The sequence below is a fragment of the Equus caballus genome, chromosome X, assembly GCF_041296265.1.
Source record: "Equus caballus isolate H_3958 breed thoroughbred chromosome X, TB-T2T, whole genome shotgun sequence".
In the NCBI taxonomy this organism is placed as follows: domain Eukaryota; kingdom Metazoa; phylum Chordata; class Mammalia; order Perissodactyla; family Equidae; genus Equus; species Equus caballus.
In genome coordinates this window covers 133,833,974-133,906,062 of record NC_091715.1, presented here as the reverse complement: position 1 = coordinate 133,906,062, position 72,089 = coordinate 133,833,974, and positions in this window count along the sequence as shown.

Sequence of the window (72,089 nt, the reverse complement as noted above, 5' to 3'; positions counted from 1 at the left end):
CTCAAAAGAAGACATATGAGGGGCTGGCCCCATAGCCAAGTGGTTAAGTTTGTGCACTCCACTTTGGAGGCCCAGGGTTTTGCAGGTTGGGATCCTAGGCGCTGACATGGCACCGCTCATCATGCTATGCTAAGGCGGCATCCCACATAGCACAACAAGAAGGACCCACAACTAGAATATACAACTATGTACTGGGGGACTCTGGGGAGAAGAAGAAGAAGAAGAAAGAAAAAAAATATTGGCAAGAGATGTTAGCTCAGGTGCCAATCTTTAAAACAACATTTAAATAAAAGGATATATGAATGGGCAACTGGAACATGTAACAGTGTTCCACTAATCATCAGGGAAATGCAAATCAAAACCACAATGAGATATCACCTCATACCTGTTAGAATGGCTATTGTAAAAATAAAAACCCAAGAGATAAGTGTCGGCAAGGATGTGGAGAAAAGGGAACCCCTGCATTGTGTTGATGGGAATTTAATTGGTACAGCCATCATGGAAAACAGTGCAGAGATTCCTCAAATACTTAAAAACATATCTACCATATGACCCAGGAATCCTCCCTCTGGATATATCCCCAAAGGAAATGAAATCAGGATCTCAAAGAGATATCTGCACTCCCATGTTCATTGCAGCACTATTCGCAATAGCCAAGATATGGAAACACTGAAGCGTCTGTTGGGAAAGAAGAGAAATTCTACCATTAGCTACAACATGGATGTTCTTGGAAGATATTTAGCTATGTGAAATAAGCCAAACTTAAGACAAATACTATGTGATCTCACTCACATGTAGAACCTAAAAATAAAGGGTCCAACTCAAAAGCAGAGAGTAGAGCAGTGGTTACCAGAGGTGGGGAGGTGGGGGAAACAGAGAGATGTTGGTTAAAGAGTATAAAATCACAGTTATGTAGGATGAATAAGTCTAGAGATCTAACGTGCAGCATGGCAACTGTAGTTAATAATACTGTATTGAATCCTGGAAATTTTCTAAGAGTAGATCTCAGGTCCTCTCATCACACAGAAAAAATAGTCACTATGTGAGTAGATGATATGTTATCTACAGAGCTTGACTGTAGTAATCATTTCACTCTGTATATGTATATCAATCATCATGTAAACTTTAAATATATATAAGCTGTATTTAAAAATATATAAATAAGTGAAAAAGATATAAAAGATAAAAAAGAAAAAAGAATTTCTCCATATTAAGGTCTATTGTGGAGATGATGGTCCATTTTGTTCTATATCTAGGAAACACAGCTCAAAAGCCAATGGGCTGTTTCACCACGTAGGTAGCTGATGAGGATTTTTAGGCTGCTTAATTTTAAAATGGCTTGTGATGAGGATTTTTAGGCTGGTTAGTTTTAAAACTACAGATGAGATTCAGGCTCCAAGGAGTGGAATTTGTTTGCCCCTTTGTTGGGAAACATTTACATTTCTAAGGGAAACCTCTATCTGTGAAGATGCCTCCCTCTCTGTGCCAGGAAGAAGGGGGGATGGTCTTATCTCTAGAAGCTCTTAATCAATGCCAGAGGCAAGAACTTAAGTTGGTTACTATCTGACAACCTCATGTAACTGACCCCCCCCCCCAATCCTCCTTTGTCTTTAGCAGAGGATAAAATTCAAGCGGTGACTTCTGCCATTTACTCAATCCGGTTTGATTCTTATCTAAAAGTTGTGGGACCGCCAAATGGCCAGACCAAACGGGCACTGACACCATTTTAACTTTTTTACATATTCTTTGTCTTGTAAAGAGATAACTCACATACCTATGCCTTAAATTTAGCCCTAACCCTCAACTCGGGCAGCAGCAGGAGCTCTGACTGCCCGTGGGTCTTGTCCCCACGCACCAGCTCTGCCTGCCCATGGGTCCTGTCCCCATGCCAGCGGGGGCAGCAGCAGTGGCTCTGCCTGCCCATGGGCTCTGTCCCCATGCCAGCGGGGGCAGCAGAAGCGGCGGCAGCAGAAGCTCTGACTGCCCATGGGTCCTGTCCCCATGCTATTCCACACTATTCTCTAAATAAAAGAGCACTACTGCCAGATCTTAAGAGTCTAAGAAATCCTTCTTTCAACTCCTCGGCTCACCGACCCCGCATCAGTAGCTACCTCCTCTGTGTACCCATGTGACTAAACCTGCTAGTCATTACTCTCATTGCACTCCATATGTTTTCCTTATTCTACTTACCACAGATATAATCATATAATCAGATACTTCTTTTTTTTTTTTGTGAGGAAAATTAGCCCTGAGCTAATATCTGCTGCCAATCCTCCTCTTTTTGCTGAGGAAGACTGGCCCTGAGCAAACATCCGTGCCCATCTTCCTTTACTCTGTATGTGCGAAGCCTGCCACGGCATGGCTTAATAAGCAGTGTGTAGGTCCGCACCCAGGATTCAAACCAGCGAACCCCGGGCTGCGAACTTAACTGCTACATCACCAGACCGGCCCCTGTCTTTCTTTATTAATGTTTGTTTTAAAGTATCTACTCTGATAGATTTTAAACTCCATGAAGTCACCAAATGCGTTTCATTTACCATTGTATGCCTACTGCCTTGCATAAAGCTTGATTCCTAATAAATGTTCCATAAATATGTGTGGAGAGGGAGGACTGGAGAGAAGAAACAAAGCAAGGAAGAAAGGAAAGAAAGAAACAAGGAAGTAAGACGGACGAAAGGACATGGATATAAAAGTGATTTAGATGGTACAATTAGCATGACTTATGGATGAATAGGTTAACAATAGTCAACCTTTCTAACCTATACAAAAAGCAATGTACATGACAATGCACGGCATCCATAAGAGTCACATTTGGTTCTAATGCGTAGAGTGGATGTATGAACTATAGCTTGTTTGTAGAAGTTTGCAAAAGTCTTGGTTTCCTTATCCTACAACTTCTGTTTCCAAATGAATCCGGATCTTTTTTTACGAAAGTGTGCTATCCAGAAGTCATTAAGTATGCATATCATATGTATGCAGTAGTGTTACTCAAAAACCTCAGAGTTATTCTTGACATTTTTCTCTGCCTCACTGCATATTTTCCAATTTTTATCAAGTTCTGACAATGTTGCTTCCTTGATGTCTTTTGAATCTGTCTTCCCTTTAGTCTCCACTGTTGTAAGTCTACCCTAAGCTATCCTTTTCTTGGTCAACTGAAATAACCTCCTAACTGGTCTCCCTGCTTCTATCCCAGATCCTTCAATTTACTGTCTCTGCTGCAACCAGAGTGTTTCAAAACACAAAAACGGGAATGTCAATTGCACACTTAAAAGTCATTAGTGGTTCACCACTCTTAAAAACCAAAATTCTTAGTTAATTCTTAGATTATGATCTACAAGGTGCTGTATGGTCTGACCTTCTCTTACCTTTCAGCCTCCTCCTTCAGCACTCGCATCCTCACGCTCCACACTCCAGTCACTATAGCCTGATTTTAGTTCCTTTAATGTATCATTCTATCCTGCCATCAGGTTATTGTACATATTGTTTCCTTCATCTGGAATGTTCCCACACACCTATGCCCTTTACCTAATCAGGGACTAGTCATGTTTTGGGTTTAAGCTAAAGTAACAGCTCTTCAGAGAAGATTTCCCTGGTCAACCTTGCCCTCTACACTAGGTCAGGATCCTCGTTAATATGATCCATGTAACCAAGTTCTTGACATTAATAAAATTTTTAAGGGATTGGAGTGTTACACTTACTTATGTGATTATTTGATTAATATATATGTTACCAATTAGAAGATAAGGTCCACAAGAACCATGTCTGTTTTTGCTCCACACTTTATCAAAATTTCCAAGCATAATGAGTAGCACATAGCTGATAAATATTTTTGAAAGAGTTAAAGAAGAAGTGCACTCAAGGAGGTATAATTTTTTAAGCAGTGTCATAAACATAGGCAAATTTTCTATATTCCCATTTTTAACCTCAAGTTGAAGACTCAGATTTAATGTTTTAATTAACTTCCTCTACAATTATAAAAGAATAGTAACATCACTGCTGTACTTGGTGACACTTTCTTTTAATGAAAATTATTGAAACATTAGGGTTGTATTATAACCTTGTGATGGAACCAAATTAATATGCTCTACATCTTGATCTCATGATCAAATTACCTTTAATTTGAATAACGAAATGTTGCCACAGAGCCAAGGTTTTATTCTATGTTCAAATGTCTGCCCACGAGAGAATGGTGCAAGCATCTATTCAAACAATATCATAGAGTTAGGTGATATTATGGGCTATGTTGAGAAAGTGATTCACTGATCTATTTTCATAGAAAATGTCCTCAGAGACTGTTTTTTTTTTTTACATTTAAAAGCATTGGGTTAGTCTTAGCAGCAAGAAAGCATCTAAATTGCTATTATTTAAAAATTCTGATCTCTCTCAAGCTCCTCCTGGCCAGAATAACAATAACAACAGCAAAGAAAATGGAGTTCTTTATTTAATTACATATACTGCACCTTGTTCTTATTCTTAAGTGATAGGAAACATGAAGATTGGTTCAGGTTTATAGAAAAAAGGTATAGGTACTGCTAGTGCTGAATGATTACTTAAATTGCAATGTAGGACATAACATTCATACAGGGCATACAGCATTCATAAGAAAAAGTAAAATAATTTATGGGAACATTGTTGGCTTTTAACACGTAAAGAAAAGTGTCAAAAATAAGGAAAATAAGGAATAAGAATTTCTCTAGCTCTATTTAATAACATGAGTTCTACCATCCCTAAAGTTTCTATTTTGGGACAGAAGATTTCAAATTTGCATTCACTTGACTTCCAAATGATCTTTTTTATCTTGAAAGGCCTTATTTGGAAAGGAAGAAACTTATAGCCACCTTCAATTCTTCCCTCATCTGTCCCTTGGCCCATCCCTCAAAAAAGACTATCCATGATACTTTCCTATGCAAAACCTTTCAAGGATTTCCCACAACCTTCTAGATTAATTCAAAAAATTTTAGGAAGACATTCAAGTTTTTTTAACATAATTTTCAAAGTGTTCCAAGATCTGGCCCCAGCTCAACTCTTGCCACCCCAATATTCAAGTCCATACAAAAAGTGAACTCGTTGACTTTCCAAATAGATCTTTTCATCTCTCATTTCTCCGCCTCTAGGCATGTGCTGGGAATATCCTTTATCCTGATGTTAATTTCTGCCAGTCTTAAAAGGATCATTTAAGCAATAATCTCTTTTACTGTCTCTGAAAAGCCTTCCTGGTATCCCATTTTGGCTGAGGTTCTGTCCATGTCCTCCCAGGTCAGAAATGGAAATAAATAAGCTTTATTCCTTTAAGCACAACTAAAAATTATTGCGATTAAGGATTTTAAAAGCTAACTGTATATATAATTAAATAATGCGACTTCATAGTGGAACTAAAAAGGCTATACATATCATCTACTCAGCAAGGTTTTACGAAAGAAAAGTTACTCCCACAGTGTAAGATGGCAAAGTTAGAGGGGTCAATATGTTTTGGAAGGCCACTTCACTGAGTAAATTACAACTCATCTCTGCAGGGAACCAGAGCAGTAATTACTTCCATAGTAACAGCAAGAACTGGTCATTCAATTAATAAGAATAGAGATAGTGATGGTGGTGAATGCTTTTGTTGTAAACACTCTTGTGTATGTGTGTTTGATACATTGAAGTTCTGGAATTAACTGATAGTAAGACTTTAATCTCCTTTCTCCTGGGATCTGACACCTGAATTGGAAAGATTGCTCACCCGGGCTGAAATCTCATTCCTAACTATCACTTGGAGATGGAAATGGCATGTAAATCAGCCTATAGTTATGACGCCATTTCCTCATTCATAAGAAGGTATCACTGACATTTCATTTCTAGTCAATTTTTCAAAATCCTATGTGATCCATAAAACGTAAAGCTTCTATAAATGATTTACTTATGAAATTAGATTGAAATCTCTATTCCATGCTTATTAGTGACGTCAACAGAGACAGTTTCAGTTCTAGAATTTTTATATTGGTGGAGTCTGGCATCAGCAACTGGTTGAGGGAAGTGGTGAGAAAGGCTGAAGGACTCGTCCTGGGATGCATTTGCATAGCATTCTCTCTGTTTCTTACCTGCATATATTTCTGTGGGGAAATCTAATGAATCTTTCGGACTCCTAAACCCTGTGCCCCTGATGTCTTGGCATCACCACTGACTGTAGAAGCTACACCAAACCTACTGTGCAGCTTTGTGAAGGAACTATTAGCATATTTCTGAGTGTTCAGAGCTGGATTCTTGCCTTAAATTTGCTACTAAGTATTTGGGTGATGCTGAATAAGTTATTTTCCCTCTTTGGGTCCTAGTTTATTCTTCTAAAAAATGAAGATATGGTGTTCGATGATACTATGTTCTCTTCCAGTTTTAATATTTCATGCTAGAAATGTATTAGCTTCAATGAGGTCCAGTGCTTTCTCTTTTGCAAAAATCTAAATGTCGGTCCTCAATGTTCAATAAAACAAATTTCCACATTCTAATATACATATACTATATTATACTATACTATTACATATTACAGTATATTATAGCATAATATACTTATAGTATACTTACAGTATATAGTAATAGTTAGCAATTACTGAACACACACTATGTACCAAGCCCTGTGCTAAGTGTTTTACATATATTAATTCATTTTTTCCCACAGCAACCCTAGGAAGTAAGTTCTAGTATTATTTCCATTTTTTAGATGAAGAAACTAAGGCTTGGAGAGGTTAAGAAACTTGACCTAGATCACCCAGCTAGGAAGTAGCAGAATCCAGATTTGAACCAGGTCGATGTCCTTACCTTTGTTTCATATTGCCTCTAGTGAATGTAACAGGAGTGCTACTAATGAGTATAAAATTAATATAAGTTGAGTTGTATTACATTTGGCAATTTAATAAGCCTTACCACTACTGTGCAAGTAAGTAGCATGGATAGTATCATCCATTTTATAGATGTAAGAATTAATCAGCCCCCAAATGTTACTCTCTGGCAGTTCAGCATTCTTTGCTCTATATGCCAATGTTTTCTAATACTGAAGGCTGCAATACTAAGCTCAGATTAACATGCATTCATTCACTAAATATTTCTTGAAAGCTTACAAGTTCTAGGCACTGTACTAAGATGAAACTGATAAAAAGGGTCATATTTTTTTGACAGACGTACAAGTATCATATAATGCCTTCACCATTAAATTGAGGATGGCCTTTCCAAGTAAGTGGTTTCTAAGTAGAGACCTGAAGAAAATGATGATGCACAGCTGATATCTTGGAGAAGAACTTTCCAGGCAGAAGAATACAAAGGCCCCAAGATGGACTTATGCGTTGTGGGTTATGGGAATCACAGATTGGTCAGTGTGATTGGAGCAAAGCAATCCAGGAGGAGAGCAATAAGCACTGAAGTCATAGAGATAATAGGTGACCAGATCACGTAAAGCCTTATTAGGAATTTGATTTTACTCTGATCAAGATGAAAAGCCTTGGGGCTGGCCCAGTGGCTGAGTGGTTAAGTTCGTGCGCTCCCCTTAGGTGGCCCAGGGTTTCGCCGGTTCATATCCTGGGCACAGACACAGCACCACTCATTAGGCCACGTTGAGGCAGCCTCCCACATGTCACAACTGGAAGGACACAACTAAAATATACAGCTATGTACTTGGGGGATTTGGGGAGAAAAAAAGAAGATTGGCAACAGTTGTTAGCTCAGGTGCCAATCTTAAAAAAGAAAAAAAAGATGAAAAGCCTTTAGAGATTTCATTAGGAAAGACATGATCTGATATAAAATACACAGTAAGGGATCAAGGGTATAAGAAATAATCATTGTGATTATTACTTTACTAAGTATTTTCCAGAAGCATTTTCCAGTTTCCAAGATGTCTTTCAGAAACATTTTTAGCTACTTGATTTTCTAATAATTTAATTTTTAAATAGTTGTCAATACTCAGACTTTTGAAGCTTTCTACAAATTCAGGTTTAGAGATAGTTTTCTTTTCTTTCCTTTTTCTTTGTTTTCTTTTTCTCCTTCTCCTTTTTTCCCTTCCCTTTTCCCTTCCCTTTTCTCTCTCTCTGTCTATCTCTGTCTCCCTCTCTTTTTCTTTTTCCTTTCTTGTCCTCATTTAGATTCAGCCTGGAGCATAAGGTAACATAGGAGAAGACTTGATGTCTGAAATGAGTTCATGTCCCCTGTTATAACAAGAGTTCCAAAGCATGTTAACCTCCAATGAATGATCTAGAAATAGAAGCTGTCTTAAGCTTAACTCAGCATGATTGTACCATGGGATATGGGGGCCAGCCTGCATGGTCTATATTTCAGTCAATGGCAAGGTTTTTATATACACTGATTCTCAAATGGAACAATGGCTTTGATCAGTGATTCTCAACTTTTATTGCCCATGAGGAAAATGATGTTCCCTCATGCAATATACAACCCAAAGGCCTTTATGCAGAATAGAGAAGACAAGATGCAAGGTATGCTCATTTCTCAGCACCTTAGTTATAACTCTATTCCTTCCTCTTGCACCCAAAAAAGCATATTGGAATGCAATTGGGTTTGTGAGAGAGCGATATTTTTATTGGTATAGTTGATACATAAATATACCTGGTTCAAAAAGCTCAGCTGGACAAGAAATACAATACCATTTTCCTATAATTGCGCTTAATTTGCATGTGGCAACAAGTTAATTAATTCAGGACCTCTGTCACATTCCCTAGAGTTGTGTCCATCTGACATCTGAGATGCACATCATCCCATCCAGACCTTTGTGGCTGATTCATGCAGAACACATCTTTGTCTTCTGTCAATCACAACCACGGGGTTTTTCTATTTCCAACTCTCTAAGATACTTCCATGTCCCTCTTAGGGGCACAGGAAACATTTAACTGCTTCTTTCCACTATTCTGATTCTTCAAGAAGCAAGGTAGGGCTTTTAAAGGACCTCTACTGCCTGTGTGCTACTCTCAGGTAGCACTACTACTTCTGATATGCCGTGCAAAGAATACAGTGCATGGTAACTATTGTCAGACAGTCTTAGGCTCATCTCCCTAGACAGATCACATGGACATTTCTTTCAATCTCTAACTACACTAAGCTGAAGGCAATTTTGCCTCTTTTATCCTCTCAGGCATATGGATTTATTCTCATCTCTGGTTCCCAAACCTATTATTGGTTTTTATTATTCAGTTATTCCCCACCCACCTAAGAATTTAGGATGAACATGGTTTGGAGTTCAGAGTTCAAGACTCCATCTCAGGCACCAACAACATCTATTTATTCATTGTAGATTATGATATGTAGCTCTTCATTCCACAGTTCAAGGATGGATCTTCATATGGTCTAAGCAAAACATGAATATCCATAAGGATATGCTAGTATTTTCTGGAAAAACAAACAAATCCAAAATCTTAGTGGCTTAATATAACAAAGATTTATTTCTTACTCATATTAAATATCAAGGGTCAGCTAGGGAGTCTAATCCACAGGGCAGTGACTATCTAGATTGCATTACCCAGAAGTGTGGTGGAGGGAAAACAGCCATGGAGGGTTTCACACTGGCAAGTAAATATTCTGGCCCAGAAGTGATGCCTGTCATCTCTGCTACAATTCATTGATCTGAATAAGTCATGCCCCTCATTGTCCTCCCTCACCCCAATCATGTCAATCTTGGCTATGTGAGTGCTTTGACTAATGAAAAGTAATTGGAAATGACTGAGCAGAAGTTGTAAAATCCATAGCCTTATTCTTCACGTTCTAATTTTTCTCTGTCACAAATTTGGCAATGCCTTGCTTCCTCATTCAGCCTGAATCCTGGAATGAAGATGATATTAAACAGAGCTGTAGCGAATATACAGTCAACACATAGATAGCATGAGCAAGAAATAAACTCTTACTATTGCAAGCCATTGATGTTTGGGGTTGTTCGTTACTGAAATGTAACTTCTCTCAAAGTAATTTATATAGTCTTCAAGGAAGAGGAACAGAAATATTTGGTGGACAGCACTAATGACATCATAAACTTTCTATGTTCTGAACCCCTGTGTAAAATAATTGTGGACTTGAAAAAACTTTAATTTATGGTAAAAGCAATTAATTTTCTACATATACAATCAACTAGATGTAAATCAAAGAATACTTAACACACTCAATTTTGTAACCTTTGTGATCAGCCTCAACATTATAAAATCAGCATAGTGCTTACAAAGCCTGGGTGCTAGAAAGATGTAAGGATGGATGCAGGAGGGAACAAGGAAAGGGGAAGGGGGGAATTACCAATATTTCATGCTACAAAATAGAGAGTTAGGAGAAATTGTTTCTGGTTGGTAAGACAAGAAATGGAGATTTAAATACTCAGTTTGAAGTAGAAGAGGTGCCCAGTGGAGGAACTCAGAGAAATGATATATTAGTCATAATAAACTAAGTCAGAGTCAGCATCTGACTTGCTGCCTATTTTTGTAAATAAAGTTTTATTGGAACATAGCCACCCCATTTGTTTATGTATTGTCTACGGTGCCTTTCACACTGCAACAGCAGAATTGAGTAGTTGCAACAGAGTCCTAAGACAGAGTCCAACCCTAAAATATTTACTATCTGACTTGTTACATATAAAAGTTCGATAACTCCTGCACTAGATTATGCTGCAGTAAAAATGTAGCCTCAGAAACAAAGTGGCCTAACGTAACAAAGGATTTTTTCTTGTTCACAATATGTCTAACACAGAGGTCAGTAGAGACCCTGCTCCACGTAGACATTCAGAAGAATCAATCTGAGTACCCACTATCTTATGATGTCTCCATATGAAAGCAATGTTTTAGGGTTTGCCACAGTACAAGAAGAGATCACATGAAAATTCCACGCCATGGGGCCGCCCGGTGGCGCAGCGGTTAAGTTCGAACGTTCTGCGTCTCCGCGGCCCAGGGTTCGCTGGCTCAGATCCCAGGTGTGGACATGGCACCGCTTTGCACGCCGTGCTGTGGGAGGAGTCCCATGTATAAAGTAGAGGAAGATGGGCACGGATGTTAGCTCAGCGCCAGGCTTCCTCAGCAAAAAAGAGGAGGACTGTCAGTAGTTAGCTCAGGGCTAATCTTCCTCAAAAAAGAAAAAAAAAAGAAAATTCCACGCCTTGAATGCTTTGGGTTAGAAACAACACATATTACTTCTACTCTTAACACACTGGCCAGCACGAATCACATGGCCCTGACTAACTACAAGGTGGATTGAAAGCATAATCTTTCATGTAGTTTTTTGTGTGCCTGGAAGGAGAAGAAAAGCAGATAATGGTGAGCACTATAATTATCTAGCACGGATGATATAAGAATATTGAGAGGAGGATGGAGGGATAGGAGGGGGAGGCTGCAAAAGATCTAAATACACAAATCAACAGATAATGTCTAAAGCTGATAAATAGTGGTGTAACCACATTATTTAGAGATAAGGAATTAACAACCAGAAGAAGTAAAAATAGAACATCAACAAGGTGTTTCTTCTGAGACACAGAACTAGGGGAGGAGTGGCATGGGCATAAGACTATTATGTTTCATTACAAACTCTTCTATAGTCTTCTAGAGTATCGTTTGTTTCTTAACTTACTGCATATATTACTTGGATTCTTTATTTAAACTGGATCACTCGGGGCATAAATATGTAATCTGTCCATACCAGCTTATTACCCAGTTAATATCCGGCTGTTGAGATCTAGTTCACTGACTTACTAACAGGTTTCCCTTTTTCCCATCTAACCTTCTCCAACCCATTCTCCACACTTTTGCTAGAATGATCCTTGTAAAGTGAAACTAAATTATTTTACTTATTTTCTCTAATTTTTAAATGTCTAGAGGTTCTGGAAAAATAAGGTATAAACTAAGTGATATGCTGGTAAATGTTTTCTACTAGCTTTTTAAAAAAGCCCTGATTCATAGTGTTTGTTTGTATCTGTTGTGTAAATATTACCATTGTGATGGATCTCAAACTACCAATATGATGGTACTAAACACAGAGTTGGGAAGAAATGCACAGTAGCACAATATGATATAGCATGTCCACCATGTTAGATATAATAGAAATAAATATCCTCAATAGCATAGATAATAGTTAAGTGGAGAAAAATAATTAGGAAATGATTAGCTTTGAGTAGATATTATTTTGGTTTTTAATATAGCCTGTTTAACTGCATATTTTACATAATTTAATTTTAGTTATTAAATTATCGAAAATTAATACTTTTTAATAATCAACTAGGTTATGAAATTCTAGCACACCACTATAAATCTTCTGAGCAAGGTCTACAAAGCCCTTCATAATCACATCCCAAGCTTAGCTTTCCAGTCAATTCCATTTGGCATTTAAATCATACAGAATCATTAATGGTTCCCTAAAAATGCTGTTATATTTCCCTTTACTGTACTTTTATTCTAAATTTCCTCCACCTGGAGGGTCACCCTTTTTATTATGATAATGGAAAACTCATAAAAGTCATATAAAATTCAGATAAGGAGTGATGGCAGTGAAAATAGTGAACTACCTCCAGAAATTTTCTCCTTAATAAAAGCAATGAGAAAACTAGCAAAAATTGTAAGAATCATCTCTTTCAAGACTCTGGAAATGAACAAAAGGCTGGTAACAATACAAGAATTATTTAATCAAGAAAAATGATGGAATGCAGGTAAGAACAGTGAGCTTTCTGGTGTTTTAACTTGCCGTAGTCCAATACCCAGGTCTCCAGTTCCACAGGAGCATTGAAAACTAACAACCTGCATTCATAGTGAAAAGCAGTAGTTTGGCAGCCACTGGAAACACTGAACAGTGTTGGCTCTCCTTCAAAGCCACATTCCTAGATAAACGTCATTATTTGATATGTCTGGTGTCTCCCTGGAAGATCCCACTTGAAAGACTATGTGTATTTGATCTCATTCAGAACTCACCTACTAAGGAAAGACTTTTCCCTGGAGTTTGAAGAAAACCATTAAAGGCAATTATTTAAATGCAAGACTGTTGAGGAAGTGGACAACAGTTTGAGATATTAAAAAACTAACCAAAAATCTTAAAAGGAAAAGCTAAGGAATGCAACATCTATAAAGACTTTAAATCTAGGAGGTCGAGTGCATGCATAGGGCTAAGCATATGGCAAGGGCTATGGACATGTTCTGGAAAGACATAAGAAGGTTCTATGCTCTCATTTCCGTCTGATCGTGAGGCCTCACACAAAGAGGAAGTGAAGGATAAGGCAGAGTAGTCAACTGCCAAGATCAGTGTTAAAGGCATGCCCCAACACACACACAGAGCCCCTTGGCAAAGGCCAGAAGATTTATTGGTTCCAACTATTTAAGAAAACTTCTGTCCAATCATTAGTTGACAACTAATCTGAGTAGAAACTTTAATGGCCACATATGACTAAGAATAGAGATTTTACAGAATTAGTTCAGAAAAATCACTAAACAAACAAATGAACAACAATAAACAGCAACAACAAACCCTGAGGTCAAGAAAGAATTTAATTTCCACACCTGCTACATTATATTATTTAAAATATCCAGTTTTCTTTTCTTTTTTTTAGGAAGATTAGCCCTAAGCTAACATCTGCTGCCAATCCTCCTCTTTTTGCTGAGTAGGCCTAGCCCTGAGCTAACATCCGTGCCCATCTTCCTCTACTTTATATGTGGGACGCCTGCCACAGCATGGCTTGATAAGTGGTACGTAGGTCTGCACCCGGGATCCGAACCGGTTAACCCTGGGCCACTGAAGTGGAACGTGTGAACTTAACCACTGTGCCACCAGGAAGGCCCCTAAAATATCCAGTTTTTGACAAAAAAAATTATGACAGGCAAAGAAACAAGAAAGTATGGCCCATACAGAAATTAAAAAGAAATCAAGAAAAACTGTCCCTGAGGAGTAGACATTAAATAAATTAGAAAAAGACTTTTGGAGGCTGGCCCGATGGCCAAGTAGTTAAGTTTGCACACTCCGCTTTGGCAGCCTGGGGTTTCACCTGTTCAGATCCTGGGCATGGACATGGCACTGCTCATCAAGCCATGCTGAGGCAGTGTCCCGTATAGCACAACCAGTAGGACCACAGCTACGATATACAACTATGTACTGGGGAGCTTTGGGGAGAAAAAGAAGAAGAAGGATAAAAAAAAGATTGGCAACAGATTTTAGCTCAGGTGCCAATCTTTAAAAACAAAGAAAAAGAAAAAGACTTAATCAGCTATTTTAAATATGTTCAAAGAACAAGAAGAAATCATTTCTAAAGACATAAACGAAAATATAAAAATCATTTCTCACCAAATAGAGCATATCAAAAAGAAGACAGAAATTATACATAGCAGCAAATAGCAATTCTGGAGTTGAAAAGTATAATAACTGAAATGAAAAATTCACTAGAGGGCTCAATACTAGATTTAAGAAGGCAAAAGAATCAGTGAATGTGAGATAGGTTAATTGAGATCATCCAATCCAAAGAAGAGAAAGAAAAAAAGAATGAAGAAAAATAAGCAATACACAGACACCATGATCAATCATACCAAAATATGCATAAAGAGAGTATTAGAAGAGAAGAGTGAGAAAGGGGTAAAAAAAATTAAAGAAATAATTGCCAAAAACTTTCCACATTTAATGAAAACCATTAATTTACACATCCAAGAAGTTCAGTGAACTCCAAGTAGTATAAACTCAGAAATATGCACCTAGACATACCATAGTCAAGTTAACAGAGACAAAACAGAGACACATGAAAGCAGTAAGAGAGAAGCAATTCATCTTCTACCCACACTCCTCAATAAATTAACAGCTGTTTTCCCATCAGAAACCATGGAGGTCAGAAGGACGTAGGATGGCATATATAAAGTGCTGAAAGATAAAAGCAGTGAACCTAAAATTTATATCCAGCAAAGCTATCCTTCAAAATGAAGGAGAAATTAAGACATTCTTTTATAAACAAAAGCTGAGACAAATCATAACCAGCAGACATGCCCTACAGGAAATACTAAAGAAAGTTCTTCAGCCTGACATGAAAGGAGACTAGACAGTAACTCAAATCCATGTGAAGGAATAAAGAGCATCAGTAATGATTACTACAAAGATAGACATGAAAAACAGCATAAATTTATTTTGTTTATAACTCTTTTTTTAATCTTTTTTGTGATTTAAATGACAATTGCTGGGTCAGCTTTAGCTCAAGCAGTTACTTTGCAGTCTCAGGAACTGCTTCCATCTAGTTCTTTCGTGTCTAAAAGGCAATTGCTTAAAGCAATAATTATGAATCCATGTTGATAGGCATGCAGTGTACAAAGGTGTAATTTGTATGACCATAAGAGCACAAAAGAGAAAGGAAGAAACAGAGCTATATGGATACTATTGAAATTAAACTGGTATCAATCCAAACTATAGTGCTATTATTAAGATGTTAATCACAATCCCCAGGCAAACCACTAATAATTTTAAAATGTATCAAAAGAAATGACACAGGAATTAAAATGATACACTATAAAATGTCTATTTAACACAAAAGAAGGCAGTAGTGGTTTAACATGAAAACAAAAGTAACTTAGTACAAATAAAAAACAAATAGCAAAATGCAGACACAAATCCTACCTTATCAGTAATTACATTAAATATAAATAGATTAAACATTCCAATCAAAAGGAAGAGACTGGCAGAACAGATTAAAAATAATCTAACTTTATGCTGTGTACAAGAGATGTACTTTTTAGATTCAGAAACACAAATAGGTTGAAAGTAAAAGAACAGAAAAAGATATTCCAGGCGAACAGAAACTAAAGAGAGATGGAGTGGTTATAGACAAAATAGACTTCAAGACAAATATTGTTACTAGAGACGAATAAGGCCATTTTATGATGGTAAATTTGTTAACCCATCATGTATATATAAAAAATATAAAAGTAATTGTACCTAACAACAGAGTCCACAAATACATGAAGCAAAAAGTGACACAATTGAAAATAGAGATAATTCAACTGTAAGAATTGGAAACTTCAATGCCTCACTTTTAATAATGGATAGAAAACTAGGCAGAAGACCAACAAAGAAATAGAAGACTTGGAAAACACTATAAACCAACTAGACTTGACAGAAATCTATCAAACACCCCACCCAACAATAGCAGAATAAACATTTCTCTCAGGTGTACATTGAACATTCTTTAGGACAAACCATATGTTTGGATATAAAGCAAATCTCAATAAATTTAGACACAAAGTATGTTCTCTGACCACAAAAGAATGAAATTAGAAACCAATAAAACAACAAAATTTGGAAAATATGTGTAAATTAAACAACACACTCCCAAATAACCAACAGGTCAAATAATAAATCATGGATAAACTTAGGAAACATTTTGAGATAGATGAAAATAAAAATACAACTAACACAAAGTAACAGGATGCAGCTAAAGCAGTGCTTGTAGAGAAATTTATAGTTGTGAACAGCTGTATTTTAAAAAATTCAAATAAGTGAGGATGTAGAGGAAAGGAAACCCTGTGCACTGTTGGTGGGCATGTAAATTGGTGCAGCCACTGTAAAAAATAGTATGGAGTTTCCTCAAAAAACTAAAAATAGAACTATCATATGATCCAGCAATTCTATTTCTGGGTATTTATTTGAAGAAAATTAAAGCACTAACTCAAAAAAGTATCTGGACCCCATGTTCACTGCAGCATTATTTACAATAGCCAAAACATAGAAACAACTTGTGTCCATTGATAGATGAATGGACAAAGAACATATTGTATATATATATACAATGGAATATTATTCAGCCATTAAAAAGAATGAAATCTTGCCATTTGCAACAGCAGGGATGGACCTTGTGGGCATTAGGCTAAGTGAAGTAAGTCAGACAGAGAAAGACAAATACTGTACTATCTCACTTATACATGGAGTCTAAAAAACAAAACAACCAAACCAAACTCATAGATACAGAGTACACCTGGTGGTTGCCAAGGCACGAGGTGGTGGCTGGGCAAAACAGGCAAAGGTGGTCAAATAGTACAAGCTTCCACTTATGAGATAAATAAGAAAAAAAACTAAAAAACTCAAATCAATAACCTAACCTACCAAATTAAGAACCTATAAAAAAGAGCAATGTAAACCAAAATCAAGCAGAAGGAAGAAAATAATAAGGATCAAGTAAAAATAAATGAAATAAAGATTAGAAAAACAACAGAGAAAGTCAACAAAATCAAAAGTTGGCTCTTTGAAACGATCAACAAAATCAACAAGCCTTTAGCTAGACTGACCAAAAAAAGAGAAGATTCAAATTACCAAAATCAAGAATGAAAGAGGGTAATTGAAGACATTTGTTCACACAAAAACTTATACAAAAGTGTTCACAGCAGTATTATTCCTAATAATTAAAAGGTGGAAACAACCCATATTCCCATCAACTGCAGAACGGGGAAATAAAATGTGGTGTATCCACATAACAGAATATTATACAGCTGTAAAAACCAAAGAAGTTCTGATGCATGCTACAACATGGATGAACCTTGAAAAGATTATTCTAAGTCAAAGAAGCCAGACACAAAAGGCCATGTGTTGTATGATGATATTTATTTGAAATGTCAAAATAGGCAAGTCTATAGATATAGAAAGATTAGCAGTTACCAAATGCTGAGGAGAGGGGAGAATGAAGAGTGACTGCTAATGTGTCCAAGGTTTCTTTTTGTGGTGATGAAAATATTCTGAAATTATATCGTGGTGTTGATTGTTCATCTTTGTGAATATACTAACCATCACTGAATTGTACAGTTTAAAAGGGCGAATATCATGCTATGTGAAAAATAATGAATAAATAGTAAATAATAAATAAATATACAAAATAGAAAGTTATTATTAAAAAAGATTCAGCCAAAATATCACCATCTACGAGTTCATGCAAACAATCTCTGTGATTAGTTACTCCTACCTCTGTGCTTCCATGCCACTATATTTATTTCTCCATCATGGCACATACCACCCATATTGAAATTGCCTGCTTTCTTGTCTTTCTCCCCTACTATCTCTGTCAAGCCATATCTCTCCAGGGGCAGGGTCTGAGTCTTACATATCTTCGTATCCTGAAAACCTGCACAGTATCTGACACAGAGCAGGTCCTCAAAAAATGTTTGGAAAACACATGGGTAACTTTTATGGCACAAATTTATTAGCTTCACCATTCTGGGTATATCATTGAAGATCAGCCATATAAATCTTACTTTATACTGCAAAAAATACGACAGGTGAAAAATCATGATAAGCAAACAATATCTATATTAAATTCCCAGAATGGTAACAATTCTTAAATAGAATTGAATATTATTATTGTTGTTATTATTATTACTATTAACATTATTGTTTTTACATTGTTAAACATGCATTTTGCTTTGCGACTTTTCCAGGTCTTGTTTCCCATTTTTTCAGTGATTGCTTTCTTACAGATTCAGCTTTGTCATGATTTAAAAGAGTAATTGGAAACACTTACCACTTTTTCTACAGGAGACAGGAATAACTATGGAAGCAGAACATTTAGACTGGTCTCATCTTGGATCTTCTATGTAGGAGTAACTGAAGTGGTCAATGGCATGAACTTCCACAGACCCCCATCACCACTGCTACCCAACTCACCTGCATTTGTACCGTATATACGTTCCCCCTGTCATCGTGGTTACTCTGGATGAACCATTCTTACTCCTAGTTAAGGCTACTTTCTCCACTGAAGCATTAGATGCCATCTTGTCTTGCCAACTGAAGGACACTGTTCTAGCAATTATCCTTTTATTCCCAGTATCATCAGATTTTGCCTCTCCACTGCATTATTCACATCAGTATACACTCTTACTTCCCATATTATCAATCAACAAATTAAAAAAAAACATAAAAAACCTTTCTTGACTCTAGTTCCTTTTGCTCTCTACCCACTCTCCAATAAAATCACTCCAATCAGAATTCTACCCTTACTGGTCCATCTAAACTGTTTTTTATTAGTGTCACTAATAAGATCCATATTGCTAAATGTGATTTTAACTTTCAGTCCTCATATTATTCAACCTCTGTACAGCATTTGACACAATTGCTTATTCCCTCCTCCTTAGAAAACTTTCTTCACTTGGGCTCCAGGACAATGTACTCGTCTTGTTTCCTTATTTTTCTTGCCCTTCTCGGTCTTCTTTGCTGGTTTCTCCTCTTTTCTCTGATTTGTAAATGATAAAGATCTCTAGGGCTCAAAACTTAAATTTCTTCTTTATCAATACTTATTCTGTAGGTTATCTCACTCATTCACATGGCTTTAGATACCATCTCTATGCCAATGACTCCCATCTTTGTGTCTGTAGCACAGACCTTTACCCTGAACTCAACACTCATATGCCTAACACAATTTACCACATGCCCCAAGGCAAGATTGTGATCTCCTCCTTCTCTGCCAAAACCTGCTCCACTCACTGTCTTCTCCATCTCAGTAGATGGCAACATCCTTCCAGTTGCTCAGGCCATAAAACTTGGAGTTATCTTTGAGTCCTCTCTTTCTCTCACTCCTCACATCCAGTCAGACAGGAAATTCTGCTGGCTCTACCTTCAAAATAAATCTGCAATTCATCCACTTATCACTATTCCTTTTGACAATATCTTTATCCAAGCCACCATCACTTCTTGCCCAGATTATTATAATAGCCTCCCATCTGGACTCCTGGTGCCAGCCATTTCTCTCCTTCTGTCTATTCTAAACACAGAAGTCACAGTGATCCTGATAAATCTCAAGTCGGATCAAGTTATTCCTCTTCTCAAAACACCCATCCTCAGTTAAAGCCAAAGCCAAATGACTTTTTATGATCTGCCCACCACCAGCCCTCCCTCTTCACCCCCAGTTACCTTTGTGAACTCATCTCCTACTACTCTGCTCTTTCACTCTACTCCAGTTTCACTGGCCACCTAAATTTCTTTGAATGCTCTAGGCACATTCTCACGCCAGTGTCTTTGAAGTCGTTTTTCCCTTTTCTGGAGTTTTCTTCCTTCAGTTATCTGAATGCTTCTCTCCCTCAAGTCTACCTAGTCATTTGTTTTCCAGCTCCATGCTTCAGGTTCTGGCACAGATTTACTAATATAGGTTTTAAAATTATTTTTAAATAATAAAATATTTTAAATGGATGACAAGATTATCACCAATTCAGCAGTCCTGGTAAATACAATTGTCCCAAGCATTTTCCTGGTTGAGTTTCCCATTATGCTTAATGGCGCTGTCATCCTCCATGTCTCTGTGCTCCAAATTTAACTGCCATATTTGATATCCCCTAGCTGACAGATCTATCCTCTCTCCTCTGTTCCGTTGTACACCTATCTGTTGAAATTATGACTATCCCTCACGTCTCAGTTAAAATGTTCCCTCTTCCAGGAAGCATGGCCAAAATTTCTGACTAGAGATTTGCTTACTTCCTCTGAACTCTTACATTGCATTGTCATTCTCTTATAACATTTCACATATGAAATATAGGCAAGAAGCTGGGGTAAAGTGAAAATAGCATTTGTACTTAGAACATTAAGGCCAGGAGTCAAATTTCAGCTCTGTCATTTACTTGATTTGTGACCTTTGGCATCAAACATTAGATACATGGGCTTCATTCTCCTTACCCACAACATATGGGCAATAACCACTAATTGGGATTGTTTTGAAGATCCCCTTAGATATGAAAAAAATACATGAAGAAACATGTAACACACAACTTGAAATACAGTGATAAATAAATCATTATTAAAACACAAGGCTCGTATCTTTTACTAGACTGAAAGTCAGCTGATAACCAGGGTCATGTCCTGTCCAACTCTGTTTTACACAACCCCACCTCAGACCTAGTCAGCATATTGCCTGGTTCATGGTAGGTACTCAATGTTAAATGAATTAAATTTCAAGAATTAGGATTTTTTAAAAAGCCCTGTCACCCAACACTGAAGACATCTTACTCTGAGGCTTGCTCCCAAATCTTCACTTTGCCACGTTAGAATAAGATCACATCACATATACCCTCTTTGATTTGGGTTGTAAGAAATGTAAGTTTCAAGAGTAGATTATATCGATTTTTCCTGCAAGATTGTGGCATGTGACAACAATATATCTCATGTGTTAAAAGACTCTAGGCAGGACCTCACACCATTTGCTCACACACTGTTTATTTTCTATTTACACCATTGCTCTCAGAGCTACCATGAAAGGAGCAGTAAGATAGTTGTATAACAAACTAGAAATAATTAAGTTTTATTTGGAATGTAAGTTGGCTAATTCCTTGATTCAAGTTTTTTCTTTCTCTGCAATAACTATATCGTCATTTATAATAAGGAAAACTTATAAATTATACTTTTCTATCTGAAAGAAGATTGAAATGAAGGAGTAATACGAAAGATATAATTATAATGTGCCAAAATAAGATCATTGCTACTTGTTCTCTTTTTAAGAATTTAGTTTGGATGACATTTAAACTGCATTTTAATTCAAATACGAAGAAGGAAACCCACATCACTAACTAACTTTGCCAATCAACCTGTCAATATACTAATTATCAAAAACTTTAGCAAGGCAGATTTGCCCCCTTGCAATTCTTATACCCTAGCCCCAGACACAAAGGCAATTACTTTGTTCAAGTCATCACCTTGTGACTTCAGTTTAAAAGTGCGCTCCCCCACAGTGCTAAGAGGCCCTATCCATGAAAGAACTTGTGAATTTTGGTAGCTATAGAAATTGCATCCCTTAACTATAATAGTTGCAAATCCACTAAGGGAACAATACCATGTACCCCTAAACCAGCCCTGTGCATAATTGCAAATGATCAAATAATGATGTAAAACTAATCACAACTGCTGTCATTTATTGGACATCTACCAGTTTTAGATTTTTAAATGATATCTTTAAGTTTCAAACTCTGAGAGATAGATATCATGGCTCATGTAATAAATAAGAAAATGAGGCCCAGCTAAGTTAAGTAACTCGAGCAAGCTTGCATAGTTAGAAAGTGCATAGCTTAGTCAGCTTTTTCTGACTGAAGCCTTTGTTTTGTATTTTATGCCAAAACCAAAAAAAACCCACAAAAGTGCTAGCCTTCAAGCTAGACTCCTGAAATCTGAGTGCCCCAAAGACTAGTGCCTCAAGAGCAAGTTTACATACATAACTTCACTCCAGGAATTATTTTTCAGCACGGCTGTTTCTTTTTAAGGAATGTTGACCAAAATGATTTCTTCTCTTTTCATGATCTTGGCAAAGCAGGAAGGGTGCTGGATGATCTCAGATCATTATGCCAAATATTTTGTAACATGGTTAAAATATTGTGAGTTTTTTCTTATTTTAATAACAAAATTTTGATGGAGGATGTATGGAAAATAGAACTAGTGGTATTTATGTAGTACAAATGAGAAAGTAAGGTCAGTGCAACTTTAAGAAACAAAGTAAATTGTTCAGCTTTTTTTTTCAGTATATATGAATGTATATTTGTATACAATGTAGGCTCACAATGTAGACCTATTACAATTCTTTATTAAATTTGAGTTTTGTGTCTTTCAAGATAATTGTCCATTTCATCTAAGTTGCAAATGTATTGTCATAAAGTTGTTTGAAGTGTACATTATTTTTTGAATGACTATGGGGTAGATAGTGACATTCCCCCTTTCATTCCTGATATTGGTAATTTGTATCTTCTATTTTTTCCCACTAATTAATGAAAAAAAATCTTCAAAACACACACATATTCATCCTTTAGGCCCTTTACTTTGTATAGATCCAAATTTCTACATTGTATATGTCATTTTCCTGCAATCTGAAGAACTTCCTTTAACATTTGTTATACTTCAGAACTGCTTGTGAAAATTTCTCTCTGGTTTTGCCTTTTTGTTTTTGAAAATCTCTGTATTTCTTCATCTCCAAAATATATTTCCACTGGATGTAGACATTTAGGTTGACAGTTTTGTTTGTTTAGCACTTCATAAATTTTGGCAAACTGTCTTCTGGCTTTCATAATTTCTGACAAGAAGCCTGTAATAATTCTTCTTTTTATTCATCTACATGTAATGTCTTTTTTGTTCTGCTTTCAGTTTTATTTCCCCCACTTATTTTAGCAATTTGATTATGATGCATTGAGCTTGGTTTTCTTGGTATTTATCCTCTTGTGTTTAATTGTACTCAGTGGTTCTATAAATTTACAGTTTTTAAATCAAATTTACAAAATTTTATCCATTTATCCTCAAATAATTTTTCTGCTTTTGCCTTTCTGCCTTCTCTTTCTTGGACTCCTAATATACATATATTGGATCATGTAACATTATTCTATTTGTCACTAGCGCTCTGTAAATTTTTTAATAAACATTTTTAGGATAGTTTTAGATTTACTATAAAGATGTGAAGACAGTACAGCAAGTTCACATATAAGAAAATCCCACATCCAGTTTCCCCTCTTGTTAACAACTTGCACTAGTATATATCACAACAAATGAGCCAATATTGATATATTATTATTAACTCAAGTCCTTACTTTATTCAGTATTCCTTAGGTTTTACTGATGTCCTTTTTCTGCTCCAAGATCCCATGCAGCACATCACATTACTTTTAGTCATCAAGTCTCCACTGGCTCCTCTTAGCTGTTTCTCAGTTTCCTTGTTTTTGATCACTTTGACATTTATGAGAAGTATTAGTGAGATATTTTGTAGAATGTCCCTCAATTGGGATTTGTTTGATGGTATTCTTACTACTAGACTAAGGCTATGAGTTTTAGGGAAGAATACCACAGAGGTGAACTGTTTTTTTCATCATATCATATCAGGGCTACATGATATCACACAACATATCACTAGTGATATTAGCCTTAATCACCTAAGAAAAGTAGTGAAGCCAGGTTTCTCCACAGCAAAGTTACCCCTCCCTTTCCATACACTATTCTTTCAAAAAATAAGTGCAGCCAACACTCAAAGGAGAGGAGAATTAAACTCCACCTCTTGGAGTAGAGAGTATCAACATAAATTATTTGGAGTCCTTCTGTATAGATTTCTCTCTTTTCCCTCATTTATTTCTTTATTCAATGATTGATTTATATCACTACAGACTCAAATATTTATTGTATAGTTTGCATTATAATTCAATACTACTTTATTAATTTTATTGTTCATATTATTCCAGTTTTGGCCATTAGGGGCTCTTTGTATTGGTTTCTATGTTTTTTTGTCATGCTTCCATCCTTTTGCTTTTGAGATTTCTTTACTTTCTGGCATTACAAGATGCTACTGGCTCCTACTGTGTATTTCCTGCCCCAGTCCTAGAATCAGCTATTTCTTCAAGGAGCCCAGGTTTCTTTTACTGGAGGATGATATTAGATACCAAGATCGGAGTCCTAGGTGTGTTGGTTGCTACTGAGGAGACATCGATTCTAAGCCCTCTCAGCTCATACAGTGAAAAAGTAGATCATAGTTACATTATTTTAAATAACTATTTTAAAACCCTTGTCAACTAATTCTATCATCTCAGATTTCTTCCTGGCTATGGTTCATAAATTGCCCTTCAGTTTGTTTTGCTAGTCAATTAAATGAATGTTTTTGGATTTTGATTTTAAGGAGTTTTATTTGATTTTTTTGGATCTTGATTTTAAGGTTTGTTTTTAAGCTTTGCTGGGGTGAGTCTAGACTAGCCTTTACTCTTGGGCTAGTTTACCTTTCTAGTGTCTACCGATTGCTTGAAGTGTCAAGTGAGGTCTCTCCACTTTCACTGGTAGAATTTTGAAAATGACTCAACCTTATGTGTTAGAAATTTTTTTTAAAAAGTCCTTGACATCTGGGAACTGGTCTGACACTTATAGCCAGGCCTCAGTGCTGCTAGAAGCTGGCCTGACACTCACAGCTAAGCCCTATTATTCTCTGTTGGACATAAACAATTTCACAGAACACCAATTTCAGATCATGATGAACTGAGATAAAACAAGGCCATTTTAAAATTTTGTCTAAGCACAAACAAAAATAAAATTACTGTGTAATCTACAAAATATAAATATGCTTTCCTCCCTGATAATATGAGTGACTGCTACTTGTTTTACCAATTACAGCTTTATATTTGCTCTAGTCTGCCCTCCTTCTATATAAGATTCATTTTGATACCCAGTCACAGAACTGCCCATTTTCTGACAGCATTCAATCTAGAGCAAACCCCCACGTCCTTAGACCCTTTTCCAAGTTACCCAAGTAAAGCCAAAATCCTATAATATGTTCTTTCTAACACCCTCTTACTAAGATGCCCTGGGGTTCATTCTCCCTCGCTGCAATAAGTAATAAACCCAAGTTCATCTACAAGTGTGTTCCTGTAGGGCAGTGACAGGGAGTTCTGGAAAATTTTCAACTGATGACTCACAAGCAGTTTATTCTTTCTCAGGTCTCATGGAACTCATCTTTCAAATGTGTTGATTAGTAGTCAGACAAAGATTCAAAAGTCCCCCATGAAGATTTCTGGAGTTCTTTTTCTGCATAGCTTCCTCCTCTCCATTATTCTGCTACGCAAATTCCAATTATTTCAACCTACCTGAATTCCAATTTCTACTCCTGAATTTAGTGGAACAACATTGGTTTACTTGGGTTCCTCTTTCCTGTGTCACAGTTCAAAATTTACCTCCTGGTAGGGAGCTGGAGTGATTGTAGAGCTCAACTCGTTTGCTTCCTTTCTCTTAGTGATCACAGTCCTGCACTCCCAACGGTCCTGATTTCTGAAAAGAGATTGTTTCAAATGTTTGTTTTCTAGTTTTCTAGTTGTTTGCATTGGAGGGAAAGTCCTGGATTGGTTATTCCCTCATAGGCAGAAGTGGAAGTTACATAGTTGATTTCTATGAATCATAGCACATATATTTCTTTGTTATTTGCTGTCTCCACCTCAACTCTTTGAAAATATATCAAAAATATATTATAGATGAAATTCTACTTCACTTTATTTAATGTCTGGTTAATATTTTATAGGACACAATCACTATTATCAATGCATTTCTAAAGAATCTATGTTTGCAGTGTGTATGTCTGTGCATATGGTACTTTTTCGGCCCCTACACATATTGTTGAATTATTCTATTTATTCTAGCATCCACGTGCCCAAAAACTTTTACTGAGATGCTACTACGTGCCAGGTAGTCTGCATTAAAATGATCATGGTTCCTACTGGTAAAACCATGAAAGAAAAAAAATCAATGTCATTAACTATTTCTGAGAAATGTACTTTAATTTTCCAGAGTAGACTTCTGTAACACACGTCAGAACTGTAGTTTATATGTTCTGGTAGATCCACTCTAACTTTCTTCAACATATCTTATTTATTTCTCTCATAAATTCATTTTGCAACCATAAGTTTATACATAAGTTGCAATTTTATGAGTCGGATTTTAAATTACTTTTTGTTTCAGGACGATTAGTTTTGAGCTAACAGCCACCGCCAATCCTCCTCTTCTTGCTGAGGAAGATTTGCCCTGAGCTAACATCTGTGCCCATCTTCCTCCATTTTGTATGTGGCATTCCTGCCACAACATGGCTTGATAAGCAGTACATATGTCTGCTCCTGGGAGCAGAACTGGTGAACCCCAGGCCTCCAAAGCAGAGTGCATGAACTTAACCGCTATGCCACCAGGCTAGCCCCTCAAATTACTTTTTGAGGATAGTCTGTAATTGGAAGAGTCAGATCCAGTTGCTCCACACATTTCATTTTCTAATACGCTATTTTAGGGTATCGATAGGAGCAATGGGCTGTAGGTAATTCGGGGCAGTAGGCAGAATGTGGTTAAACAAAATAAATGAAGAAAAACAAAAGCAAAAACCCTTGAAGCTTTTGATTGAAGAAACACAATCACAGAGTTTCACACTAGTAAACAGCTTTGCACTGTGGGATGAGAATGGCATATAGGGAACCAGAAAAGAATTATAGCCTTTCCTTCCTTCTTGGTAATTTCTTCTCTGTGCCACCTCAGTCAGAGAGAGGGCAGGCTTAGAAAAAGGGAAACTAGCACCTTTGATTAGTGGGAAACACTTCTTTCTCACTAGAAAATGAAGAACAAAGGCAAAGGTGTTTAATATGAAACTGGCTTTGAAACATAAACCACAATCATAATTCACTGTTTATTGTATTTAAAATGCTACTCCTTAGGACTTCTAACATTACTCATTACAGTTTATGCTTATTGTGGTAATGAAAAATTAAGATTTTTGGAAAAAATTAAAAAGAATATTTGAGTAAAACTGTATTAATATTTCCTTCAGTTAATTATTTGCCACCCAATTTCCTTTCTAGTTTACAAAATCCTGATTCTGTATTATTTAATATATTTTGGGAGTGAAGATATGTTTGGAAAAATGAAAGGAAGCAGCAAGTACAGAAGAATACATGAGATAAATCCTTGTCTCAGGAAACTTAAAAACACTAAGTCAGCAATACAAATAGGCTATCATTTTTAAGCACTTGCTGTGTGCCAGGCAGACCACAGCTTTAAGTAATATCCTTTTTATTCCCAAGCTTCATTGAGATATAATTCAAATATAACATTGTATAAGTTTAAGATATGCAACATGTTGATATGAAACACATATATTCCAAAATGATTACCACCATAGCATTAGTTAATATCTCCATCATGTCACATGATTACTTCTTTTTGGTAGTAAGAACATTTAAGATCTACACACTTAGTAACTTTCAAGTATACAATACATTAGTAGTAACTACAGTCACGATGCAGTACATCATGTCCCCAAAACGTACTCAGCTTATAACTGGAAGTTTGTGCCCTTTGACCGATAGCTCCCCATTTCCCCCTACCCCAGCCCCTGGTAACCACTATTCTATTCTCTGCTTCTATGAGTTCAGCTTTTTTAGATTCCACAGACGAGTGAGATCATACAGGATTTGTCTTTCTCTGACTTATTTCAGTTAGCATAATCCCCTCAAGGTTCATTCATATTGTTGCAAATGACAGGATTTCCTTCTTTCCCATGGATGAATAATATTCTATTATATATTACATATTCACATTTATATACAGAATCACATTTTTATTTGTCCATTTACCTGTTGACAGACACTTAGGTTGTTTCTTTTTGTACACAGTATGCTTTTTAGTCTTCAAACCAGTTCTATGAATTGGGTACTCTTATTATCTCCCACGTTTTACACATGAGGTTATTGAGGTTTAGAGAGGTTAAGTAGCTTGTCTAAGGTCAAACAACTAGTAAAAGGTAAAGCCAGGTTTGAAACCCAGGTTTGTGTGACTACTTCATCTTCTTTCCTCCCATATTCCACCGCCTCTATGTGGAGTCTGTGTAAAGTTCTTAGTCTCTTTAGAGGGAATAATTGTTCTATGGTTTACTTCCATTGAATGTTCTCAGGAGAAACATTTCACATAATGTGTATGACTTCTGGCCCTATGGCTAGAGGTTGGCAGCATGACTTTGGAGGTCCATTTCCTTAATTCTATTGTTCTCTTTGGAGGTTAATGTGGTGAAATGAGGCAAGGCATGGGTTAGGAGCCTGGAGATTCCCCTTTATGTCATCTCTGCCTCTAATTGCCCTGGTGCTGTTGATTCACATTTGACTTTATCCAAGGCAAGAAAGAAGGCTCCTATTACACAAAGATCAATAACGAGACCTTTCCCAGTGTCCCATCATCTTCACAGGTTTCAATCTCCTCCACTCTAAAGTAGAAGAAATTTGTTTCAATATATTTTCTTTAAGTTGTGCCAAATGCTATCTAAGCTCAAGAGTTACCAAGACAAATGTGGCACAGTCCCTTTCCCTGAAGAGTAGTTCACAGCCCACCAGAATAAACAGACACTAAAGCAAATAATTAGAATTGATGTGGCATGGCCTACAAGAGACAAAGTTTTAGCAAAATTCAGAAGAGAAAATGAGTAATTTTGTGAGGAAGAGATCAGAGAAGGCTTCAAATAAAAGGTGATATTTGATCAAGATCTTAAAGGATACTAATGATACTGATTTAAAAAAATCTGCTGAGTATTTATTATGTGTCAAACACCCTGGTAAATGCTTTATACGCATTCTTTTCTTTAATCCTCTCAGCAAAACTATAAGCTGATTGCTATTGTTGATTGTTATCTTACAGACTCAAAATCACACAGTCAGTTTGGGCAAAATTGGGATTCAACCCTATGATTTTCCATTTATTAATGAATAAATAGCATTTTAGGAGCTGTTCTAGATGGGTGGTTCTCAGCCAGGGCTGAGTTTTTCCCCTAGGGGATGTTTAGCAAAGTCTTGGGACATTTTGGGTTTCTCAACTGGGGGTGTGCTACTGGCATCTAGCGGGTAAAGGACAGGGATACTGCTAAATATGCTACAGTGCACAGGATAGCCATCCACAATAAACAATTATCTGGCCCAAAATGTCAATAGTTGGTTAACAAATCCTATTGATGTTGAAAAACCCTGTTTTAAATGTTTAGGGTACAACAGGGAAACAATGGCCTGGGATCAATCACCTTATACTCCTTTAGGTGCAGAGAGAATTTAAACAAAATTAATCAAACTATATATAATACAATGTCAGGTTGTGGCAATGTTATGAAGAAAAATAAAGCAAAGTATAAAATTGTGGAAAAGGTATGCAAATTTAGAAAAGGTGGTCAGAAAATACCTCTTTGTGAAAGGGACACTTGAATAGAAAGAAATGAAGGGAAGAGCCATGCAGATATCTAGGGAAGAGCAAGTGCAAAGGCCCGGAGGCAAGAGCATGCTTAGTATGTTCTAGGAATAGCACGGAGGCCAGTGTGTCTACAAAGGGGTGAACAGTGCAGAGGATGCTGGGAGATTGTGAGTAGGAGGCAATGGGAGCCCAGACAATCTAAGACTTTGTAATCCATGGTAACGGCATTGGATTTTATTCTAAGTATGATAGAAGGCCAGTGGGAGATTTCAGCAGGGAAATAACATAATGAGATTTATACTTTAAGAGTAACATTGTAGTTTGCACGGGGAGAATAAACCATTTGAGAGACCCCTCTTTCCATTAGTATATGTGCCTGAAAATCCAGACCAACATCCTGCTAAAAAGAAGCAAAAATGCTAAATTAAAAAAACCTTTTAAAAACACTGGAAAACTGAAAAAACAGTAAGAATTTATCAAGCCAAAGCACAAATGAAGACAGGATTTCCAAAAGCAGTGAAATCACTTCTGTTGCCAAACCTGTAGAAATTGAGCTTTGTTAGTATGATCTCAGAGGTTGTGGGGAACAGAAGGCAATGCCTAAAACCTTCACAAGATGGGGAGACTAATAGGAGACCCTACGTCCATAAATCTCCCACCCCATAGATTTACAACTTCAATGTAAAGGTGAACTAGAAATAAACCTGACTTTGTTCCACATTTATCCCTAATGGACAGGTTTATCCCTAATGGACAGCAAGAAAAATTGCCTTAGAAATGCATATGGATGAAGGGGGGAGATACATAGATTTTACAAGCAAAAGCTGGCCCTAAAATGGACTAAAAACCCAAATTCACTTTACCTGAATAGCTTCCAAAAACCCTTAGGCCATGAAATTACTTTAAAGTAGTTCTTGACTGGTAGTGGCTCCGGACATCTGACAGAAGCAAAATACAATAATTCTCTTTGGAGAAAATTACATACATTTGGGTCTCAAAGAACATCAACCAATAATTTTCTGAGGAAAATGAAGGGCTCGCCATAAAAAAAAAATCATTTAACAACCATAGGATATAAGTTGAAAGAATTTAAGCGTAGTTAGTGTTTTATGTTTTTCATATTGTGACCAGAGAGAGAAATGTATTAATTATATTTAGACTTTGAAAACTGAAGTACACATGTTGTAATTTAAAAGGTAATCACTAAAAATAGAAAAATTGTATCCCCATAAACTAGTAGAAGGAAAAAATGGAAATATAAAAATACTTAATTCAAGTGAAATCATGAAGGAAGAAGGAAATATAGAATAGCTCAGACAAACAAAAGAAAACAAAATAAGAAGGCAAGATATGAATGCAAATATACCAGTAATTACACTAATTTTAAATGGGCTAAATTATCCAGTTAAAGGGCAAATATTTTCAGGCTGGATTAAAAATTGCAAATGCATGATCTTTACAAGAGACATTTAAAACACAAATGCTAAAACAAAAGGATGAAAAAACATATACTAAACAAATACTAACAAAAGAAAAAGAATTAGAGCTACATTATATAAAAGAAAATAGATTATAAGGCAAAAAGCACTGCTTTAATGATTAAGTATCGCTAAATGTAAGCTCCGTTAGGGCAGGGATTTTTTTTTGTCTATTTGGTCATTGCACCTAGAGCAGTGGCTGGCACATAGTAAATGCTCAATGAACAATAAGTAGATGCTAAATAAATGAATAATGACCTTCATAATTATAAAGGGTTTAACTCATCAAGACGATAAGAGAGTTTCAAATTTGTATGCATTTCATAACATACCTACCAAATATGCAAAGACAAATTTGACAGAACTATAGGGAGGAAAAGATAAATTCACAATTAGAGTGAAAGATTTTAATATAACTCTTTAGATGATCGCTGGAAGGATCAGCCAAAAAGTATCACTAGGATGTCTCATTCTTGAGGATGGACTATAAAAGGGCAAGGACAGAAACAGAGAGAACAGTTAAGATGCTTTTACAAAAGTCCAGTTGAATGATGGTATTGTCTTGGACTCAGGTGGTAAGAGTAGAGATGGTAAGAAATATTGAAATTCTAAATATATTCTGAAGGTGAAGAAAGCAGGATTTGCTTATGGATATCTGAGAGAAACAAAGGAGTTAAGCATAACTTCAGTTTTGACCTAAGCAACCAGGTGAATGGTGTTTCATTTACTGAAATGAGGTAAATGGAGAATTAGCAGGTCTATACAAAAGATGATTGTGGTAGTAGATCAAGAGATTAGTTTTGGACTCATTAAAATACAGACGTCTATTAGATGTCTCAAGTGGAGATATAAAGCAGTAAGTTGGACATAAAAAGCTGGAATTCATAGAAGAGGTTGACAATAAAATACAGTCATGTGCTGCATAATGATGTTTCAGTCAATGACGAACTGCATATACGAATGTGGTTCCATAAGATTAATACTGTATAGCCTAGATGTGCAGTAGGCTATCCCATCTAGGTCTGTGTAAGTACACTCTATCATGTTCAGAGAATGAGGAAATCGCCTAATGATGCATTTCTCAGAACATATCCCCATTGTTAAGCAACAAAAGACTGTATAAATGTGGCAACCATCAGCATACAGAAGACATGTAAAGCCATAAGATTGGACGATACTATCTAAAGTGAGAGAAGATAGTGAAGAGAGCCAAGGACTGAGTCCTGGTGCACTCCAACATTCAGTGGCTGGGAAGAATGGGGGTGCGGGCAGCAAATTAGACAGGAAAGAAGAGTCACAAAGGAGGAAAACCAGGACAGTGTCATATTCTGTAGCCAAGTGGAAAGGAATGCTTCAAAAAGTGACCAACTATGTCAAATGCTGCTCAGAAGTGGAAGAAGATGAGACTTGAAAACTGGTCATCAGATTAAGCAAGATGAAGGTCATCGGCAGCCTTGACAAGTGTGGTTTTGGTAGAGTAGCGTGGATAATACCCTCACTGAACCACTTCAGTTTCAAGAGACAATGAGAAGAGAGCAAGTGGAGATGGTAAGTATAGATTTTTTCAGGCTTTTGTTTCAAATGGAAGCAATGGATGCAGAGAAAAGACATGGGAAAGTCAGAATATTTTTTCCTGTCTTAAGATGGAAAAAGTAACAGTAAATTTGTATGTTAATTAGAATGATGAAATCAAGAGGAAAAATACTTATGAAAGGAAGAGAGAGGAGAACTGCATGAGGGAATACCTTGAGTAGGTGAAGGAAGATGGGATCTAACACGTTTGATAGATACCCATACAGTTCATGCACACTAATCAGGAAAGTAGACAGAGTGTATTGGTACAAATGCAGGTAGGTTAGTAGATTTGGTGCTAAGAGCAGACAGAAGATCTCTTCTTATTGTTTCTAATTTTCTCAATGAAATAAGAAACAAAGTCACATGTGTGGGGGCAGGGAGTATATGGGAAGTCTCTATAACTTCCACTCAATTTTTCTATGCATCTAAAACTGCTCTTAAAAAAGTCTATTTAAAAATGAAACAAGGTCACTAGTTCTCTTAGATTGTTTTCCTTAAAAACACAGTCTGAGGCAGCAAGCTATTACAGAATGTTTATTGAGAAGTGCTCTCAGAAGATACACCAGTAAGAAAATGAAGAAGGAAGGTCAAGGCAGAAGAAGACGATATGCAATACTCTTGCAACCAAGGTCTCAGTCAATCCTGCTTGAAACTCTGGAGCTCGCCAGGCAGGGTTGTCTCAATTTGGGGCAAGGAGGCTGGGATTTCACATGCCTGTATCAGTCGATTTTTGGCCATGGCTCACTCTCTGGAAGAGGACATAATCTTTGGCAAGCCCATTTCCTGTAGCTGACATTAATCACTGCTCTCTACTTCTTGCACATGTATGGTGATTCCTTTCTTTGCTGCTCTCCAGGCATGAGGAGCCCAATGGGACCAGATGTCCACCACAGCTTAAAGCTCAATGGGACTCTTACTGTGTACCCTGTTGGAAATGTACCCCTCTGGAAAGCCAAAGCTTCTAGACCTACAGAGCCTAAAGTTCAAGGCATCTGGCAAACCAGCCAGGCCATCTCACATTCCTCATAAGTCAAAGTATATTCTAAATTCAGGACGGTTCCCTTTCTACACAAACTGTTTGACCAGGTGCACCACTCAAAACTTTGTCCATTGGGAGCATTTTTCTCCATAGCTGTCTTTCAAGGCAGTCTCGAAGTGGATTACAGCACAGCAAAAGTTCATTTTTGGCTTTATCCACACACTGGTTGTATTAGTTTCCTAGGGCCACCATAACAAAGTACCACAGATTGGGTGGCTTAAACAACAGAAATTTTTATTTCCTCACCATTCTGAAGTCTAGAAGTCTAAGATCAAGAATTGATTTCTTTTGAGGGCTCTCTCTTTGTTTGTAGATAGTATCTTCTCTCTGTATCTTCATATGATCTTCCATCTGTATGTGTCTACGTCTTAATCTCTTCTTACAAGGACACCAGTCATATTGGATTAGGGCTCAACCGAACCTCATTTTAACTTTATTATCTCTTTAAAGACATTATCTCCAAATACAGTCAGATTCTGAGGTACAGGGTTAGGATACTCCCAAATTCAACATATGAACTTTGAGGGGAACACAGTTTAGCCCATAATACTTGGTGACCAGTAAGCCAAGCTCATCATTTTGTCATCTATGTCAGCTCATCATAAAGGAACTCCCATGTGACTGTGAATTAAAGAGGAAGCACTCGTGTAACAGTAGAGGAAAGCATGGGGATGAGAGCCACCTCCTTGTGCAGCTTACTATTGCACCCTGGGCCTATTCAGTCCTGTTTTGGAATGCATCACTTCAATTTTACAATGGATTCCTGCTGGGTGCACCTGTACTTATAGATTGGGAGGTCTGACAGGATCCACCTCATAATGGGCAGCTCTGGCTCCATGATGACTTGAAGTCCCATGGTTAGATATTCTGAGTCTACCATCCAGTAGAGTAGCAGAGCAGGAGCTGCTTTTCAAATAATTTATAATTCTCTCTTGCAGATGGCATAGCCTTGAGATTGGGATCTGAATGGAGAGCCACAGTATTCACTACATCAGCCAACTTTGAGTTGGAGGGTAGTGTTAACTGGAGATAACATCAGCAACTCTTGCCATGACATTTGAGATCTTTCAAATCTACAATGTTTCCCATTAGAGATCCCTTGCAACTCTAAAATAATCTAACAAATTCCATTTCACAAACCCTCTAATCTGTGATCAATCCAAATGGGAGTATTTGCTGTTCCATTAACTTGGCTCCCGTTTTTGCCTTTCTTATATTGTTCCTCTTGCTTTTAATCCTTTACCCTCCTGCCTTCTCCCTATGGTTAAGTATTACTATCTCTAAAAGGCCAGCATGAATATTCTCTAAAGGCTTCCCCAATGCCTCTAGCCTATCTTCTCTGAATTCTAATGGCATTTCATCTTATATGTTCCTTGTTTTGTAGTTATTTGTATCTATATGCAACATCTACTAGACTGTTAGCTCTTTGGTGGAAGGATCTAAGTCTAACAAAGCCAAACAATTATCTAGTATACAGAAACAAACAATTTACACTCCTTGAAGAGCTCTAAGTACTCAGCAATGTTTCTAGTCCTCTTCACTGTTAGGGGAAATAGATGGGAGAACAAGTCTTTTGGGAATATGGATGGACCAACACAAGTATTAAAGGCTTGAAGTATGAATGGAAGGGAACAAGATGTGTTAAATGGGCTCTTCAAGAGACTCCTTTCTTTCTTGATGCATATTGCCCAGACTAGTTCTTTATCTCCCATTTGAAAGTACGCGTGCCAGAGCAGAACTCTCCCTCACATTGGTCAGTGGGAACATATATAGTATTACCAACTGGATTCCGTGGAGTAATAAACTAAGGCACCAAGTGGTCATCTCCATGTCATCTAGTAAGCCATCACTATGCCTCAAAGCCCTAACATGCTCATCTGAGCTGAACAGCTCTTCCTGTGACACATTAGGCATATTCTAATGCAAAATCAAAGTTAAAATTCCAACATGACTAATAATCAAAGTGTTGAACTTTTTAAAGGGAGAAGAGAACAATAAGGGGGAATAGTTCACTTATCAGGTAAGGAGCACAGAGAGGTGGTTCCTTGCAGGCTCCAGAACCTGATATGTTAACACACTCAAGAAAAAAGGAATAATCAGTCTCAGGGAGCAGACACATGCAAACCAAACTCATCTTGATTAAAGCAGAAACTTCTGTGCCACGTTAGAATATTAGCTGCCTAGTAGACTAGCAATATGGAGTCATATAATAGAAACACGGCATGTCTGAACTGAAAATTATTTAATCACCACATTAAATTCTCTCATTTTACAAAGAAAAAAGCTGAGACAAGGAAAGAGGATGTGATTTGTGCAAGGTCACAGAGCTAGCTGGTAGCAGAGCTGGAGACAAAACTGAAAATTCCTGATTCATAAGCCAGTGAAATACGACTGTAAGTCATTATCAATTCAACACATATTTATGGAGCATCTGATATGGGTCAAACACAGTAAGTCACAAGCAGCAAAATGTGACAGGAGGGACTGACTACAGAACACTGGCCCTGTCATCTTCCTGATGAAGGTGCATCAGCTGACCAGCTTTCTAGTTAGCCCAAGTCCTGCTTGAAATCCTCTCCAATAGGGATAATAACAGCAAAAGCTTCTTATCCACTTCTCTTTTAAGTGACTGTAAAATCTCTCTTCTCTATACAAGTTCCAACTAATACAAATATAATGTAAGCTAGATATGTAATTTAAAATTTTCCAATAGTCACAAGAAAAACATAAAAAGAAACCATTGAAATTAATTTTGATAGTATATTTGATTTAGCCCAATACATCTAAAATATTATCATTTCAACATATAATTGATACAAAAGCTTTAATGACATATTATCCATTATCTTATTTGTACTAAGTCTTCAAAATCCAGGGTGCATTTTACACTTACAGCAAATCTCCATTTGAACTGACCACATGACAAGTGCTCAACAGCCACATGTGACTAGTTCTAGCTAGTTACTACTGTATTGAATAGCACAGCTCCATATCATGTACTAGAAAAATCAGTCCCTGATATCTTTCTGAAAAGTAATTAAAATGGTATTCGAACATATTACATTTAATAATCAAATAAATTACAAAAAGTGGAAAATGACTTTTTAGATGGAGTCCTATGAACTTCAATTAAATGTCCTACTTTTCTTCGTTATTCTATACCATGCCTGAGCACACCAGGTCACTGAAAAGGTTAAACGAAAAGAAGCAAAAAGAACATTAAAATAAAATGTTATATTAAACCCAATAGGTTTTTAATGATCTCTGGCCTTCATTTATTCCAAGTCTTTATAATTGGGATTAAACATTATTTTCACAGTGGCAAGTCAGAACAGATAACAACAGGAATAGAGTCACTTTCTGGTAAGACATTAAGGACTAAACCTTCCATTTCAAATTAGGGGTTCTTTTTCCTCAATATCACTGTCAAGACTAGTTTTTCATAAAAGGAAGATCATTTTACATGGAAGGAATTGCTAAGCAGGCCAGAGGTTCCAAATCCATTACTTGTTCATCACCTAGTTAATAGATGTTCATCTTCTATAACCTTGGAGAAATTCTGGCACAAAATTCAAATGAATCACACAACTCATATTTCTGAGCCCAGTGCTGCAAAATATGGTTCAACAATATTACAGAATTTTTCAAATGTGAAGTTTCTAGAAAATCCAGGATTTATGGGCACAGTAACTATAAATCAACGAAATGCTACAACAAATTTTGGATCCCAAGAAGACGTGGCCTAACATTACAGCAGCTGGCCAGGAGAAGGTAGTTTCTAGAAAACCATTAAACACCATCCTCTTATGCGTAAAGTTTTCCTATCACTCTAAAGAATAAATGTTGTGGGGGAAATGAGCTATAAACCTTGGGTGTTTCTTGATTCTTTTTATTACGTTTCTTGCTTTGTGCATTGTCACTTGAAATATCATTTTTCTTTTCCTGAAAATTGAAAACACATTATTTCATTTCCAGGTCCTTGGGAAAAAAATCTTATTTTATCTCTAGTTTGCCTGCAATTTTAATATGTGCTGCTCTAGTTACTAAGAGGATAAATAATGAAAGTTTATTGCCATATGATTTAAAATGACTACAGATTCTATGTGTAAAGGAAATACCAGAAATTTTATTTCTATAGAAGTTTACTTTCAAATAGGGATATCTCCATTTTTGCAAACCTGAGTACCTGCAGTTGTTTAGGGGTAGAAACCTTCCAAAGGTTTTGTTGCCCATTGTGTAAATTCTGCAATACTCAGTACATTTATCTGGGAGCGTTTGCAAATTGGAGGGTATCCTAAAGAACGTGACCAGGATGTTATGTAAGCAGAATTAAATCATGTCATGTGAAGAATGGTTGATGAAAATTGAGAAAGACTGTGGGAAGATGCCAACTTTAACATAAATACTAAGATATCTGAAGGGGGAAATAGACAACAGTACAATAACAGTAGGGGACTTTAATACCCCACTTTCAACAATGGATAGTGCATCCAGACAGAAAATCAATAGGGTAACATTGGACTTGAACCATACTTTAGACCAAATGGAACTAACAGACCTATGTAGAACATTCCAGCTAACAGCAGCAGAATACATATTCTTCTCAAGAGCACATGGAACATTATCCAGGATAGATCATATTTTAGGTCACAAAAGAAGTCTTATCAAATTTAAGACTGAAATCACACCAAAGACAGATAAGGACACTACAAGAAAAGAAAGTTACAGGCCTACATCCCTGATGAACATGGATGAAAATCTCCTCAACAAAATACTAGCAAACAGAATTCAATAGCTCATTAAAAAGATCATAAGCCATGATCAAGTTGGATTTATCCCTTGGAAGCAATGATTGTTGAATAATACAAATCAATCAATGTGATACACCACACAGAGTGAAGGATAAAAATCATATGATAATCTCAACAGATGCGCAAAGAGCATTCGACAAAATTCAACATCCTTTCATGATAAAAACTCTCAACAAATTAGTTGTAGGATTGTAACTCAATATAATAAAGGTCATATATGACCATCCCACAGCTAATATAGTCAACAGTGAAAAGCTGAAAGCTATTCTTCTAAGATGAAGAACAAAACAAAGATGACCACTCTGACTACTTCAACACAATATAGTACTGGAAGTCCTGGTCAGAGCAGTTGGGCAAGAAAAAGAAATAAAAGACATTCAAATCAGAAAGGAAGAAGTAAAATTGTCTCTCTTTGCAGATGACAAGATCTTATATAGAGAAAACCCTAAAGACTTCATCAAAAAACTGTCAGAACTACTAAGTAAATTCAGTAAAGTTGCAGGGTTCAAAATCAATATACAATAATCGGTGGCATTTTAACAACAAACTATTGAAAAGAGAAATTAAGAGAATGATCCTTCATTGACTGGCTTTAGGAAAGAAATACCTTTTGTCAGCCCTGGTAGGGATTCTGAGGCTTTGTCAGGCCTCTTCTATGGATATATCTGTTCCAAACTTCTTGTTTCCTCTTGGGGGGTGGGCGGATTCTTAAGATTATATGCCTTCTTTCATCTTGCAAAGCCAGGTCCAGTGCTGACAGCCTCCCCTTTACTTTCCCTAGGGTAGTGTGGACTGCTTAAGTTTCTGTACTTTCTTCAAATCCTGCAGTCAGGCTGACTTTCTGTGGATGCTCACCAGCCGTCTGCAAAAGCTTGCTCTCAAAGTGCTCAAGGGCATGCACAGGGAGCCAGCCACAGTGTGGGTGTGTGTGGGGGTGAGGTGTGCAGAGCATTGGTGGTGGCTGTGGGCTGGTGGGGGTATTCACAGGTGAAACATGCCGGGTGGCTTGTGGGCAGGCTTCCAATGAATTCTGTGAGGCACTTAGTAGGATCCATATCCCATTGATGCTCTTGGAGAACCCTGGTTGCTGTGCTCCCAGCCCTTCCCCACCCTCCAGTTGTGCAGCCGTCTCTATTTTGGATGGGGTGAGAAAGGACTGAGCCTCCTTGCCAGCGCCCTGCCCAGCTGGGGAGGCTGCGCATTCACTCACACACTCCCACTTTCCCATGTGGCAGAAACAACTGCAGGCCAAGAAGTTCTCTCTTGGCACTGAGCTGTGTCACCTTGGGAGAGGGCAGACACAGGTAAAGTGAAACTCTTATCCTCTTCAGTGTTTCCAACCTCAGATATTTTTGCCCCAACAGTGTCTTGGAACTTCTCTGCTGGACTCCTGGACTTCCACAAAGGTACTATCATCTGTGAGTGATTGTCAAAATAAGTGTTCTTTGGTGAGAAGATGGTAGAAAATGCCTATTCTGCCATTTTGTTGATGTCACTCAAGGACTTGGAATTTACAGTTAAGTCTTGGTAATGGTGCTTCTAGAACAGCAAAAATATTGTCTTTTAAGGTTGTATATGATGTTTTGGGGCAGGGATGTGACCCTTTCGGTAGACATCAGAATAAAAGCCTAGGAGCTCTTCTGCTTGGGGCTCCATGGATTTCACAGATTCTTAGATTTGTCATCACTTTGGGCAAGTCCTTCAAAAGAACTGAAAGGAGACGTTCAGAAGCCACCCTACCTCAGATATCTTCTATTCCTATCTTGTCCTCCTATATCTTTTATCTTAATAAAGCTTATGAATAGAAACAATAGATGTCCATAAATTTCATTTTCAGCATTCCTCAAACCTGCTCTTGTCTTCTTTGACCAGAGCCTAAGGCATCATTACACAGAAAATGATGGAGCTGTTAAGAATGATGTTAGAGGAATCTTAAGTTTTTATAGAAAAATTTTATAATATATTATATCCAAAAAGAAATCACTAAACAGCATCACACAATGAGAACTTATTAAATTATAGCTATATCTTTAGACACATACATGGAAACAATAAGAAAAAAATGTATACCAGCTTGTTCATAGTTCTCATCTCCAGAAGTGGAATTATGTTTATTTCCCTTCTTTGTAGTCTTATGCATTTGCTACATTTAGAGCAATTAATATGTATCACTTTGGTAATCAGAAAAAACTTATGCTATTTCACAAATATAATTAAATAATAAATGAGTGCCACAAAATTAATTTATTTCTTATGGTAGTTCTTAATTAGGCCACTTTTTTAAACAATATACTGGAAAATTCCCACTGGACTTGAAGGGAATGATAAAAGCCTGTGGGGGAAGGGAAAAACTGATTTATTTTCTATTTTTAATAATGTCATATATAATTATATATGTCATGCATATAATATAATTATAAGTGTCATAGATAATTTCTAATTTCTGATTATAAAACTAACATAAATTAAATTTGTCTAGGAATACAATTCATATATATGAGTTTAAATACATAAAATTAAAACTCTTATTTTAAACACATAAATAATTCAGATTAAAATAATTCAGGACAGTTAATTTAAATCCTTAAGATTAAACCTCTTAATTTAAAAAATAAAATATTATTTCCATTAAAATATTGCCTTCTTAGAAAATGCAGCATAGTTCCTACAATGGGAGAAATAATGAACTGGTGACCTGCATCTGCTAAATATCTCACTGTGAATTGGGCAAGTCAGGTTTAACTCCATATCCTACATCTGAATATGACCAGAAATTTATATAGATAATACATATGTTTCTACAGAGCAGCCTTCTAAAATGCATCACCATTTCAAAGTTTATTCCCTGGGCAGGACATATTTTCCTCATATATAAAATGAAGGAGTTGGAATAAATAATCTGCGATGACCCTTTCACAGAGCAGTTGTCGCCCTACAGACACACCACCTCCATGAAGGAATCTGTGCTGATATAAAGTCACTCCTGTCTTACACAGAGTTTCAAAATACTAACTTAAGAACACACTTGTCCCCATAAAGGAGCACTCTTCAGCAGCCTGACCCAATGAGCACATTGAAATGCCCTGCAATTTTAGAGCACACCAACCTCACCCATAGGAATACATCCTGCTCCACAGAGACCGCCATTCCCTTTAAAGAATCCCTTGTAAAGAATCTCCTGCCATTTGCAATCTCACCAACAGTTGAAAGCATTCCTCAGGTACCATGACCTTCACGGGTTTCCCATATGTCTAGATGTACTAATTCACATCATCCTTTCATATTTTAGTTTTATAAGAAAATCTATACGGAGGCCTCATTTGCAAGTAAAAGGTTACATTCTACTGTTTTTCAGAAGTATCTAAACGCTGCACCATTTACCACTTTCCATAATGTTATCAAAATATGCTCTGGTTGGTTTTGATTTCTGCAAAGCAAAACTAAAACTGAAATCCACAAAAATACAGTTTAAGCAAGTTAAATTGCATTAAAATTCCTTATTACATCAAGGTGAATGTCATCATCATTAATCCTTTAATATAATTGTGACACCAATAAAATTAGCATTTTTTCATTTAAAATGTTCCCCAGAACAAGAGGCCAATGCTTCTATTTTATTAATTATTTCAAAAATTAAATTAGAATTTCTAACACTGCATCTCACAGTCACATTATCATTTAGTGAATTCATTATGATTAATATCACCACTGACTATCAAGGGAACTAATAAATGACTACTTCTTTAGCATTTTGCCAATGAAAGCTAAAATGTACAGTTTTATTCCATTCGCATGTGATTTTTCTCTTTAGCTCACTCCAATAAATGAAGTTTTCAATCTACCATTGTTTGACACATAATCTAATTTGGGTAATACATTTCTCCTTTTCTTTATTATACTACTCCTACTACTTCATTATTTCTTAAATTATGTCATCAAATGTAATCAATTTATTAAAAGAATTATAAGTTATAATGGTAAATAGTTATTATACTATTGAATGTTTTTCTAATGGTTAAGTAAAACATTTCTTGATTGCTAAATATTAATTTTCATAGACATGCACATTCTTTTAGTCTAATGATTTCAAAGTTTCTATAATGATGGGCCCCTGTCTGCCTAAATCTGAGGGGGACAACAGTGACAATAACCTTGAGGCTAGGGACAAGGTCTAAGATATCAGGGCTTTTGGAACCGTTCCTCAACTCCCCCCCAAAACTGTTGTACTATAGAGCCTGAAGAGACTCCATGGAGAGGCCATAGCATCCAGGACTGGCCAGATAAGGCCAGGTTGAACAAAGAAGATCTAGCTTTGAAGGTACCAAAAGTCTGGCCAATGTTGAAGCAAGTACTGCCTTGGGCTCTAGCTACTGGTAATGCAGGTACCAGAAAGTACTGCAAAATAAATCTTTGAAGTCAAGTCCTTGACTCTGCTTTGCAGACTTTATGAAAATGAAGTCAGACTCAGGTTAGATATCTTACCCTGCTACTTAACTTTATTGCTTGGTGACAGTCTCGCTTTGCTTTTTGTGTTTAATTCCTCATGACCTGACCAATGATAATGAAACAGTGTAATGTTCACCCATCATCACTGGCCAGATAACTTAGATCCAGCTGTGAGCAAGTCAGATACTGTTGCAATAGCCACCATTACAGTGAAAACTTCTTTATACCAAAATTCAAAACTCCTTGCAATGCCTACTTATTTCAGGTGATGTGTGTAAAAGCAGTTCTAACATTCATCAAATGCTATATACGGTAGACAAAAGATGTACTGCCTAGATCCCGCTTCAAGGAAAGACATGCTGCCCCTGTTGCAGGGAGTATGGTCAGCACACAGCCTCCACCTGAGGTAATGCCCACAACAGCCTGCACCTGGTGCTTGAGCAGCTCTAAAGGCAATACTCTCGCCAGAGCTCCCAGAATGATATTTTTTGAGCCTTCATTGAAGTTCAATTTCTTCCTCTGTCCAATCCTCCCTGCTCCTTCTCCTTCCCTCTCACAGCTATTGATCCTCGGTAAATACCTTATACCCCTAACCCCCAATCTGAGTCTGTTTTGGAGATCCCAAACTACAGCAATGTATCAAGAGGTGTGTATATATATATTCATGAAGGCAGCAAGAAGAGATAACACACTCTAATATTGTAAAATTTCCTCTAATAATATATTCTCAGTAGGAACATACTATGAGTCCCAAAGTAAAGCATATACAGTAGTTTAACAAAATGCTTTGTAATCACGCAATACATGTCAAGCACTTACCACTAATTCATTGATTTGATAATACTTATTGAATACCTAATATCTAAATCAGCTATTGCTGTGGTAATGATGCATGAAAAACAACTATAATATCTCAGAGGCAGACATAAATACTCCTTTCCTTACCTACAGGTCTGTAACTCAGCTGGGGCAGAATTTATTCAGGCTTCAGACTGAGTTCAAGCATGCTTCAAAATGTGTCTCATTCTAGTACATGAGCTGAAGGGACAGCAGCCAGTTGGGGCATGTTTTTCTTATGGCAGTGGCAGTAAACAAGAAGATAAGCCCAATTTTGAAAGCACATTTCAAACCTGTGCTCACATCACATCCGAAAACATCTCATTGACCAAAGGAAGTAAATGGCCAAGACCAAAGAAAAGGTGTGGATATCCACCCATCCATCATGAGGCCATGGCAAGGACATGGATGTGTAAAGCTACTAAATGTGACTGAATAATTAGGACCAGTAATTTAATCTTCCACATCTGCTACATATCAAGTGTTGTTACAAGCACTGAGCATACAGCAGTGCTCAAAACAGACAAATGCACTGCACTTCCAGATTTTCAACTGCAGTTGGGGGGACATGAAAACAATGAGCACAATCACAAGTGAATTTATAAAACGTCAGATGATGCTAAAAACGTTAATGGTAGAATCTCAGTGGTGGATAGATGGGTGTTTGCTATAAATTCCTCTAAATGATGCTGTATGTTTGAAAATGATCATGGTGCAACCTTGGTGAAAAGTAAAGCACCTTAAGGAGTTTATAGAATGATGTATAGTTGTGATATTTTGGATAGGGTGGTCAGTGAAGCATTTATGAGAAGCTAACATTTGAGCAGAGACCTGACTTATGTGAGGGATAGATCCAAATGGAAACCTGGGGGAAAAGTTTTCTAGGAAGGTGGAACAGCACATTGAAGGGGCTTTAAGATCAGAGATGACTTGCTGTGTTCCAGGAGCAGCAAGAAAGCCAGCATGGCTTAGAAGAGTGGTAGTGGATGACCTCAGAGTATTAGGTAGCAACCTGATCACACAGGCCACAGTCCTTGTGGCCACAATAAGGACTTTGCATCTTATTTTAAATATCATTGGTGGTATTCCAATGTTTTCATAAACAGATAGTGAGCATGTGTGAAAATTTTATTAACTTCAGTAATAAGGAAACCAGTAAGAAAGAAAGAAGAGCCATTTGTCAAAGATTATTTGACAACAAGGATTTATACAGTCAAGCAGAAAAGAACTGCCTAAGGAAGACTGCTAAGATATGGTTGTATATCTTTCTCCAGGAAAGTAAAGTTGTAACAGGTTCGGGGTTAACTTTTCCACCAGGCTACATAATCCTAACAATTTACCAGTTTCTACAGGTTAATCTCTAACCTTTCAGAGCTCTAAATGGATTTCAACATTAACAGTTACGGATAATTAGTCAAATAAACTGTAACAATAAGGCTACACTCAGACGAAAATGTGTGTCAGATGAGCGTCAGATGAGAATCAAGCAGACTATGCAGAGCATGCTTTAGCATGATATTGACATATTAAACAAGATTTTGTGATTTTTCAAGTTTGGGATAAGCTTTTATTCACCCAAGAAATTTGAGGTAGCAAATGTTGATATTATCTGACTTCTATTTTAAAAGGATTTCTCTTTCTGTTGTATGGAGAAGAGACTGCAGGATACAACAATCAAAGTAGGATGACCACTTAGGAGCCCATTACAGTCGTTCTGATGAGAGATGATGGGGACTTGGACTAAGATGGGGTCAGTGAAGATGGAAAAAAGTATAAGGATTCATAAAATAGTTTTGATGTTGAGTTTCTAGAATTGCTGATATGTGCCTTTGTCAACATATGCCCTTTTAAGACTATGACCATCAGTAGTAGTTTACAAGGCTTATCAGTGTGGGAAGGCAGGCCAGCTCCTAAGTACCCCCTTCCCTGATTTGTTCAGAAATTTCCCTAGTAACTTATCTCCTCGGTTATGTGATCTCAATGTCAGCACCCCATTTTATCTATCAGATAGCTAAAGTACTCAGGGATAATGAAAAGTAATGTCTTCTTCTACCAGATAATGTTAAGAAACACACCTTTATCATATTACTCCAGCAATTCTCTCTCTCTCCAACATCATCGCATTTCTCACTCTCCTGGATCAATATCATCAGATACAAATATGGTATTATTTCTTCATTTGAGGTAATAACTTCTCTTGGTCCCACTTCCTTGTTTAGCTTCATGCCTATTTGTCTCCTCTGTACAGCAAGAGTCCTAGAAAGGAAGATAGAAACAGTATCCTAGAAACAGGATACTCTGTTTCTATTTCTTCTGGAACCCAAATAAACAATATGCTCCAACCATTCCAATAAAACTGCTCTTGTCAAGGTCAAAATACATGAATTGAATTTAAATGAATTGAAACCCATTATTTATTTCCAAGGCCTCATCTTATTAAACTTATCAGCAGCATTTGACAAAGTTGATCATATCTTCCTTCTTAATACACTTTCTTCATGTAGTTTCCAGAATACCACACATGTAGATTTCTTCCCACCTCTGTGACCACTCCTTCTCAGTCCCCTTTTTGAGTTCTTCTGTATCTTCCAGACTTCTAAATGGTAGAGTGTGTCCCAGTACCCTTGAAGAGTCTATTTACACCTACATCTTTGGTAGTCTTTGTCTCTTGCTTAAATGCCACCTACATGCTGATGACTCCAAAATTAATGTCTCAAACCTGGATCCCTCCCCTGAACTTTAGACTTATATATTCAAAAGTTCAACTGGAATGTCTAATAGTAATAATAAATAACAGTAATGATAACAATAACAATAATAGAAACTAATGATTGTGTAGTGTTTATTATTTGTCAGAACTTATTCTAAATACTTTTTCATATATTAACTCAATCCTCACAACAACCCTATGAATACTGTAGTGTAGGCCTTGACAGTTAGCTTTTCTTTTTTGTAATGCAAGTGCCTGACTTAAGCTTTGATTGCCCAGGCATCCACTTCAAAGATAGCTATCTCAAATAAACACATTGCCAGCCACATGAACTAGATAAAGAGCCAGGCCGCCTCCCCACCTTGGGGTTCCTTTGTTTTAGAGATCTCAGTAGATTTCAGTAACTGACCATTTGGGAGGCTTGTTTTTTTTTCTTCCTGAGCTTTAAATTCTTGCTCTTATCTTTTAAATTTACCACTAAAGAGTGAACCCATGAAACTGTAGACCCCCTCCTTTGACCACAACAAAAGCAGAACCCCAGGCCTCTGACCACTCTCTCTCCCTCTCTTTCTCCGCCCACACCCCACCATGACCTCTTGTGTGGCCCCTGGTCTGCTATGTAATTTCCAGGACTTTAAGTAATAACCCTGTTTTTTCAAAGTTTCCTGATGGTTATTGCTGAGGGCATCTTGCAAACATAATAAGGACCACAAGGACCAGTCCAGCCACAACACTGGTTATCGGTAGGCAGAGACCAGCACAAAATAAGTATGTACCATTATCATTCCCATTCCAAGCTTAGGAAACAGGGACACAGACAGATTAAGTAATTTGCTCAGGGTCACACAGTCGCGGAGTGTTGGAGCAGAATTTGCATTAAGATAGCTTAGCTCCAGAACCTGTGCTCTTAACCATATGCCATCACTGCCAGTAATTACGAGGCATCTCAAACTTATCATGTCCCAAGCTGAGCTCCCATACCACACCACCACCACCCCCAAACTTGTTCTTCCAGAGTTTTCCCCATGTCAGGAAATGGTAACTCCAGTTGCTTAAAGCAAAAATATTGGAGTCATCCTTAACTCCCCACCACAAAATCCACATCTGTTTCATCAACAAATCCTGTTAGCTTTAACTTCAAAACATATTCAGAATCTGACACCTTCTCAACAATCTGCACTGCTACCATTCTTGTCCAAAATACCATTATCTTTTACCTGAAACCCTGCATTAGTGTCCTTACTTGGCTCCCTGCCTCCATGTCTGCCTCCTCTGCTTCTAACTCTCCGGAGCATTCCCACCTCACTCACAGTAAAAGATAGCACCCTTATAATGGTCTATAAGGTTCCACGTGAGCTTCCCTTATATCTTTTGAGCTTAGCTCATACTACTCTCCTCTTCACTCATTCTGATCCAGCTATACGGGCCTCCTAGTTACTCCCGGGAAACATCAGGCTTGCTGCCGCTTCAGGGTCTCTATAATTGCTGTTCCATCTGCCTAGGATGCTCTTCTTCAGATATCTGCATGGAACACTCCTTCAAATCCTTCAGAACATTACTCAAATGTCATTTCCTTAGTGAGGTTTCCTTGGCTTCCCTATCTATTTTAAACCATACCCAACCACTGCACAATTCCTTCCACATGCTCTCTTTTTCCAGATTTTACTTAACTATCTTGTTTATTGCCTATATCCTCCTAGTAGGATGTAAGTTCTCTGATAGTAGAAATTTCTGGGTTTTTTTCTTTGCTGCTATAACCTCAGTGTTTAGAATAGTGCTTGGCACATAGTTGGCACTCAATAAATATTTGTTGAAAAAAATAAATGAATGAAGCCAAATAACTAATTTTTAACAGTGGGAATTTCTAGCACAAAAACAGGGAAAGAGAGTTTTCCCTTGGTTAAGGGGCAAGTGGTACCTAAGATAAGTTTCTTTTAGAGAAAGAGATCTCCTTTCTCCCAGATTCTTCTCTCATTTCAGGGTTGTAAGTCACATTCCTATAGATGCTCACTAACCAGGGACTAAACTTATGAGGCAGATTGATGTCTCCTACCGGCTAGATTTGACCTACATACAGCTAACGGGAATACCAAGCAGAGATATTCCAAAGCTTAGCAAAACTTTGCTTATAGTGACTTTCCAAGCCAATACCCCTGTAGCTCCTAAATTGGAATACAGAGGCCTCAAATATTTGTCAATGAGCTGCTTGTACCTTGCTGTCATCTTTTTAAACTCACAGTTGACTAGTAGACAATGTACTCTAAGGCAGAAGCTCCTTTCTTCCAAAGTTTCTAAACCCGCGAATTGTAAGAAATTAACTGGAGGAAAAAGTCTCATTAAACCTTAATTATTAACAGTGAGTACTGATAAAAAAAGGAACTAAAAAATTCTACCCTTTTGATCCCTTAATTCTAAGAAGAGATTTCCAGCTGAAATCCTTCCTAGCACTTGAGCTGCATGTATATAGGAGTTTTAATTGAACTCCCTCAAAGACAGAGCCTCTATGTAAAGTATAAATAGTCTTAGCACACATCTTCATAAGTCACTTGCTTAATAGCACTTATCTTAATGGGGGTATTCAAATATTACATTCGTCACCAGCATCAGTAGAATTCAGTTACACTTTTAAAATAAATATATGTCACAGAGCACCTAGTTTAGGTTGAAGCTGGCGTGAAAGAAAATCTGTTGCAATTGTAAGACCAGTGCCTCTGAGCATTTTATAGAAATCTCTTTATTAAGGCACTCCATTGCCCTATTATTTGAGCTGGCATTTTGGTCTTACCTTGAGGATGCATAACTGACCCAGAAACCATTTTGTGATTATCAGACAGTGACGGCTGTAAAACAGTAAGTGAGGTATTTTTTTCTCAGCTCCAGGGTTATTAGCCTTAGACAGCTCAAGTAGAGCAGTAACTGCTGATCTAGCTAGTAAAGTATAAAGGGAAATGAAGCCTGTGGTCTCTGGGAGATTCTGACTCTTCCATTACCTGCCATTAGCAAAAGTAAGTTTTATTAAGTCCAAATCTGTTTAGCCCACTGGGGACTAACGGTGGGCTGTAGAGTTGCTTCTAAGATGTGTTTAGACTGGTTATTGATTTCAAAGTAAATGAGGAGAACCAAGGGGGAAATTGTACTCTAGGAACTTTTATCTCCATCTATGTGACCTTGGATAGACCAAACATATTTTTCAGGCAAATACAGATTTGTAATATTCTAACCAAAGAGGACTTAACCAAACCCAGATGGTAGAGAAGAACAAAATGAGACTCAGAGAAGTTAACTGACTTACCCATTTAGTGAGATACACAGCTACGATAGAACCTAGATTTCCAGATTCCCAGTCTATACTTGTTTCCTTTCGCCAACTTAGCAAAAATGTATTGAACACTAATTATATGTCAGGCATTGTGTAAGGCACGTGGAGGATACAAAAATAACCATCATGTTTCCTGCCTTGGAGAAGTTTCTAAAAGCAAAATGTATTCTAATTACTCAAAGATTTCACTTTACTCAAAGATTATATTAAATATGCAGGCTGAAAGTTATACAAAGAAGAGAGGTTGAGATTCTACTGAAATGCTTCTGGGAGTTCAAATTCAAAGCTGCCCACTCCCACTTCCACATAGAAACAATTTGGTTTTGATTTTAAATAAAAAGATATAATGGGTTTAAAAAATAAAACAAATAACTCTGTACACCAAAAATGGAAGAGAAATATAGAGTCGGTGTATTAGTTTGCTAGTGCTGCCGTAACAAAGTATGACAGACTGGTTGGTTAAACAACAGAAATTTATTCCCTTACAGTTCTGGAAGCTAGAAGTCCAAGGTCAAGCAATCTGCAGAGCTGTTTCTTCTGAAGGCATCTCTTCTTGGCTGATCAATGGCCATCATCTCCCTATGTCTTCACATGGCCTTCCCTAGGTGCGTGTCTGTGTCCTAATTTCCTCTTCTTATAAGGATGCCAAGTATATTGTATTAAGCCCTACCCATATGACCTCATCTTACCTTACTTACCCCTTTTAAAGGCACTATCTCCACATACAGTCATATTCTGAGGTACTGGGGGCCAGGACTTCAACATATGAATTTGTGGGGGCCATAATTCAGCCCCATAAAAATGGGTAGGTAGGGCTGAATTCACAGGACAGGAAATAGAAAGAGACTCATTTGACTTCTCTGAAGCAAAAGAAAAACCCTACATGTGAGGGAGGATCAGAACTAGCTCACAGCATGAAGCTGGATCTGGGAAAGGTCGCTTGCTCCAAGAAAGGAGGATGTAAAAACTATAGCTGGTACCCAACAAAGAACACAGATTCTGTTGTATTGAAAATAAGAACTAAGTTCTAGACAATAACAAGGAAAATAGGAAGTGGAAACTCAATGAGTTGCTGAACATTCTAAGATCTTGTCCTGCATTGTAGGAAGCTAAGGATGTTGAATAACTTTAGAATTTGGTAAAAAAAATATATATAAAAGTTACTGTGGGTGCTGAAAATTTAAAAATAACCACCAGGAATATAGACATATAAGCCATAGTTTCTAAAGCAGAATAAAAATACAAGTAAAGAAAAAAAGCTTTATCCTCCAACATAAATCAGGAAACTAAGAAAAATCAAATAAAAAGTAATGGTAAGGAAAAATATAAAATAAAAAGATAGAAACAATTTCAAATATACAAAATAATGACAATGAATGTTGACAAAACTTGTCTATTTGACAAGAAAAATAATTATATTAGAATCTAAAGATCCAGCTATTTACTGCTTACAAGAAGTAAACTTAAAAGCAAAACAGGAAACAATTAAGTTGAAATAATTAGTCGTATAAAAAGATAAGCCAGGAAAATACTAACAAAATCAAGCTGGCATATCAATATTGACATCAGAATAATTGAATTTAAATTACAGAACATTGATAAATATAAAGAAGTATACATGATTAAAATCATAATTCATCTAAACTGAATCTGTAGGACCTGGACAGCATAGCCTGAAAATAAATGAAGCAAAATTTGAAGAAAACACAAAGACCAATCAATAAGGTTGATTTTTAACATGGATTTCTCTTCAAAACTGAAAAATACACAAATCAAATGACAAAAATTATTTGAATAATCTGTTAATATGCTTGATCTAATGTGTGGGGTGTGTGTGTGTGTGTTTGTGTATGTGTGTGCAGAAAGGGATAGGAGAAGAGAGAAAGAGAGGGAAGGTAGGAGAGAGATTTTTTACATACACACAATGAACATTTACAAAAGTTGACTATGTTCTAGGTCAAGGGTCTACAATCATTTTCTGCAAAGAGCCAGGTATCTAGTAAATATTTTAGGATTTGTGGGTTATAAGGTCTCTTTCACAAGTACTCAACTCTGTCATCATAATACAAAACCAGTCATAGATAATACCTAAATGAATAAGCATGGCTCTGTGTCAAAAAATCTTTACTTACAAAAACAAGAAGCCAGATGAATTTACTCTAAAGTCCTTAATTTGTCAACTTAACTGTTGCTTCATGTCACAAAGAATATTTCAATAAATTTTAAAGAATTGATGTCTTATAGACCTCATTGCCACAAAAAAAGTAACTAAATTGGAAAACAGAAATTAAAAGACTATTTTAAAATTTTGGAAAGTAAAGGGGCCAGCCGGTGGTGTAGTGGTTAAGTTCAGGCACTCCGCATCAGCAGCCCAGTTTGGATCCCAGGCGTGGACCTATGTACCGCTTATCAAGCCATGCTCTGGCAGATGTCCCACATATAAAATAGAAGAAGATGGGCATAGATGTTAGCTCAGGGTCAATCTTCATCAGCAAAAAGAGGAGGATTGGCAGCAGATGTCAGCTCAGGGCTATTCTTCCTCAAAAAAAAAAGTTTGGAAAGTAGAAAACTTGTTCTTACATCACTCATGTATTAGAAAAAACATATTGGAATTTACAAAACATTTAGAATTGAATAACAAAATTCTACACATAAAAACATGTGGTTTTCTCCTTTTAGTTATGCTAAAAGGAAGGATTCAAAGGTGTTTTGAAAAGATTAAGGAACTTGACACATCCCTAATAAAACTGAAACCAAAAAAAGAGAACACACAAATATCCAATGTCAGGAAAGAAAGACGGGATAGCACTATAGGTCCTACTGACTATAAAATGATAACAAAGGAATATAAAACCAACTTTGTGCCAGTAAATCTGAAAACAGATTAGATGGGAAAATTACTTGAAAGATCCAAATTACAAAAACTTACACAAGAAGGAATTGAGATCTATAGATATAGTATCACATCTGTTAAAAATTGAATTTGTAAATAAACAATATATGTGTTGATGTCTTCACTGGTGAACTTTATCAAACATTTAAAAAAGAAATAATACCAAATTTACACAAATGATTTCAAAAATAGAGGAGGAAAGAATACCTGTCAACTCATTTTACAAGATCAGCATATCCCTGATATAGAAATCTGTCAAGGATGTTACTACAAAACTATAGATGAATATCCCTCATGAACACAGGCACAAACCCAGGCACAGGATGCAAAGCAACATCAGCAAAGGGAAAAGGCTTTCACAGCAAAGTCCAGAGGAAACCAAGCACAAGCTTCCAAAAGTCCTCTTCTAGTAAAGTTACACAGGATGAGCTTATTCCCGCAGTGAGTTGTAACAAAATGTGTGAAATGTTGTCTGACGGATAATCTCATTAGAAACTCAAGGCCAAGAGTTTTGTTTATTGGGGGCTGATCATGTAGGCAACCTCTGCCTAGGACATTCCAAAATCCTAGATTCCAGAAAGGAAGGCAGATGTTCAGTGAAACCACATTGTTTGTGCAGTTTAAGCACAGTGAGCCACTCTTATCAGTCAGAGTTGAGAGAATCCAAGTTCCCAAACAGCAGCCAATGGCCAACCATGCATGCAAACCTTTCTAATGATAGAGTCTCCAGATTGCAAAGTTAACTCTTTTCTGTACAATAACCAAGTACGATCTATCCAAAGAATAAAAAGTTGATTTAACAATTAAAAATCAACCAATATAATTCACCATGTTAACAAAATAAATCAAAAAAGAACATTTGATCCTTTAGATAGATTCAGTAAAGTTATTTGATAAAATTCAACACTCATTCACTATAAAAACTCTTAATAAGCTGGATATAGATGGAAACTTCCTCATCCCAATGAAAGGCATATGTAAAAACTTATCACTAATATCACACTTAATTGTGAAATATTGAACATTTTTCTATAAGGCATCCAAAAAGGAGCTGGTTTCACTGGAGGTCCTAACCAGTGAAATAAAGCAAGAAATTTAAATAAAAGGTCTACATTTGGGAATAGAAAAGGTAAAACTCTATTAGCAGACAAGATGGTAGTTTACATAGAAAATTCTAAGTAATCTACAAAGCAACTAGTAAAATTAACAAGTGACTAAGCAAATTAACAGAACACAAACTCAACATAAAAAATGCAGTTGTTGGTGCCAGCCCCGAGTGGTTGAAATTACACACACTCCACTTCAGCAGCCAGGGTTCACAGGTTTGGATCCTGGGTGTGGACCTACTCCACTCCTCAGCCATGCTGTGGAGGCACCCCCACATGCAAAGTGGAGGAAGACTGGCATGGGTGTTAGCTCAGGGCAAATCTTCCTCACACACAAAAAAATGCATTTGTTAATCTAACAACCAAAATTGCAAAATAAACCTTTAAAATAACATTTCCAGTAGTATTCAAAAGCAGAAAATACTAAGGAAAAACTTAATGAAAAATGTGCAGAACATCTACACTGAAAACTATAGAACATTGAGAGAGGTGACATCAGCAAGATAGCAGAATAGGAGATCCCCTATTCCCATCCCTCCATCATCAACAATAATTTGGCAGCCATAAATGGATAAAAGTGCCTTTGCGGGAGCTTTGGGATTCAGGTAGGAGATTGTAAAACCCTATTGGAGGCCAAGACTGAGGAGGGCCATTTTGAGAAAGCAGGCCCATTACTAGGTGACAGGCTCCACTGATTGTGGTCTTGGAAACAGCCTTACCCCTTCGTGGACTTGGCTGCAGCCTCGTTTGGCCTTCCTCCTGCCATCAGCACCATCCGCCAAGGGACCCACAAGGAATCATGCCTGCCTGTGCCTTGAGTAACAGGCCTGCTGAACTCAGTCAAAAAGAAGATCCTGAAATGGCCCTGTAAGTCAGCTCCAGCCCGTCAGCCATGGTCGGAAGTAGTCCTGTCAACCCAGGGACCTGACAGGATACATGCTCCTCCATGTCCCCGAAAGGTAAACCCGTCAACCTTGGTCTGACTACAACCCTGAGGCAGCCTTGTGATTTGGCTCCAGCCAAGCTCAGCTACAGTTCAGGGGAAATCCTGTCTGCCCAGGAACCCAGGAGAACACACACCCATCCATGCCCTCAAAGGCAGGCCTGCAGGCCTCGGTCTCCATTGTAACTCTGAAGCAGCCCTGTGTGTGGAGGAGGCAGAACACTTACCGATTTCAAACTATATTACAAGGCTGTAGGTATCAAAACAACATGGTATTGCCATAAAAACAGACACAGAGATCAACACCACAGAATAGAGAGCCCAGAAATAAACCCACACATATCCAGTCAACCAATTGCCTTTTACAAGGGTACCAAGAATACACGATGGAGAAAGGATAGTTTCTTCAATAAATGGTGTTGGGAAAACTGGATATCTATATGCATGAGAATGAAATTGGACCTTTATCCTAAACCATACACAAAAAATCAACTCAAAACGGATTAAAGACTTAAATGTAAGATCCAAAACCATAAAACTCCTAGAAAAAAACATAGGAAAAAAGCTCCTTGACATTGGTCTTGGCAATGATTTATTGGATATGCTATCAAAAGCACAGGCCACAAAAGCAAAAATAAACAAGTGGGATTGCATCAAACTAAAAAGTCTCTCTCTGCACAGCAAAGGAAACAACGAATAAAATGAAAGAGCAACCTACAGAATGGGAGAAAATATTTGCAAACCATCTGTCTGATAAGGTGTTAATATTCAGAAAATATCAGAAACTCATACAACTCAATAGCAATAATAATAAGAAGAAGAAGGCAATTTTAAAAAAACAGGAAAGGACCTGAATAGACATTGTTTTCGAAGAAGACATACAAATGACCAACAGGTACATGAAAAGGTGCTCAACATCACAAATCATCAGGGAAATGCAAATCAAAACCACAATGAGACATTACCTCACGCCTATTAGGACGGATATTATCATTGCCAAGGGTATGGAGAAAAGGGAACCCTTGTACACAGTTGGCAGGAATGCAAATTGGCATAGCCATTATGATGAAAAGTACGGAGCTTCCTCAAAAAATTAAAAGTAGAACTACCATATGATCCAGCAATCCCACTTATGTGTATAAACCCAAAGGAAATGAAATCAGTATCTCAAAGAGATATATGTACCCTCTTGTTCGTTGCAGCATTATTCACAATAGCCAAGATATGGAAACAACTTGAATGTCCTTCTACGGATCAACGGATAATGACAATTTTATATAAATATAAAATATTTGATATTAATAATAATTATATAAAAATACAACTGTATATTACATATAATATGTCTATGCCATAAAAAGAAGGAAATTCCGCCATTTGCAATAACAGTGATGAACCTAGAAGACATTATGCTAAGTGAAATTAGCCAGACACATAACAACATATACCTATTTGTGAAATCTAAAAATTTGAACTCATAGAAGCAGAGAATAGAATGTTTGTTGTCAAGGGCTGGAGGGGAGGGAAATGGGGAGATGTTAGTCAAAGAGCACAAACTTTCAGTTATAAGAGAAATAACTTCTGGGGATCTAATGTACAGCAAGGTGGCTATAGTTAATACTACCATATTGTATATACCTGAAATCTGCTGAGATCAGATCATAAATGTTCTCACCACACACACACACTCATACATACAAATGGTAACTATGTGGATGATAGATGTCTTAATAAACCTTATTGTGGTAATCATTTCACAGTGGATATGTACATTAAATGATCACGTTGTATGCCTGAAATATATACAATTTTTTATTTGTCAATTATATCAATAAAGCTGGAAGAAGTTTTTAAAAAGGCTAAACTCTCGACTCGTTCAAGCCAATAAAAAAAGTTGAGAGAAATTAAGGAAGATCTAAATAAATGGAGAGATATACTATGTTTTTGAGTTGGGTGTCTTGTTATTGTTAAAATGTCTGTTCTCTCAAACTTAATTTATAGATTCAGTACAATCTCAATCAAAATCATAGCAGATGTTTTTGATAGAAAATGACAAGCTGAATCTGAAATGTATATCAAAATGCAAAGGGCCTGGAATAGTTTTTATAATTTTTATAAAGAAGTACAAAATCAGAGAACTTCCATTCCATGGTTTTAAAACTTAATATAAACCTACAGTAGAATGAGAGTATGGTGCTGTCAAAAAGATAGACCAATCAATGGAACATAACTATACTTAGATAACCATTAAAATTAAAAAATGATGTCCAAACAATTAAATCGAAAATGGAAAGTTATTTCAACAAATGGTCTTGGAAGAACCAGATAACTATATGAAAGAAGTGAATGTTGATCTTCATCTTACACCATACCTAAAAGTAATTCAAAATTGATCAGAGACTGAAACTAAAAGAATTAACCTTCTAATAGAAAACAGAAGCAAATACTCCAAGTGAGAACACAAAAAGCACTAACCACAAAAGAAAACAATGATAAATTAGAGTTTACCAAAAGAGACAGTTAAGAAAATATATAGATAAGCCATGGACTGGAAGAAAGATTTGCCAAAAATACAGATAAGATAGATAGGCCGAGAGAGAGAGAAGAGATGATAGCTTGTATCTTCTTTTTTTTTTTTATTTTGAGGAAGATTAGCCCTGAGCTAACATCTGCTGCCAATCCTCCTCTTTTTTGCTGAAGAAGACTGGTCCTGAGATAACATCCATGCCCATCTTCCTCTACTTTATATGTGGGACGCCTGCCACAGCATGGCTTGACAAGCAGTGCTTAGGTCCGCACTGGGGATCCGAACCAGGGAACCCCGGGCCACTGAGGCAAAACATGTGAACTAAACTGCTGCACCACCGGGCTGGTCCTGGTAGCTTGTATCTTGAATATATGAGACTCCTCTAATTCAATAAAAAATACAAACAAGCAAATAAAATTTAAACAAATAACTTGAATAGACACATCACAAAAGGAAATATACCAATGGCCAATATGCATACAAAAAGGTGTACATTATCATTAGTCATGATAGAAATGCACATTTAAACCACAAGATATCACTACATATCCACTAGATTGGCTAAAAATTAAAAGATTGTCGGCATGAAATGTTGGCTAGGATGGGAAGCAACTGCTTCTCAGAGTGTAAAATTTTATGACCATCTTTTGGATTACACTGATTGATTTAAAATTTTGCACCAATCTTGTGTAGCTGGAATAAATCCCACTTGATCATAGTGTATAATTCTTTTTATATATTATTGAATTTTATTTGGGAATTTTTTTAGGATGTTTGCACCTAGGTTCATGAGTGATATAGGTCTGTCATAACGTTTTTTTCTAATGCCTTTGCATGGCTTTAATATCAGAGTAATATTGGTCTCATAAAACAACTTGAGAAGTGTTCCATTCTCTTCTACATTCTAGAACAATTTGTGTAAAGTTGGTGTTGATACTTCTTCAAATGATTAGTAGAATTTTTCAATGAAACTGTTTATTGGTAGTTTTGGTAGTTTACGGTTTGCAAGGAATTGATCCATACCTTCTGAGTAATAAAATTTATGAGTATATTTTTTCATAATAGCCCTATATTACTCTTTGAACGGCTGACAGGATCTGTACTGATATCTCCTGTTTCATTCTTGATATGATTGATTTGTGCCTTTCTTATTTGTCAGTCTTGAAAGAAGTTTGTTGATTTTATTGTTTTTTTTAAGATCCATGTTTTTGTTTTATTAATTTTCTCCATTTTTTTCCTGTTTTCAATTTCTTTGTCTTCTGAACTTACATTTATTTATTTACGTCCTTCTACTAGATTTGGGTTTATTTTGCTATTGTTTTTCTAGTTTCTTGAAGTAGGAACTTTGTTGATTTGAGACATTTTCTCATTTGTAATATAAGCATTTGGTATTATAAATTTCCTTCTCAGCCTTGTTTTAGCAGTATCCCACATATATTCATATATTGTATTTTAAGTTTTATTCAGTTCTAGATTTTTTACATTTCTTTTGAGACTTCCTCTTTGACCCATAGATTACTTAAGAAGTGTGTTGTTTAATTTCTAACTGTTCAGTGTTATTCCTGTTGTCTTTTTGTTAGCGATTTTTAGTTTGATTCCATTATAGGCAGAGAATGTAGTCTGTATGATTTCAATTATCTTTACCTCATTGAGGTTTGTTTCATGGCAGTTGAAAAAGAAATGTGTATTCTGCTGTTTTTAGGTAGAGTGTTCTCTATTTGCCTATTAGGACCTGCTGGTTAATAATGTTGTTCAGATCTGCTATATCCTTGCTTATTTTCCATCCTATACTTCTATCAGTTGCTGAGGAAGGTATATTGACGTCCCCAACTATAAACGTGAATTTCTCTATTTCTGATCTATCAGTTTTGCTTTGTGTAGTTTGAAGCTCGCTTGTTTGGTGTATACACATTTAAGACATTATGTCTTCCTTGTGGATTGGACATTCCATCAGCACGCAGTGTCCCTCTTCATCTCTACTAACTTTATTTGCTCTGAAATCTACTTTGCCTGTGTTAATATAGCCATTCCTGCTTTCTTTGAGTCATGATTATATGGTATATCTTTTTCATCCTTGTTATTTTCAACCTATGCTTATTGTTTAATTTGAATTGAGTTTCTGTGAACAGCATATAGCCAGACTGTACATTTTTATCTACTCTGCCAACGTCTGACTTTTAATTAGTGTATCTAAACCATTTTCATTTAAGATAATTATTCACAACATTGGGCTTAAATCTGTCATTTCATTATTTGTTTTCTGTTTGTTTCCTCTGTGTTTTTTTTCTGTTTGTCTTCTCTTTATTTGTGGGTTACTTGACCATTTTCTAGAATTCCAACATAATTTATTGATAATGTCTTGGGATTTATGACTTCATATAGTTTTCTTAGTGGTGTCTCTGGGTAGTACAATATTCATGAGAGACTTATCACAGACTACTTAGTGTCAACGTTTTACCACTTCAAGTAAATTGTGGAAACCTCACTTCCATTTAGATCCCTTTACCCTTCATACTTTTAAATATCATCATCATGAGTACCAAATGGTGTTATAATTTTTGCATCAATCATCCCATATGACGTAGAAAACTCGTGAAGAGAAGGACAGTCTAGTGTATTTGCCCATATTTCTGTTTTTTCTTTTGTGCTTACTTCCTGATGCTGTATGATAGCTTATTTTAGCATTTTCTTTGTTTGAATAATTTCCTTTAGCCATTCTTTAAGGTTAGTTTTGCTAGCAAAAAATTCTTTTAGTTTTCTTTTATCTGAGAATGTCCACTTTCTCTTTCATTTCTAAAGAATAATTTCTCCAATATAGAATTTGTGGTTGAAAGTTCTTTTTATATAGCACTTGAAAAATGTTGTACCTCTTCTGGCCTCCATCATTTCAAATGATAAATCCATTGGTGTTCCTCTACAGATAATGTATTATTTCTCTCTGGCTGCTTTCAAGATATTTTTCTGTCTTTTGTTTTCAGAAGTTTAATTACGATGTGCCCTGGCATACATTTTTTTTGGTTTATCCTATTTGCAGTTTTCTCATCTTCTTGCATCCATGGATTTATGTCCTACCATTTTGGTAATTTTTCAGCCATTATTTCTTTGAGAATTTTTTCAGTCTCAATTTCTTTCTCCTCTGCTTCTTAGGTACAAAGATTATCTGAATGTTGTATTTTTGTTTGTTTGTTTTAGTCCCAAAGGCCGTGTTCATTTTTTTTAGTCTGAGGCTCTGTTCATTTTTTTAGTCTATTTTCTCTGTTGTTCAAATTGTGTAAAGTTTATTGATTTGTCCTCAAGTTCACTGATTTTATTCTCTATCTTTCCCATCCTACTACTGAGACATTCCAGCTAGTTTTTTTTATGTTATTGTATTTTCCAATTCCACAATTTTTACTGACTTTTAGTAACTATATTTCTTTTCTGAAATTTTTTATTCATTTCAAATGATTTTCTAATTGCTTACTGAATCATTTTTATGATGGTTTCTTTAATATCCTTGACAGATAGTTCCAACATTTGATTTATGTTGCTGTTGGCATCAGTTGATGGCCTTTGCTCATTCATGGTGTGGTTGTCCTGATTCTAGGTATGATGGGTATGTTTTTTATTGTATCCTGGACATTTTGACTAATATGTTAGAGGACTCTGGGTTTTACTTGTTTTTATATTAGCAAGCAATCTTGTTTAAATTTAGGACAAACATCCCAGCCTACTTTTGTTAGCTGTTGTTCCAAGAACAGTCTAATTTTCAGAGCTCACGTAGTAGCATTTTGGTTTATTTGGTGTATCTCACGTTGGGGCTCCCAATGGTCCCTGCTGATGCAGCCTGAGGGGAAAGAAGGAAGTTCTCTAGGCCAAGTTTCTTAATGCCTCTTAGTGGGGGAAGGTAATCTCTAGCCCACAAGACGAAGAGTCACTCCCTGGTTGGGCACTGGTTGTAGGAGACTTTCCCCTGACTGTGGGTGATGGAGAGGTTTCCCAGGCACCTGTTGTAGCCTGACCCCTTTTGCTGGTGGTGCCTAGCTGCATGGTGTCTCTGGGTAGAGGAGTGCGATCTCACATCTAGTAGTGAAGGAGATCACTTCCTGGACCAGGCATTTGTTGTAGTGGCATTCCCCTTACCATGTTCCCTGGCCTGGTCCTACAGTGTTTCTGGGTTGCGGAGGTACACCTGCTTTTAACACATATCATAATGTCAATTTTAGAAAGGCTTTAATTCTCAAAATGGTCAGGAGAAAAACATCATAATTATATTTAGTTGGCTTCATTAACTCACATGTGGGAATGAGGACTCAAGGAAGTTCTAATTGCTGGTCATTATGTTGATAGATGTTTAAGAAATATGCAGACAACCCTCAATGAAGGATGTATTTCCTCAAAATGAAGGGTCTATATTTTTACTGTTGAAGGTCAGCAAGTAACATAAAATTGGCATGCCTCATTGACAGTCTGCAAACCAGATAACACTAGTGAATTTTCTGCCCATTTAATTCACAACATAATTTGGCAGTGAACGCTCAAAGTCTTAAGCTTGAGATACCCTTTCCATGGAACAAGAAAACCCCAGTTGACTAAAGGTGCTGCTGATTTTTGATATTTATGCCTCAAACTAACATATAACTTGTTCTAGGGAGGCCTGTGAATTTTGATGCTTCATGATTTGGGTGACCAAAGAAGCCAGAGAGCACCGTTAATAATACCAAGACAGAGAAAGAAAAGGGAAACTTTCTCTCTCTCCCTTCCTCACTCTCATTCACAATTGACTGCCTGCTCAGCACTCGATGAGGAATTATGGAGATTGGGAGAAATAAGAGAAAAAGAGGGGGGAAGAAATAAAGAAGCAAAAGTAAGGCTGAAAGGTAATTGGAATGCAGTACATGAAAGAGGTAGAAAGGAGGGAGTAAACATCTTGGCAAGAAAAATTAATTCTGATAAAATCTTTCAATTCCATCATAAAAATCACCCTCTTCCAGGTCTTGTTTCCTCATACCCTATGCGAAATTTGATGGAATAGAAATACTCAATAAGTGAGATTAATTTTGGAATAACTGTTGGGAATTGCGAAACAAACACAGTAATCTGGACCTTACCAAATACATACGCTATTAAGTAAAGTATATAGCCACAAGATTTAATTCTTCACTTTGTAAGCATCATATCAGTTGGTCTAAATAAATAGAACTCAGGTACTTACTTAGTCAATAATAATTCTGGATTTGGTTATATCGGAAATAACCTTTCTAAATAAGTCTCCCTCTCAGGATCACCATTACATCTGCATTCCTTAGATGTGTCAAGCTCTGTCTTGGCCCCAAAGCCTTTGCACATACTCTTGCCTCTGCCTTGACTATTATTATGCCCCCAGCCCCATTGTCTGCAACCTATCTTTATTTTGATTATTATTCTCATACTTCAAGTCTATGCTTAAACATCCAGTTCTCCAAGTCCTCCCTGACACTGCTACCCCTCACCACCAACATCTTAGGTGATCCTCTTACATACTCACACAACACCCTGAACTTCCCTCATCAGAGAACTTATCACAGTACATCATTATTGGCAATATATTGTCCATATCTCCCACTAAGCACTAAGACAACTCAGACCAGTTTTATCCTACTCATTGTGGTATTCCTAATACCTTGCATAGTCCCTGACATACATATTCTCAATACATATTTGAAAATGAATAAATAACTGCGGCTTGAAGTAGATACAGTACTGGTTGAAAAAGTATGGCCTGAGAGATGAAAAGTGACTATTAAATACTCCCAGTTTTCATGGAGTGGCTTTGATCAATTTGCAGTATTCTAAAGTTTCAGGCAAAGGACGACAGCACCATCTAGGGCACAGTCATTTATACCCGAGACTGAGAATCACACTGAGGACATAACTATTCCTCAGGCTTTCCATGAAGATCATCTCACTACACCATAAGACCATAAAAGTTTTTCCTAACTCAGGTTGAAATAACCTAGGAGTCACAGAGACATTGATCTAAATCTCAGCTCCAACACTTCCTAGTTGTGTGAGATTGAAAAAGTCACTTAATTTCCCAGATCCCAGATTTCTTTGTGCTTTAATACCTACTTCCAAGACATGTGGGGAGTCAAAAGAGAAATTCTATTCACAAGGACCTAGTGCACTATTCAGTATATAACATATGCCCAATAAAAGTTCCCACAATAATTTTTAAGGGAGAAAACATGAGTAAGACTTGGTCCCTTCCTTTGAGAAGTTCATAGGTCAGTGGAGGTAAATCAATACAACTCAATATGAATATATACAAAATGCTAGAGGATCACAAATGACATATTGATTTACTGGCAAGAATACATGAAAGAAGAGATATTTGAGATGGATGACAAAAGATAAGAAGATGTTAGCAGATAAATAAAGGGGTTGAACGGAAATTGAGGGATAGGCATTTTAAGAAGTATATGCAGAAACAAAGAGGTATGCCACACATGGAACATTTAAGCAAAGGCAAATAATTTGATATAATTGAGTGTAGTAGGTGGTGAGGATTGGATGGGGAAGGGGTATAGCAAATGTTGTATCATAAATGTCTTGTATGCTCAGTTAAAGTTTGAAAATAGGGACGAGCATAATTAGCTTTGTGTTCTAGTATGTTAACTCTTGCCACTATGTCAAAGATATACTAGAAAAGAGAGCTACCAGAGGTATAGAGAAAAGTTAATTTGTAAAATATTGCATTAATAGGGGTGATAAGGTATAAAGCCTGAGCTAAGGTGGTAACAGGAAGAATAGAGTAGGAAACAGATTCAGAAGATAGTTAGCAGGACAGGATTTGTTGACTATGGTAGAACAGAATAATGGTCCCCAAAAGATATTTACATTCTAAGCCCCAGAACCTGTGAATGGGTTATCTTAAATGGCACAAAGGAATTAAGGTTGCCAAAGGATGAAGGTTTCAAATAAGCTGAATTTAATATATTGAGATTATCCTGGATTATCTGGGTGAGCCCAATATAATAACGAGAGTCTTAAAAAGCATAAGAGAAATCAGAGAGTCAGAGTTAGAGTGATATGTCACTATGGAAGAGTGTCAAGAATTATGCAGTGTGAGAAGAAAGATTATACCAACCATTGCTTGATTTGAAGACCAAAGGAGGCTACAAGCCTAGGAACATAGGCAGCATCTACAAGCTTGGAAAAACAAGAAAGCAAGAAACACAGCCCTGCCAAAACCTTGATTTTGACCCCAATAAAGCCCATTTTGGACTTTTCACCTCCAGAATTTTAAAACAGTAAATTCATGTTGTTTCAAACCACTAAGTTTGTGTTGATTTGTTACAGTAGCAATGGAAAACTAATAGAGTGACCAACTAATTGTGAGTGGGAGGACAAGAAAGGGATTGAAGATCAATTCTGAGTTTCTGACTTGAGTAAAAAGATGCTGCTGTTAATAAAGATAGAAAATACAGGAAGAAAATATGGCTTGGCAATGAAAGAAATGGAGACAGAATAGTGGAGAAGAGAAAATATAAAGAGTTCAGGTTAGAGTATGTTGATAAATACTTATAAAATATATAGGAATATTTGTCTAAGGGGTAACTGATGCATGATCAAGATGACGGAAGAGAGAAACTGCTGGAGATGCATATTGGGTGTTGCCATTACATGAATGATATAAGAAATCAGAAGAGGTATCACAGGGAGAGATAAAGTAAGAAGACAGCTAATGATGGAACACTGAATAACACAATATTTAGGTGACAGGTGTGAGGGGGTTCACTTAAACAAAGCTGAAGAAATGAAAGAAGGTAGACAAGAATCAGGAGATAGTGTAATAGAAACATAGGGAAAAGAGAGTTTTCAAAAGGAAGTGAGCAAAAGAACCAAAGGATGCAGAGAGATCAAATAACATAAGGGACTGGAAATTGTCCATCTCTAGCAAAAAGTAATAACTATGATCCTAAGATCCAAAATATGAATACCAACAGTTTGAATAGCTGTGCTGGTTCAGTGTTCCCCAAAATGCTTACAGTTTTAGCCCAGCAATGGAACAGCTAGGTTTTGAACTAGCATATATATAGGGGCCTATATAGCTGATTATTGAAAAGATTATATGTGATATACCAAGTATGTGATATACTAAACGTCAATCAAGTTCATTTGAAACAAAGACTTAAGCAAAATTTTATGAAGTCTTCTTTCTTAAACTATATCATCTTTACACTTCCCCTTCACTTGAAAGATATATCAGATGGGTCACAGATGAACCCACTGTCATGTTTTATATTTATTTATTAGAATTAAAATAATTTCCCGCCTACTTATTTTTTCCATTGGAGCCAAGTTATATTTGGTTATTCTGTACTCACAGCTTACACATCACACTGAATCAGTGTACTAAAATCTGAAGTATTTGTTATGTCAGGTAAAGAAAAAAATTACCAGTTTAATTAGCTAAACCCAAGCCACGAACTTGACTTAATAAAGACATGCACAGAAAATAATTCTCCTGTTGCTCCTGGATCAGTGTAGCATATAGAATAGAAGAGAAGCAAAAATTAAAATAACAATGATTCACCTTGTTAAACATGACTTTTACTTAGAAAAATTGGTCCTGTATTCCCAGGATTGCAACTTGTGGGGAAAAGTTCTCAGCTGGAGTTCAGTCAAGATGGAGGTGTAGGCAGACTCTGAACTCATCTCCTCCCACAGACACAGCAAATTTACAACTACTCTTGGAACAATTACCCCTGAGAGAGAACTGAAAACTGGATAAAAAGAACCCCCGCAACAAGGGATAGTGCTGACTGAGGTGGAAGGGGCAAAAATTCCTTTCTGGAGAAAAAAAAAAGCCACATTCATGACCTGCAGTGCTTCATGGCCAAGTGGAAGTAATCCTAAGGTATGCAGCCTTCCCTAGAGGAGTGGGGAAACTGAGTAGGGGTGTGTTACCACTATAAGCAGCTTTTGGACTCAGCACAACCAAGACAAGTGTCATAGTATCTGGCTTTGCTGCCTACTAACAGCAACAGGGAATAGCCCAAGGAAAGCTATCAGACATAAGGGAAATAATGCCTGCTCTTAAGAGTCCCACATACAGGTTTACCCATTTCGGAAAGCAACCCAAAATCATAAGAAAGGTGCAGATTCCCTTGGTGAAAAGAGACTCACCTGATAGGCTCTGGGTGCTTCTCAGTGACAGGTGAGACCTCTCCAGGAACTGAGACATTGGCAGCAGCCATTACTGTAACCCAGTACAGGCATGCTGACAGAGACACTGGTAGATGCCATTGGAGTTCTTCCCCTGGCCTGTTAGCCCAGGGGTCTGCCCCACCCACTAGAGTACTGATTTAATCCAGCTCAGCCAAGGCAGGCAGCTCACTCTAGGGACTGCTCCCTGTAACAGCAAGCCCTCAGGAAACTTGTGGGCCCACATAGGCAGGGTGCCTGAAACCTCTGCAGCTTGGTGAGTGGGTCTGCCTATGTGGGGCAGGGCATCCATGAGGAGTGGGTGGAGTATGTGGAGCACTGATGGAGTGTGTGTGGGACTCTGCAGTGGGATAACTGGGTGCACTTCAGTGGGTCAGAGCACACACATGGGGCAGGACTGTGTCGAAGGCATATGTGGTCCTTTGGGCAGTGGGGCTTGTCACCTGAAGAAGACTTGTGCTTCTCAAACAGCCACACAGGGGATCGGCCCTACCTTCCAAAGCCTGAACAATTGGGTGCTCCTGTGCCTGGGGCCACACCAATCAGCTACAATCCTGAGAGAGCTGACAACAGCTTTTGCAGGCTAGAGGCCTACAACAATTGTAAGCCCCTGAACGTAGCAACCAGACACGCTGGGGGCCTACTCACTTAACAGAAAAAGTGCAATAGGAATGTACTACTAGACCTTGCAGCCAACTGTGCTGGAGCTCCCCATGCCTGATAAAGCGACTGAAGGCTCCATAGCAGCCACACACAGCTGAGCATTACAACCAGCTGACTAGGAAGACAGACTAGCCTCTCTGGGCACTTGCAGCAAGAGCAACCCTAACACAACAGAAGGACACATTTACCCACAGACGGGACACTCCTGGAACATTTGGAACTGGTGGCAAGAGGGAAACACACTGCTGGGCCTCAAAAGGCATCTCTTAAGTAAGGCAAACTCTCCAAGATTGGGAGACATAGCTGACTTACTTAATACAAAGATATAAGCACAGAGAAGGAGGCTCAATGAGGAGACAAAGGAATATGTTTCAAATAAGGGAACAGGACAAATCCTCAGGAAAAGAACTAAACGAAACAGAAATGAGCAATTTACCTGACAAAGAGTTCAAACAAAAACTCATAAGCATGCTCACTGATCTTGGGAGAAGAATGGATGAATAAAGTGAGAACTTCAACAAAGAACTGGAAAATATAAAAAAGAACCAATCAGAAATGAAGACTACAATACTGGAAATGAAAAATTCACCAGAGGGACTCAATAGCAGAGTAGATGATACAGAAGAATGGATTAGCGAGCTGGACCAAGGACTAGAGGAAATCAGGCAAGCTAATCAGATAAAAGAAAAAAGAATTAAAAAGAATGAGAACAGTCAAAGGGACCTATGGGACAACATCAAGTGCACCAACATTCATATTATAGGTGTCTCAGAAAGAGAAGAGAGAGACAAAGGGGCAGAGAATCTATTTGAAGAAATACTAGCTCAAAATTTTCATAACCTAAGGAAAGAAACAGACAGCCAGGTACAGGGAGCACAGAGAGCACTAAACAAGATAAACACAAAGAGATCCACACCAAGATACATTATAATTAAAATGTCAAGAATTAAAGATGAATAGAGAATCCTAAAAGCCACAAGAGAAAGGCAACAAGTTACAAACAAAGGAAACCCCATAAGGTGATCAGCTGCCTTCTCAGCAAAATCCTTACAGGGTAGAAGGGAGTGGCATAATATATTTAAAGTGCTGGAAGGAAAAAAACCTACAGCCAAGAATACTCTACCTGGCAAGGTTATCATTCAGAATGGAAGGAGAGATAAAGAGTTTCCCAGACAAGCAAAACTTAAAGGAGTTTATCACCAACACCAGCCTTACAAGAAATGCCAAAGAGACTTATTTAAGTGGGAAAGAGAAGACCACAAATAGGAGTAAGAAAATTATCAAAAAACGTAATAAAATCACCGGTAAAGGCAAATATACAGTAAAGGTAGCAGGTCAACCACCTAGGAAGCTAATAAGAAGGTCAAAAGACAAAAGTCTTTTGAGTAAAGACTAAAAGTATCTACTTCCATAAGAGGGTAATGGATACACATGCACCTGTTAAGCTAATATGAAGGTCAAAAGACAAAAGTCTTTTAACTAAAGACTAAAATTATCTATTTCCATGATAAGAGGGTAAGGGATACACATACACCAAAAAAGAGCTTAGATATGATATCAAAAACAAAATGTTGGAGGAGAGGAGTAAAAGAGTGGAGCTTTTAGCAAGAGGTCAAACTAAATAGACCATGAACTTAATGTAGATTGCTATATACGTAGGTTATTATATATGAATCTCATAATAATCACAAACAAGAAATCTACAATAAATACACAAAAAAGTAAGAGAAAGGAACCCAGATATAGTACTAAAGAAAGCCATCAAACCACAAGGGAAGTGAGCAAGAGAAAGGAGCAGAGAAGAACTACTAAAACACCCAGAAAAAAACTAACAAAATGGCGATAGGTACATTCTTATCAATAGCAACTTTAAATGTCACTGGACTAAATGCTCCAATCAAAAGGTACAGGGTGGCCAATGAGATTAAAAAACAAGACTAATATATATGCTGCATACAAGACACACTTCAGCCCTAAAGACACTCACAAACTGAAAGTGAAGGGATGGAAAAAGATATTCCATGAAAATGGCATGGAAAGAAAGAGTAGGAACAGTTAGACAAAATAGACTTTAAAACAAAAACTGCAAAAAGAGACAAAGGGCACTATATAAAGATAAAGTAAACAATCCAACAAGAGGATATAACACTTGTAAATATCTATGTACCCAACAGAGGAACACCTAAATATATAAAGCAATTATTAACAGACATAAAAGGAGAAATAGACAGTAACACAACAATAGAAGGGGACTATAACACTCCACTTATATCAATGGATAGATCATACAAACAGAAGTTCAATAAGGAAATATTGGCCTTTAACAACACATTACACCAGATAGACTTAATAGATATATAGAGAACATTCCATCCAAAAACTACAGAATTCACGTTTTTCTCAAATGCAAATGGAACCTTCTCCAGGATAGATCACATATTAGATCACAAAACAAGTCTCAATAAATTTAAGAAGACTGAAATAACTCCAAGCATCTTTTCTGACCACAGCAGTATGAAACTAGAAAACAACTACAGGAAGAAAATTGGAAATGCCACAGATACATGGAGATTAAATGAAATGTTACTGAACAACGATTATGTAAATGAAGAAATCAAAGGAGAAATGAAAAAAATACCTGGAGACAAATGAAAATGAAACTACAATATGCCAAAATTTATGGAATACAGCAAAAGTGGTTCTAAGAGAGAAGTTTATAGCAATAAAGGCCTACTTCAACAAACAAGAAAAATCTCAAATAAACAGTCTAACACTGCACCTAAAGGAAGAGGAAAAAGAACAAAGCTCAAAATCAGTAGAAGGAAGGAAATAACAAAAATCAGAGCAGAAATAAATGAAATAGAGACTAAAAAAGCAATAGAAAAAAATCAATGAAATCAAGAGACAGTATTTGAAAAGATAAACAAAATTGACAAAACTTTAGCTAGACTCACCAAGAAAAAAAGTGAGAAGGCTCAAATAAATAAAATCTGAAATCAAAGAGAAGAAATTAAAACACCTCAGAAATACAAAAGATTATGAAAACACTATGAAAAGTGATATGCCAACAGACTGGATAATCTAGAATGAATGGATAAATTCCTAGAATCATTCAACGTCCAAAAACTGAATCAAGAAGTACAGAATTTGAATAGCCCAATCTCCAGTAAGGAGACCAAAACAGTAATTAAAAACCTCCCCAAAAATAAAAGTCCAGGACCAGAAGGCTTCCCTGGCGAATTCTACCAAACATTCAAAGAAGACTTAATACCTATCCTTCTCAAAGTCTTCCAGAAAATTGAAAAGGAGGGGAAGCTTCCTAATTAATTCTATGAAGCCAACATTACCCTGATACCAAAACCAGACAAGGACATCACCAAAAAAGTAAAGGTCCATATCACTGATGAACATCAATGCAAAAATCCTCAACAAAATACTAGCACATCGAATACAACAATACATTAAAAAGATCATACACCGTGATCAAGCGGGATTTATTTCAGGGATGCAGGGATGGTTCAACTTCTGAAAATCAGTCAACGTGATATACCACATTAACAATATGAAGAATAAAAATCACATGATCATCTCAATAGATGCAGAGAAAGCATTTGACAAGATACAGAATACATTTATGAAAAAACTCTGAATAAAATGGGCATAGAAGGAAAGTATCTCAACATAATAAAGGCCATATATGACAAACTCACAGCTAATATCATTCTCAATGTAGAAAAACTGAACGCTATCCCTCTAAGAACAGGAACCAGACAAGGATGACCACTTTCACTATTTTCATTTAACCTTTTATTGGAAGTCCTGGCCAGAGCAATCAGGCAAGAAAAAGAAATAAAAGGGATTCAAATTGAAAAGGAAGACAGGAAACTGTCACTATTTGCAGATGACATGATTTTATAGAGAGATAGTCCTAAAGAATCCAGCTAGAAACTTTTAGAAATAATAAATGAATACACTCAAATAGCAGGATATAAAACCAACATACAAAACTCAGCTGTATTTCTATACACTAACAAAATATTAGCAGACAGAGAAATTAAGAATACAAGCCCATTTACAATTGCAAAAAAAAGAATAAAATACCTAGGTTTAAACATAACCAAAGAGGTGAAAGATCTGTACACTGAAAACTATAAAACATTGTTGAAAGAAATTGAAGTCACAAAGAAATAGAACGATATCCCATGATCTTTGGAAGAATTAACATAGTTAAAATATCCATACTTCCTAAAGCAACCTACAGATTCAGTGTGACCCCTACCAAAGTCCCACAACATTATTCACAGATATAGAAGAAAGAGTCCTAAAATTTATAAAAACAAAAGACTTTGAATAGCCAAAGGAATCCTGAGAAAACAAAAAACAAAGCTGGAAGCATCACACTCTCTCATTTCAAAATATACTACAAAGCTGAGGTAACCAAAACAGCATGATACTGGCACAAAAACAGACACACCGATCAAGGGAACATAATTAAGAGCCCAGAAAAAAACCCACCCATCTATGGACAGCTAATCTTCGACAAAGGAGCCAAGAATATACAATGGAGAAAGGAAAGTCTCTTCAATAAATAGTGTGAGGAAAACTGGACAGTCACATGCAAAAGAATGAAAGTAGACCATTATCTTTTGCCATACACAAAAATGAACTCAAAATGGATTAAATACTTGAATGTAAGACCTGAAACCATACAACTTCTAGAATAAAACATAGGCAGTACACTCTTCAACATCAGTCTTAGCAGCATATTTTCAAGTACCCTGTTTGATGGGGCAAGGGAAACAATAGAAAAAATAAACATGTGGGACCAGATCAAAATAAAAAGCTTCTGCACAGCAAAGGAAACCATCAACAAAACGAAAAGACAACCTAACCATTGGGAGAAGATATTTGCAAACCATATAATCTGATAAGGGGTTAAT